Genomic DNA, 72,089 nt, shown 5'->3' with positions numbered 1-72,089 from the left:
ATGAAACTCAATAAGTGTAAATATCCCTGACACACTGACAGTCAGCATATCTTCCTGTCACACTTATAAACTAACTCAATTAACCAGATGAAAGAGAGAAGCTGAAAGTCTGGTCAGGTCTGAAGGAGTGTGATGTTTAATTTCATGTACCAATACTCATTTAGAAATGCTAACAGTGCTTTCCGTGAGGGTCAACATCCACAATGTTCAACAAAATCATTATGCATTCTTCAAACACACATACTGTAGGCAACGGAGTTCTCATTACTCTCCTGAACTTAACACCTTCACAGAGGGAAAAGATAGAGTAATAAAGAATTAATGCAAGAAAGAAGCCTCTGGCAATCCCCAGACCCGCTGCTCCTGACATAAAAACTGTTCGTTGAATAATGAGTTTCATCATTCTGGTAAATCCCAGCGTTTCAAACTAGCACTGCAGTGTTCTGTGGGTATTGCACCATGCTACATTTCTCAAAAGTATTCATGCATCTTCTATTTGCTGTTGCCAAATTTGGTTAGGATTAACTGCCTGATAAATGTGCCATGGCTTAGAGAGTATTGCTTTAGTTTTGTAATATCGACATTTATGCCCATTTAAGGTTTGTTGAACGCTCTATAGGTTTACTCTCAATGCTGTATATTATTAAAAAATTGTCAATTTTTTGAGTAAGTGGTGTTACTGTACTGTATATACTCCCAATAATACACCCAAACTTTGAATGACATACTATAATAGAATATCAAAACAGTTCACATTTATTTCTAAGAAAGCTCAATAATATATTTATAATAATACAATACAATTCAATTCAATTCATTGGGCTTTTTCTGAGTTTGTGCTGTCTCTCCAGGGAGCATCACAATCAGCAGAGAATGATGGGATATGCGGCTATGAAGCAACCAAAGTATTCCCAACAACTGCCAACCCTCCCTTCCACACACGACCCACACCATGCTGTCATTCCTCCCTACATCTTACAGAGGCCTGAATTCCCACTGCAACCATTTTGTATTTGTCAGCAGAAAATGTTGCCCTCTGTTCAGATCCATCTGTACATGTTCAGCCTTTTAATATGTTACCTAAGGACCGGGAGTACTGTGCAAATGAACAAATTACATTGACAGGACGGAATTGCGTAGAGCTGGCAACCTTGTGTCTCACCTTGTGGTGAGAGCAGAGACTGTATCTGTAACTGTCATCACAGCAAGACAGATCAATCCATATCTCTCAGCATGTGCAGTCGCAGTGACAGGGCTGATGAACTCATGACCTTCTTTTAAGCATATGGAGGAGGATCAAATAAATGAAAGGGTGGACATCTGATTAGGGCTGTCTAGGCATAAAGAGTAAATAAATGTCATATCTATAGTAAAATGTCACTTGTCTAAACTTGAATTTTCATAATTGGAAGTATTGTGGTAAAAATACATCTCAACATCCCAGTACATCATTTAAATCTTGTTTTCACGAGTTCGCATTGCAGCTAATGAACTGGGACGGATAGTATACGTGTTTGGCGTGCTGTCCCGGGACGAGGGCTCAAAGCTCGGTAATCCTCCTCGAACTCGGAGCACCTGCCCCTTGACTGGGGAGAGGGCCCTGGGCTTGGTGTGTGCCCGGACCCGGATCATACCGGTGATGAGGTAAAAACGGGCTTGTGGTGTGGAGTCGGGGTGGAGGAGGGATGTTGCGAAACGTCCGAGAGAAAGGAGGTGAGGTGGCTTGACTACTTAGGCTGTTAGGATTATTGCTGTGATTGCTTATCGAAAGCCAGCAGAGTTAATTATCTGCACGTGCTCCTCCTGAACCTTGTTAACCCTTTAGGCGCCATTCAAAAGCTTGTGGCTTGAAAGGACTTAAAGATAGAGATCTTCTGTAAATTAGAAAAATGTTGGGCATGACCAAAAGTTTATGTGGGGTGTAAATATACTCATCTAATTAGCATATTATGACGTCATCAAGGGGCGGCCAACTTGAATTTCATAATATTCAGGAAATAGTAGATATTGAATTGATTTTTGAACTTCTTTGCATGTTTTTTTTACTCTTTGATCCTTATTCCAAATGATCAGGAAAAGAGGAAATCAACAGTAAAACTATTAGTAACTATAGTAAAATTATTACTATATTACTGTGCCATAGTAAAATGCATGTGCCTATTTTTTGATCAGTTGACCAGCTATCTGCCCAATCAGCTGCCTCTACCTCTAGCAACAGCTCTCCTATGGACACTACGACCACGTTCATCCCTGCCACCCCAATCTCCGTTAGGCAAAGGGTCGAAATGATCGCTCGTTTGTGCTTCGTGAACATTCGCGCCATGCACGGCGGCACCATTGCGCTGCACAGCTGTACCGGGAGACACGCGGTGATTAGACGACCAATCCTGATTTCCAAAAGGCAAATATTCCCCTTCAGAGTCAGAATCGGCGAATAACATTCGCAACACACCCTCGCGGTACAACCTTTTATTAGCAATTTGGCAATTTTCTCTGACAAATCTCATAATTTACTCTGACGCTCTGAACTGAACTGCTTCCGCTTCAATGACACATGATAGCTCACTTGCTCTGCTATTTGCTCGAACACTTTGAATGGGAACATGATGTCATTTTGGTCTAGAATCGAATTACTACATGTCTGCCATCTAGTGGTATGGAATACAAATGAGATATTACACCATATTAGGATCTACAGCCTATTTTATGAAGTATGACGTCTTGTCGTAATTCTGCGACTTTGGCGCTTAGAGGGTTATTAAAACATAATTTCACGAGTTCGCCTTGCAGCTAATGAACTGGGATGGATAGTATGCATGTTTGGCGTGCTGTCCCAGGGCGAGGGCGCCGAGCTCGGTAATCCTCCTCGAACTCGGAGCACCTGCCCCTTGATCGGGGAGAGGGCCCCGGGCTTGGTGTGTGCCCTGATCCAGATCATACCCCCAATGCAGGATGGCAGCTGGAACAACGATACACCAAAGAGGCTGGCTTGAGTTGGCAAGATGCTGGCCCTGCTTGGAGTGGGGCCTTCGTTGTGGGATCTTACGGGAGCGAGCATGTCTGTTGCGCCGAGGAAAGAAGATAAGGCTCTGGTGGAGTGGGCACTACTGCGGTAGTGTGGAGTATAGATAGGGCTCCTGGGAAGCAGCACTACAGCAGCAGTACGCTGTGGAGGTTAGGGCTCCTGGAGGCGAAGGAAGTAGAAGCTGCAGCGGCCTCGGGGAAGAGGACTGGGCCCCTGCGCTGTGGCGATACTGGCTACTGTAGAAGTGGAATTTGATTCAGAAGAGTACCGGTTGGAAGCACGGGCCCCTGTGGAGGTGGTCGCTGCGGCGATACTGGCTTCTGTAGAATTGGTGTCTGCTTCGGCAGAGCACGAGTTGGAAGCACGGGCCCCTGTGGGGGCGGTCGCTTCTGCGATGCTGGCCTCTAAGTGAGTGGTGTCTGCTGCTGCTGAACGTAGATGGAGGCACGGGCCCCTGTGGGGGCGGTCACTGCTGCGATGCTGGCCTCTAAGTGAGTGGTGTCTGCTGCTGCAGAACGTAGATGGAGGCACGGGCCCCTGCGGGGCGGTCACTGTGGCGATACTGGCTTCTGGAGGATTAGTGTCTGTTGCAGCAGAGCAAGAGTTGGAAGCACGGGCCCCTGTGAGGGCGGTCGCTGCTGCGATGCTGGTCTCTAGGCGAGTGGTGTCTGCTGCTGTGGAACATAAATGGAGGCACGGGCCCTGTGGGTTCTGTCGAATGTAGATGGAAGCACATTTCAGTTTCTATTTGAACATAGTGGGGTCCAAAAGAGACTACACTTTTATACTACACTTTTTTATAATATAATTTAATTTAAGGATTAAGGATTTAGAAATATCCTTTTTTAAAGAAACATTATGACCAAATGAAGATATAAATGATTGTGCGCTCTTTCTAGGTCACAAATCAGCACATTTGTGTTACATTAACCATTATTTATTTTAAAGTACAAAGGAAAACATTCTTAAATTATAACATGAAATTTTACACTAAAGCTAATAATTTGAAAAAAAAGATTTGCCTGTAAAAAGTAAAATATATACTGTATATATAAAATAACAAATGAAAAGCATTTTTTGAATACCTGTGCCTGCATTTAAATGATATACTGCATTTTTTCGCACCATTTTGTTAGTAATCTTTAGCATTATATTGAAACATTGACAACACACATAAATGTTTTCATAAAGTTCAAGACGCCTGCTGCTGTCCGAAGCCAGAAAGAAAAAGAGCAATAAAGACAGGACTACATTTTCTGCCAATGTCATTAATTCACATCTCTGAACAGCCAGTACAATTATTATTCTGCAACGCCTCCATTCCACACACATCTACCATCTACTGCTGAAGGCAATGATTTCATGGCTTGACTTTACTGATGGTCTCCAGTTATAACAAGATGGTCTCTTGTTTTCACCCGTTATGACTTTAACACTGCCAAACACTGTGGGCAGAAACTGAACTGAAAATAACAAGCTAGTCATTCCATGTTTGCTTTAACTTATTCAGTCCAGTGATATAATGTCAGTTTGAGGTGTCAAAATGCATTCGCGAAGACAGTTTGTAAGCTCACTCTGTACACATGCTATTTAAGTATTTAAAATCCAGAGCTGTGATTTTAATCAACCTTGAAGACACAGACCAAAAGAAACGCACGGCTCATTTTTATTTTATCAAAATGTCAGAAAGGTGAGGGTAATTATACTGAAATACACATTGGGTAAAGAAGGAGCAATTAGTAATATGTGAACAATTTGTGTTAAATTCTAAGGATCAATGTGAGGCAATTTAATAATTGAATCCTAGCCATGTAATTAATTTTTTTACAAATCTGACTTAGATTTTATGAAAGAACACTACTCTAATGAAAGAACTAAGCTAACAGAAGCTAAATCATGCATGAAATTGTAATAAATTATATGTTATTAAGGTCATTGTAGTTATGTTTTTTCTAACTTTTTAAAATATTAGCACAATTGTTCCTAATTAAATTGTAATATCTCAGTTCCTCAAAAACAGTTCAAACAACAACAAGTAAAAGCAGTTTCAATACAGTATATCTTATGTGCAGTATACAGGTCTAGAAAAAAATAGATTACCCCAAATATGCATTGAATTAACATTTCTATGTGTATTGTGACCATTCTATTACAGTGTCTATTGAATTCCAACAATAGCAAATGTCAGGAGTGACAAAATCACCAAACAGCAATGACAAATGCAAAAACACATTGAAGCTGGGATTCAAAATCAGGCGTATTCCGTTTTAAAATTCTTATTCCAAAAATATGAGATTGTTTTCTTTGCAGTATATGATGTCTAAAATGATTTAGACTTATTTTCTGCAAATACAATATTTTTGTTGGAATTTGGGAGAAATGTTGTGGTTCACAGAATGAAACAAAAATGATCATTCTATCACATATTTTAACACAACTATAAATAGTAAATATAGACGAACTAAAAACAATTTTGGTCTCTTAATTTTTTCCAGAGCTGTATATATTTTACAGTATAGGGGGGCCTGTTGTATGTCAGTCTATAATGGATCCAATAACTGCTCGCTTTTGTACCCTTTACTTTTAGTCACATATGATTGCATTTGCACGTTCTTATCAGGCTGCTTTGATAAGCAGAGTAAAGAAAATTTCTTTGGCTCAGGTGTGCGGTTCAGATTTCCATTATTCTTGACAGCAAAGATTAATAATAGAGCCAAAGTTGTGACAGGTCTTAATTAGTGAGACCTCACAATATCAGGAAATAGACTGACTGGCAGGCAAACACAAGCTTCAGTTTGTTAGGAAGTAAAAAGGGGTAGTTCTGCTAAAGGAACCATGTGTGACTTTGGATAATAACTCATGTGATGTTAAAAGTCACACAAATTCTCACAACAGCCTCCTCATTGTATACAATACAAGATTATCCACACCTCAAGTCCTCTTGTAACAAAGGCGATAATGAACACCTTTATATGGCCTCATTCCAAAGTGGTCATTTTGTGCTCTGGCTACTGCTTCCTGCCAATATTATTTGTTTTTGAAAGTGTTTTGTCTTGTAAAGAGAGCAAAAGTTCACTTAGAACAACAATCAATCCACAATTCAAAAGCTATTCAGGTATATTGCAGTGATATTGATTAATATGGTGGCCTTCATTCTTCAGAGCAAGATTTGTTGTTTTAAACCTGAATTCTACTAATTGGCTGTATTGTATTGTAGGTCGACGTTTATCACCTCTTAATGGCTGCCATCAATATGTCAGACATTTGGCTTACACTTTCGAACACAATTTGCTTATGCTCAACTCTCTGACATTCTGACATTGGGTCTATATTCCTAAAAATTAGTTGCGGGCTAGACCGACCTGTTCTGATTTAAGGAGAGATTTATACCTTGAATAGCGGCAGATTTGCCTATTTATATATTTTTTTAATTACATGTTTAAAAAAAGTGTTTAAATATGCTTTTCAGATCTGTTCACTTTTATGAGTGAAAGACGAAGTTGTTGACAGAAAATTGCTTTAAAAATAAAATACTTTAAAATGTAGACTAAAGATGCATAATCCTAGCCATTAGCTGTCTAAACCATATGTTTTCTTGAAAAAAATGAAACTGGAAAAGTACAAACAAAAGTCTTGACAGATAGGATCAAAACAGCATAATTTGTCTTTGTCAACATAACGCTTCATTAAGATCTTTATACACATGTGAAAACAGTCATGTATACACACAGCACCTTTAATATTACTCAATACTTATTTGTGTATTGACACTGTAAAGGCTAATTCACACTGATTTCTAGTTTGTTGGAAGAGTTTGTTTTGTATCAGTGTGAAACCCCTGTTGAATTTTGTTGGATCAATGTCAATGAGAATTTAGAATGTTGTTGTTTGTTGGCATTTATTGGAGTTCCTTGGTGTTTGTTGTGTCAGTGTGAATTAGCCTTAAAAAGGACCTATTTTATTTATTTATTTAAAGTGCCATTTGTCTCATCTGTTCTTAGAACACTTTTTGCAACTTTGCTCACCTTGTCTCAAGGACTTTTAGTGGATTAAGTGTTTTGGCAGAGTAACTACAGTTATAGTTCATCAGATTCGATTTGAAACAAATGCAACTCGCTATTGTATGTTCCATTGCAATATAACACCTTGTACATCCACACACAAACATTCATTTTAGGCATCCAAATACTTTTTGGGACCACTGCATGCAACTGGTTCTTATATCTAAAACATAAGGTTAAAAAAAGTTTGGTTGAAAGTTTTATTACAACTCTCCAACATAAGTATCATTATTTTTCATTTGGCTGACAGTGCTGATGGCTGCAGAATGATGTCGTTTATGTGTGAGAAATGTCCCTCCTAACTCAGAGCTGAATTAGATTTTGTTAATTGATTTTCTGGCTGGTCCAGTGGTCTACATTAAATTAGGTGATGAGTGAGACACTTGTTTTACTACGGCAGCAGTTGACTAAATTACTAATACTTAATCCAAAACTCTAATGCAAGAATATTTTTTCCAAATAATCCTTTACACCTAGAGAACATGCTGTGATTGGCGATGGTCATATATATATATATTAGAGCTGTTAAATGATTAATTGCGATTAATCACATCCAGAATACATGTTTGTGTTTACATAGTATATGTCTGTGTTCTGTGAATATTAATTTTGTACAAATACAGTACACGTATGCATATTTAGGAAATATATACATGTATTTATTTATATTTACCAATAATTGAAATTATATATGTTTATTAATTTTTATATTTTTCTTAAACATGCATGCATGTGTATTTGTTTATAAATACAAAATTATTATGCACAGTACACAGACATATATTATGTAAACACAAACTTTTATTCTGCATGCGATTAATCATGATTAATAATTTGACAGCTCAATACAAATACTGTATTATGTTAAATGAATATTATCATTATCTTTCTTAAATGTGTGTAAACAAGCAATGGTCACAAGTCCATCTTGTTAATCTTGATCTCAATTAGATGCACTTTGAAAAACAAACAGTTTTGTATTGACCGAACAGATAGTCAGATTATATATGATGAGTTCCCCCAGACTGTTGTCACGAGCACTGTGATGTCCTGCAAAATAAAACACTCTTATTAGTTCCTCAGGTGTTCTGCCACCCATATTGATTCAATGTGAGCAAGGAAGATATCTACAAAAAATACAAAGTCTTGCTGTGTTCTTTTGCTATCTTACTGTTGGATGGAGACTGTTAGGCATGACTGAATCACATTAAATGAGAAAACAATAATGAATCCTAGCACAGGTTGTGTTTCAGCTCAGTAAATGAGGACTAAAGGGAGGCAAGCTGACAGGCCAATGGATTTGGCACAAGCTCCTCTGTCAAGTGTCAAGCTTGTTGGCTGCTCTCCTTATGGCCTGTGTCTTTCACAGATGAATGATGGAGAGTCTTTACTAACAGCTTTTCAGACCATGCTCAGAGGAAACATACAACTACTCGAATAAACTACTCGTCTTGCCTAATTTGAACCACAACCACCGCAGGTCTTTCATTTAAACCTTACAGAAATGTAACACTTTTTCTTTTCTCCTTGGTTGTTTTTGAGGTTTACCATTTTAGTCAGCACTGCATTTACTTCAAAGTCAAAACTGTATTTCGATTTTCCTGGTTGTCGTGACCGTAAATAATCCCAAACATTTTAGGCGCAGCCATTTGCTGTTGTAAATCATTTTAGTTGGCATGCATGAAATTCAACCATGAATATTCTCTGTAATATGATGGAAACACATTTCCCATTATACAAACCTAATGCATTACAATCCTGAGCCGCTGGGTTGGCCGTGTGCGGGAATGCTTCATCAGCAAAACATCAGTTCAAGTTTAACCCAATATGACTCCAATTCCTATACGGCAAGGACGCCTTTCATCATCAATACTTATTCACCTCTCTCCAAGAAAGTGGTGAAAGACTTTGCATTCTCTTTATATAAATTTTTCTCCGCCGTAGCAATCTAAAGCAATTTAAGTGAGAAAGGATACCGGGACTTTAATTGCAAAGAGAAAATTTGCTGTCTTTGGCTTTGAAAGATTAACCAATAGAGGAATTTGAGGAAATAGGAAGTGGCTAACGGAGAAGAAATGCCACGGGGTGCCATGGATCACTTTCCTTCTAATGGGCCGGCATCGTTAAAAGCTTTTCTTTTTCTTTTGAACGTGACTCAAAACATAATTGACCTGTAGAGCACTTAATGAACATCACATATCACGAGCCTCTGAAATTGTAGCATCTTATCAATGAGCCGAGCAGTCTGGTGGAAAGAAATTAACACTCAACAGATCCCTGTTTTGTTGAAGGTCATGTTCCACAAACCAAACAAGCCCTTCTCATTAGATGCATTGATATTACCTGTGAAACAAACCATTAGGAGTAATATGTTTATTTGCAGAGTGCCTTTTTTTTCTTTACTTTAATGGCATTGATAATGGAACAGTATTACAAGACATGTATTTTACATGTAAAAGCAAACATATTTTTCAAAACCGTTAAGACCTAAATGTCATTTTAAACTCAGATCTGCGTCTGAAAGAAATAATCCCTGTCGCATGACGGCACGGTTTAAAAAAGCAACACAGAGGTATTAATGGGGAGCTCTGACCTTTCCACCTGCAGATATGTCAGTATCTGTACACCTGTGTAAACTGTGAGTTTGTATTGAATGAGTGTCCAGTATGGGAGACAGGGATGCCCTTTGAGCTTTAATTAGCAAAGCTGTGAAAAATGTGCATGGCTGGAGTGTAGATAAATGTATTTGACATGCATTGTGTTATCACAGATGTTGCAGCACACAATTCTACTCGGTAATGTGATGTCAAGATGCTGCCTAAATGGGTCAATAGATAGATAGATAGATAGATAGATAGATAGATAGATAGATAGATAGATAGATAGATAGATAGATAGATAGATAGATAGATAGATAGATGAGGCAGAATCTGAGCCAGCACACAGGTATCTGTGAAGATATTGTGGCTGTAACAATGGCAGCACCACTGCTGGCCACACCCCCGCATCGTCGCTCTCCTCCAGATTCTCATTCCCCGGACTTTTAACCCCACGGACTACACTCCCCATGATCCGTTGTACCAGACACCACCTTGATTACACCTCGCACCTGCAGCTCATCACCCCGGACACCATAGCTGTGTCCCAATTCGGGGGCTGCAACCTTCTAAGGACTTGTTCTTCAAAGGACAAAGCCTCAAAAGTCCAAGAACTGAAATGAGACGCCCTAGCCTCGCAGAGGATTTCCTAATTGCGTCACCTGCTGCTCATGTTGCGTGGTGACAGCAGCAGGACACAGCAGAGACGTTTCTGGCTTTTTTAAACAAATACGGAGCCAGAAAATGATATTTTATTTGAGAGAATATGACAGGTTTATGTAGATTAAAACAGCCCAACAGTATATTAAATTAACCAATCTTAGAAATTTAAAACACAATAATGCACCAATAATGTTAATTAACAACCTCATATATAATATTAAAACACTGAAATGGACCTTTTTTGTGAATTACATACTTTTACTTAACTAAAGTTTTGAATGATTATTTAAAAAATTCAAGCCATTATAGGCGCGCAATGAATCTCGGGATAGCCAAGTGAAGGATACATTCGTTCTATCCTTAAAACCCGCGGAAATAAGGTCGCATTTTGGGACTGCATTTGACGCAACCTTTGAATCGGGACAGCCTTAAGTACCAGCTTTCAGTCGCGCTGCTGTGACGCAATCGGTCTTAAAATGCAGCCTTCAAAGAACGCAGCACCACTATTCAATCTATTTCTATGCTGTATGCTGATGATATTGAACACACATGCATATGAAAATGTTTACCTAAGTTATACCTTGAACATGTCATCTTGTATTTCTTTGGTGAAGTTCAATAAAAAAAGAACGCTGCCCCCGAATTGGGACACAGCTATGGTGTCCGGGGTGATGAGCTGCAGGTGCGAGGTGTAATCAAGGTGGTGTCTTGTGCAAGGGATCATGAGGAGTGTAGTCCTCTATAAAAAGCACATAATGACATTTTAGTCACTGAGATGGTCTCAGTGTGATCAAAATGTGTGCCATGAATGACTGTATTAATGAATGAGTTACACCACTTGCGCTTTAAAAAGGGGGAGGAGATCGAAAGAAACTCTGGGTTTACCAAAGAAAACCTGCTCCCGACCAGGTTAGGTTCACACTATGGTTACTGACTCCGAGTATAAATTACCTCTCTTTTAGAAACGGGCTTGTGTTACCCCGCTTTCTCAGGTTTGACATACCTCACATTCTGAAACGCAAAACGCAGAGTTTCCCTCATTTCAGGGTTTATATACAGAGTTTTAACTAAACTTCCTTTCTGAAACATGCCCGTTATCCCGATATTTAGTTTATACTTGCCAGTTTCCTTAAACTGTGGATTCTTTTGGATCTTTTGTGGAGTTTACCTGTGGATTATCTTTTGTGGAGTTTACCTGTGGATTAAATTTACTAAAAGTATCCTTGTTTGTGTACATCGTGTTTTTTTTTATTGACAGCATAGTTTCAAAACATAGACATAAACAAACACTAGGGGGAGTTTACAAAATATATGAAATAAATTAAAATGTTTTAAAGTTTTCAGTGCCTTTTGTTTCAAAGAAAATGGAATTGAATCAACATAAAGTTCAATTTCGTTTTTAAAGGAAATAAAACAGGGTTTTCTTCTAGAAAATTTACATCTGTGTATATGGAATTTTGCTAACAAAAGGGTCAAATTAATCATATAAATACAAATGCTAGTATGGTAAATTATTTGATTCTTCAAAACACCAAAAAGTATATGTTTCCAAAATAAAACAAAATCTCTATCAACATTCTTAATAATAAAATCACAAACATTTTCCCAAAAAGGTTTCACAAATGGGCAGTACCAGTATAAATGAACCACAGTTTCTAAGCAATTATCACAAAAAGTGCAATTCATATCTATATCTTTTATAAATTTCTTAAGGAAATGTTTTGTTGGGTAGATTCTATGAATAAGTTTAAATGATACTTGCTTAATTTTGTTTGTGATTCAATATTGATTGGGAAGTGGCCAAACCTTTTTCCATACAATACAATCTGTGAACCGATTCCAAAATGAATGAACATAGGGCAAAGATACAATGTTTCTTTGAAATAAAGTTCTTACACATCTATTTTTAGAGATAGAAGACAGACAGTTCCCACCTACATATGTTTATAACATTAGGTAGGGACCACAGTTGAGTGTTAATTCTTTGTTGGTGTCTAAATAAAGTGCAAATTTTAGGAGATATAGCATCAAAAACTCTGGCATAATCCTTTGGTGTTACAGGGATTTTGTAAAAACCCCAAAAATCATCAAACGTGAAAAGGAAACCATTTGAATTAAATAACTGATCTACAAGAATTAAGCCGTCCTTAAACCAATAATCAAGAAAAAGAGACATATACACACTCACGCACACACACACACACATGCACACACACCACGTGGCTCAAACTTCCGAGTCCGTTCGCTAACGGAAATGAGATGCGCAAGAAAGTAGTCCTTACCATCAACAGCATTTTAAAGATGATAACATGACAAACATTGAAATTAAACATTTGAACAATGTCCTGTGGTGTGGTAACCGTGGTATAAGCTAAATAATTGACTCCGGTCCGTTCAATTATTCGAAAGTTAATGCACACCTGAGGTGTAATGGCCACGACGCGAAATGAATTAACTTTCGAATAACTGAACGGCCCTTCGTCAATTATTCCTTACGTAACATTTGGTTTCATAAAGATAAATGTTTTGCTTATGCTGTTTGTTTGTGAAAGAGAAGTGAAATTCTATAATACTGTAAACATGTGAGAAAGCTTCTAATCTTTAGTCAAATAAACCTAGACGTCTTCAGAACGGCTTTAGTTATTTGTGGCACAGATTCAAAAAGGTTCTGGAAACCTACAATTTTGGTTCATGTTGACATGCTAGTAGTGACATGGTCTTTGTAGATTTGTCAGGTGCGTGTTGATGTGAATCCTCTCTTCCACCACATGTCAATGGTTCTCTTTTGGATTGAGATGCCAAGTATGTCATTTGAGTACAGTGAACTCATTGTTCAGTTCAAGAAAGCAGTTTGAGATGATCTAAAGCTTTATGATAGAATGTTGACCCACTGTAGTTATTAAAAGTACACTGTGGTCATAAAGGGATAATGCATTGGTCATGGTCCGCTATAATACTCAGGTAGGCTCCAACACCACCATCCTAAACCGGTGATATGAGGCAGGATGGATTTATGCATTTGTATTGTCTATACCAATTCTGACTTTAATTTCTGAATGTTGAAGCAGAATTTGGTACTCATAAGACAGTCATGTACAATAAGCTATTATAGTCATTTAAGCTATTCAGAATCAGAATCCGAAAGAGCTTTATTGCCAAGTGTGATGGACACACAAGGAATTTGCCTATAGTGACAGAAGCTTCCAGTGCACATACAGGTTAAAAAAGTGACAAGGCACAGGTAACAAAACAAAATATTTATAATGTTTCCACTATTATTGGCCATATTCAAAATAAATAAGCTATTTACACTAGAATTGCCCATAATGAATTGTCTAAAAATAATAAAAGGATAAACCTAAAGAGCCATTTTCAACATTGTTTGATTATACAGTCATACAGAGGATTTGAAAAGGTCAAATTTTTAGAATAAGCTTACAGTAATATGCAAGTCTACGATGATTCATACCATTTTAAAATGCTGTCCTGGCATACGCAAAACACCATCCACATTGATTGTGTATTAATTGTTTAGCAATCTTTGCACTAGAAGCATCATTACATTTTGTCCATTGGGCAGTTTGTGCCCACGCCTAATAACTCTCAATATTGTATTCCTATTTTCAAACCATCTGACATTTTCTACTTAAATATCTAGTTTTAGTGACACTGTTTGTTCTTGAGGTGGAGACACATTCATTGCTTCTATAACATTAACAATCAATAAAGAAGGTCAATGCAGAAAGGAAAATAAGTGTGGTGCAGTACAGAGATAGAAATATTGATTTCATTGCAAAACAGCTATGAGGCGCTTGCAATAGTTACACAGTGTGTCATGAATCTAATAATGATGGTCTTTTGCTGAGGTTTGGGGCAAGGTGACGTAACATCATAAATTCATTTTTCATCCATGATTCCTGTTTGGCTCTGTTTCTGTAATTTTTGGTGTTATTTTTAAATTCTTATTGGGTGGGCAAAACAGATGTATAGGTGGGCTCAGCCCCATCCCCCTCCCCGCCCATGTCTAGAGCTGGCTCTGCTCTGAACCCTGATAACATTTTACTTCTGGTTAAAATGGTACAAAATAGGGCTGAACGATTAATCGAAATCGAATCGCAATCGCGATGTGAGACGTTGCGATTTGCTAATCGCAAGAGGCTGCGATGTGGAAACGATGTGAAATATAGGAAACGCGTCTGTTCCAAGCCTGCTTTGAGTGGCATTCTTGCTAACCAACAGAGTGAGCGCACCTCCGTTATGCCTAATGAAAAAAAAAAAAACAGAAAGCGGGAGAGATAGAGAGTGTGTTATTATGGCATCTGCAGAGTCAGATCGATCATATTAGGCAAATAAATACTAAAGAACCATCCAATTCAGAAGACCGCACACACAGCCTGTGTTATACTCGCTCTCTTCCCCGCGTTGCGCGTCTTGCGGACGAGCCGTTTAAACTTGATGCGCACACATAGCCTGTTTCATACTCGCGCGACTCTTCCCCGTGTTGCGCGTCTAGCGGACGAGCCGTTTAAACTTGATGCACACACATAGCCTGTTTCATACTCGCGCGACTCTTCCCCGCGGACGAGCCGTTTAAACTTGATGCGCACACATAGCCTGTTTCATACTCGCGCGACTCTTCCCCGCGTTGCGCGTCTAGCGGACGAGCCGTTTAAACTTGATGCGCACACATAGCCTGTTTCATACTCGCGCGACTCTTCCCCGCGTTGCGCGTCTCGCGGACGAGCCGTTTAAACTTGATGCGCACACAGCCTGTTTCATACTCGCTCGTCTCGCGGACGAGCCGTTTAAACTTGATGCGCACACATAGCCCGTTTCATACTCGCTCGTCTCGCGAACGAGCCGTTTAAACTTGATGCGCACACAGCCTGTTTCATACTCGCGCGTCTCGCGAACGAGCCGTTTAAACTTGATGCGCACACATAGCCTGTTTCATACTCGCACGTCTCTTCCCCGCGTTGCGCGTCTCGCGGACGAGCCGTTTAAACTTGATGCGCACACATAGCCTGTTTCATACTCGCACGTCTCTGCCCCGCGTTGCGCGTCTCGTGGACGAGCCGTTTAAACTTGATGCGCACACACAGCCTGTTGCCTTGACGCACGCGCGCACCCTGTGTCAACTCACGCCTAGCTCCGCGTTTCAAACAAATGTAAATTCTATCTAACTGTTTTGCTAATTTCACTTGGATGAAATTAAACATTCAGCACATTTTCTACTTGTTTTAAAAAATCCCACATACTTAAAAAATAATAAATCAGCCTATGTAACCTATGAACTATTTTAATAATTCACTAACACAATAGAAAATGTTATGGATTTAAGGGTTACAATGGGAGTTGTATTTGTTTTAATGGAAACTATAATAGTGTACACTGGTATTTGGATTCTATTGGTGTGATGTAATCTTGAAGCTGGGAACCAATTGAACAACAGTAAGCCCGATTTGAATAATGCCCAAAACACACTACAAAAATGAATTTTGTAATGGTTTTAATGGAAACAATTAGAATTTCTGTAATGTTTTTTGTTGTTTTCTTTCAGCAGGGTAATTATACCCATACTGTGCTCCACACAACAATATTGAGCTGAAGTTTGAATTAGAAAAGTTAAAATCGCAAATCAAATCGCAATCGCAATGTCTGTCAAAAAAATCGCAATTAGATATTTTCCCCAAATCGCACAGCCCTAGTACAAAAGGCTTTTTGTCTTTTAGTTGAAAAACACCAGCAAGCATCCAAACAACAATAACTGATTAAAAACGTCTTGTCCTTAAGGGGAAGAACAACTTAAAAATTCACATTGCTAAGTAACAGTTTGACAGCAGGGTCTGTGTAATGTAGTAATTGCTTTGAGACAAAGAACTCTCAGCAATTAAAACTTGACCTGAAATCGAATGACTCTCTAAGGACATTTGGGCAGTTGGAGAATGAAAGGCGATTAACTACTACTTAAGTTTAGAGGTATACACAATCTTGATTTTAAGACACACAATTAATGCTGTTCTGGGACTGTACAAAAACGATATAGTGTGTTGACATATAAGGGCCGGTTGAGTTAAAATTCCTCCCTAATACATTAGAGATTCTGTAATTTTATCACTTAAAACTCTTTGTTGAACATAGCATATGTAAACATTTTTACCCATGACAATCATTTCTTCATGCCTGAAAATGACTTGAATGTAACGCTACACCCTTACCACATTTGTATATACAGAATTATGATTATGCAAATTAGTTCCTGCCTCCAGTCAATCGCACCAGCTCGGGCCATAGACACATTTGTACATATATACCGCTTTCAGCAGTTCCAGACACTGCTAAAGTGGGCTTCTCACCTGCTGAAACAACAGTGCAGTGATCGTTTCAGTCTTTACCGTATCTTCACATATCTATGACTCAAACTGCTGATCCACTTACCGCATGTGGTTCATGTCCGGTATCTTTTAGCGCTTTTACCGCTCTATCTATCAGTTTCAAACAATCTCCAAATCCAGCGTTATATCCACCGATCATATAACATCCATCACTGAAATGCCGTGAACAAACAAACACTCCTCGACTTCTCTCTCTATTGCAAGAGTAACGAGCTGCAGCTGCAGGCCGACAGCGCAGCCAATCTTGATGGTAGGCGGGCTATTTCTTTCACCTTGCCGTGGGCATGTTTTTCTGGGATATTTGCCCAATAAGGAACTAAGAAAAGTTGTTACGAAACAGATTTTCATGTTCGAAAAAAACTTTCTGTAACCTATACGCTGGGGGAGTGTATCGAGTACAGAAATACTACGTAATACGTCCAACTCATTTTTTGACAAGTTGACCATGTCAAGCATGAGAAGACAGAACGTTTAACATTGTAAATAAGTCAGAATGCATGAAATACCGTTGCATGGCCCCTTTAAAATAAATAACAGAGTTTTGTAGTGCTAGATTGTTGTTGATTATTTATGCTATTATCGGATCACTGACAAAATATAAAAAATCTACTTTTGTATTCCACAGGATAATAACCATATGGGTTATTAATAACCACATAAGTATTGATGAAACTGAATCAGACATTCATGCAAACCTGACCAGACTCATCTCACTTAATAAAATGCAGTTATTGAAAGTTCTGATGCATGCCATCAAGAGTAGATCTGACCATATTAACACTAAACCAAAAGAAAGCCAATATACTATTTAGTCTTCTACTTTGTCTTTGTCTATTTATGTTGCATTTTCTAGTTCAGGCTACAAAATGCATGAGGGTACAAACGTGACAAATGTTTTCAAAAACAGCTTTAAAAATAAGGAGCAAAAGTTTTACCAGTTAAAAAAGACTCATGCATGTACATGCACATTTGATAAGGCAAAGACCAACTATTTTCAGAGTGCAAATGCAATTTTGTTTGAATCCATGGGGTTTATTTACACTTTTTTTTACATGTTTTACGTTTTACAATTTCCTTATCTAAATGAATATGTTAATACACTTCAGTGGGGAATGAAGCAAATTTAAATGCCATGTTATTACATACAGTGAAAACATTGCTGGAGAAAAATGCTGAAAATATAAATATGGGCTGGCACTTTCTACTTTTAGACAAAGTTTGATCTGATGGAAAGGCAGATGAAAATCCCACTGAAAAGTCAGTAATAATAGACTGGTAAAATTTAATTTAATTTAATAATTACTAATTACTTATTTTAATATTTTTACTATAGACCATTTTGTGAAACGTAAACAACAGAAGCACTTACTTAATGGACCACCATTGTCTTGCAAAATGATGGTCAGTTCTGATCACATGTTCAAGAATCTTTTAATTAATGTACCCTTTAGTTACACAAACACTTCTGCGTCACGTTATACAGTGTACAGTCCACAAGCACTTCAAGTTCAACTTACACGATTTAGAAGTCATCTTATCCTAATTTGCAACCAATGAGTCTTTCCTATGAGATCATAGTTGAAGGACAAGTTGTAGCTTTAGAAGGTTGGTTAGAAGTAAATAATGTATGCTTCCCAACAGGCTGGCATTACATATACGATGTAAATAAATGCCTGTTGTTTAGGTAGCCTCGAAGGAGCTGTTTGTACATTATTGTACCATGTTGTTCTATTATTAATAGCTGCATTTCAATATTACAACCACTAGGTGCCACTAGCGAGGACTGATGTTACTACGCTTCAAGCAATGATCTCTTTATTTCTGTACTTTTGAAAAGAAAGCTTTACACCGTCACTACTACGACTAAAATTGCAAATAGAAAAAAATAAAGTTTATACTTTATTATAAATTGAACTATAAGTTATAAGGAAATAACATGTGTCTCTTGGGGGTTGTTCCCGTTGCATCATCTAACTGCGCCATCAGAACTGTATCGTTCTGTTTGCCGATTGGTTTAGTTTTACGTCAATCACAGTGAGGCACCAATCATTTACAATATCCTAAATTTACAGTAACATTGCATCAGCATTTGTGTTTCTGCAGTATCCGGGAAGCGTGCATGCCGGGTCTGAATCAAGAGGCTCATTATCAAACTGTAAATCGTTGGATCGTGGCATTTGTTCGTCCCTGTGATATTTTCGTCTAATTATGGCGGACAAGACCGTGACCGAACAGATGAAGGCTTTGCAGATGGACGAGAAGAAGGTACGGAATGTGCTTATGGTCAGTGTAGTTGGCCGAGTTGCTAGTGCTCAGTTGTTGGATTGTGAGGTTGTAAGTAGCGTTTAAGCTAGTGTAATATGACAATATGTAACAATTTTCAATGGCCCGGTTGGTTATTTATAGGTTTCGCATTGCAATCCGCGTTGGTTTCTGTATCACTGGGTGGAATGACACGTTTGAACTCCACATTGTTTGTTGACAGTAACGACTGATTGACAGTTGACTGTAATACATGTCACACCCTGCCTTGTTTCTTCCATTTAGAATGGCAAAGATGGAGGAAAGAAGAAAAGCAAGAATGCTGGTGGAGATGCGGGTGGTAAGACTGAGGTATGTGTTTTTTTCTGTTACTGTGTTGTGTTGCACACATACATTAATACCTCTGGTATAGAGAAGTTCCTCTGATTTAAAATTGACAGCTTTATTTATCACCCGATATACTATTGTATATTTGAAGGATACAATTTGAGCATTCTCTTGACAATTAAACTTGTAAAAATCAAATAAATTAAGCAGTTATACCTCAAGTAGTCATGGGGCGTAGCCAGAACTTTTTTTAGAGGTGGCCAGGTAAGACCCAGTGATTTTATTAGGGTGACCAAAAATCCTTACAGACAGAAATTCTTTAACTTCTACTGTAATTAACACCAATTCTTCATTACACATAGTTTGCTGTTCAAAAACATACACAAAGAACGTAAAGTAAACAATTTATTTGCAATGTTTTCATGTGCTAACATTATTTTAAAATAATTTGCTAGCTATCATTTGCAGTAAGTTAGCATTTTTTTGAGAAAATAAACATTGCAGTACCCCAAATTAACCTTTCGCGAAAATATAATGAATGAATGAATGAATGAATGAAATCCAGTTAAACAAGACTGATTTTACTGACCTGGGGCCGGCTGCACCAGCTGTGTGTAAATTACAACTTAGCCTACTGTAGTTTTGACTTAAACGGGCACTAAGTTACAACTTACGCACTACAAAATATTTTTGAGTTGCACCATTCAACTTAGTTGACGCGTAATGTTATGTATAAACTAAATATTTATGGCAGCCTCCTATCAGGAATAACTGTAGGAATAAAATCGCATATTCTCTGAACTAACGGAATAAGCTCTTGTTTCACTCGACATTCTTTAATGATTTACACACATGATAATGCTGACATTTACAGTCACTTACGTTTTAAAATAGAGAACATTATGTGATGACATTTAATTTTTGACTAACACGAACCGTCCTAGCGCGCCTCCGTGTGTGTATATCTGCCTGTGTTGTGCACGTCAAAATGAAATAATCTTCTTTATATTTAATAAGCCATTTTCATAATGACGTCACTTAACTTCCGCCTTTTTGCAAAGCAGTGTATCATAACATCCGTCTTGCAACAAACAAGAAGAAGAAGAAGAAGAAGAACTTCCGTTTTGCCGTCGCGCTGGAATTTAACAACAGTGAGAAAAAAAACTGACAGAACACGTATTCAAGTACTTATCCTAGCACCTTCGCTAACACAAAAAGAAAAAAAAACACTTACCTTCATAATCAAACAGGTACTGTTCAACGAAGAATTTGTATCCTTTCTCTAGCTTTGATCTTGTCGTTAGCGAAAATTTGTCTGCAAGACGTTGTACATCATCTAGACGTATTTGTGGCAGATGTGCAAGCCACTTGGTAAACTCAATTCTGAGGTGCTAGCGAAAGTAACTTCTTCTTGAGTTTTACTGGCGGTTGGCAAATCAGCGTATAGGTGCATTACCGCCACCTTATGAACTGGAGTGCTAGCGGAAGTAATGATACACTGCTTTGCGGCAGAACGGAAGATGCGTGACGTCATGTGAAAAGGGCGTATTGGCGGTTGGCAGTAAAATGAAATCACCCATATTGCATGTCATTTATTATTGCATTAAGTAGGCTGTATTGTTTTAAACAGCATTTGTTATTAAATTTACTTTTAAATATGTTATTCATGAAAGGTAGTATTCTATATACCGATTTTACCGTTATTATGTGAGGTAAAATAAGTCTAAATCAAGAATGTTTTGAAATTCACAACATTTCAACACAAGTTTTTCTCACGAATTTAAAGGCTGCTATTGGACTGTTGAAGGTAAACGTCATATTATGCGACTACGCATTACTTTACGAAGAGCTTACGATAGCTACATTCTGCCTTAAGACCAAATGGTGCAACCGAATAACATACAGATTACAGATTTAGTTACAAACTAGCTAGTAGTAGTTACTAAGCCTCTAGTGTGGACTTTATGTTCACGTTTAAGAAAGAACTTACGAATGGCTGGTGCAACCCTACCCTGATCCTTCTGCTCGCGACGCGATGAACTTCCATGGTACACAGACCGTACACTGTCACGAAGCGAAGAGGTTAGCAGCTGTTCAGATAATAGACGCCGACTGTTTGCATCAGTGCGTCAGCATATGGCATCATATTAACGCGAGAGTAATGTCCTCGCGTTACTTTCAGGGCATACGCTAAATGATCTGCGCAGCACTCCGTAAACTCCGACACGCATCTTAAAACTGCTTCGCACAACAGAGGTGGCCAGATAGGTGGCCATCCATCATTCAGGGGTAGCCGTTGCCACCCATGGCCACCATGTAGCTACGCCCCTGCAAGTAGTCATACCAGTAGGGTTTTTTCCTGGCTCAAAATGAGGCAGAGGTGGTGCCATCCTGATCTTGTACACACACACGCCTACTTTAAGTGGCTTAACCAAAGTGACTTCGAGTTTGACATATTAAAATTCTAATAAAATTAGATAAAAATGACAATTATTAAGTTATATAAAACATTACTTTTATTCAACCAAACAGATTTTTTTTTATCAAATAAAGCTTTTTTATCATTTTCAACTAACTTTTCAGCCCACAATAGCCAACTGAATTAACCAGTCTTACTAAATGAGCAAAGCTCATTCACATCTTGCATTCTCTGTGGTTCATTTTAAATGATTCAAGGATCTTTTATATTCGCTAGTAACTGAAAAGTTCAATAGTTTAAATGAATCGGTTCAAATAAGTCATTCGTGTGTGAGTCGTTCTGAACGCAATGTGCGTTCATACTGGCGAACTCGCTGTGTACAGTATACGCAGATTCAGCGATCCAACTGCACAGCTATTACAATGATGTGCGTTATGTTAATTCAATAAATTTCAAGAAATTAAACGTACTCGCATGCAAAACAAACATCCATGAAACACAGGCTGGCTCTTGTTCTGCAACTCTTTTTAGCGCCTCAGTTATGGCGTTATTATAATGACAAATGTCGCGAGCGCATTATTACAAGGCGAGAGCGCATTCTTGTCATACGAGCGCGTGAATCTCTCCGCTCGCACGCCGATTTCCTTTGCTCGTGCACAAAACTGGACGCGCGCTTTCAACTATACGCTGCTCTCTTATGAATTTTCTCTCCTCTCGCTCAGTGAGCGTGTGCGCACTCAAAATGCGTTCCGTGCGTCCACGAATCTTTTGGTACTCTTGCTCTCGAGAGATCCTCATGTGTGTTCCAGACATTAGAGGCTGTCAAAAGTAGTCAACCAATCAGGGATAGGCTTCCACGGCGGGCCAGTGAAAACGCGACCTCTTACATGGCATCTTATTGGTTGAAAGTGACTCGATGTTTTCAACGAAGCAAGATGGATCCACCACGTTCTCAGGTAACAATATTAATATATTTGATGCAACATTATTAGTCAAATGTGTATTAGAAATGAACGGGGCATTAGGATGCTTTGTAGGCTACATATAAACGTCAGTTTAACTACCATGTTATTCAGACAAAACAGGCCAACACCCTCAAGTTCATGTGGTCCTCATGCATGTCCTACACTAAACATAATATTGTCAAAATAGTACTAAATTGATTACCGAACAATTTAGATTGGTGTCTTAAGTTAGCTTTATTCTAAAATAATATTTACTACAAGTAACGGTACATATCAAAACAATAATAGCACTGGAGCATTTGGAAATATCATATAATATTCTATACTTATTTGGTTATGCATTTAATGCGTTTGCAGACAGACACTGTAAGTGTTCTGCATTCAGTGTTCCAGAAGTTCAGGGCACAAAACTGAACTTCTATGCAATATACCAAACGCTCCCTTACCGTTCATTTATAATATACATTTGATTAATAATGTTGCATCAAATATATTAAAATTGTTACCTGAGAACGTGGTGGATCCAGAGGCGTATTAAGACCTCATGGTGCCCCCCATCCACCCACCTACCCACACGCAAGAATCCACTCATTAAAAGATTTATATATTAAAAGATTTTATAAGAATGAAACTTAGCAATTTACAATATACTATTTTACAAGAATTACACATTAACATGACACTTTTGTAGAAAAGAACACGAAAAACAACTCTTCATCAAGCATTTTTAACAATCAGGCAATTAACAATGTAGTTAAGAGGTCGCATTTTCATTGGCCCGCCGTGGAAGCCTATCCCTGATTGGTTGACTACTTTTGACAGCCTATAATGCCTGGAACACGCAGGAGGATCTCTCGAGAGCAAGAGTACCGAAGGATTCGTGGACGCACGGAACGCATTTTGAGTGCGCACACGCTCACTGAGCGAGAGGAGAGAAAATTCATAAGAGAGCAGCGTATAGTTGAAAGCGCGCGTCCAGTTTTGTGCACGAGCAAAGGAAATCGGCGTGCGAGCGGAGAGATTCGCGCGCTCGTATGACAAGAATGCGCTCTCACCTTGTAATAATGCGCTCGCGACATTTGTCATTATAATAACGCCATACTCAGTGTGCTGTTAACGAAACAGCGCCTCCACTGTGGCGTAATGTCGCAACTGCAGTTACAAATGACAGTCTGATAAATGCACGCAGCATTTCTTGTGAAGACTCACTCACAACATAATTTTGGCGAGAGCCTGAGGTATGGGATGAATTTAATATCAGAATGATTAACAAATGCATGCACAGTCATCCGTGAACGTGATACAAGTTACACTTGTATATACACTAACTGATCCCGTTTTAATGAATGGGCGAGACGTTTATGAGTAATGAATGAGGAAACATGCGCCCTTTCCTCCGGTCACTTACGATCACGTTCTGATGAAAGGAAATGATTGGATGCTACCAATTTGACATAATGGGGAATTACAAATTGCCCTCATTGTAATCCGTCAAAATGACTCTCGCCCAATCAGGAAAACGGGATCAGTGGAGACTCGTGTATAAACAAGTCATTAGACTATGCCGTCTCACCACCGTCTAATCTGTTTCGCCATAGTTTCAAAACGAACTGAAAATATTTTTACACTTTTTATATTAACACAACGATAACGTTGTTCAAAATGATGGACAATGAAAAAGTCTAGCGCAACCTCTGCCGCAAACCTCTTCGTCGCTCCGTCAGACTGCCATCTAGTGGTAGGCCGTAGTTTATGCACGGTTGTGCGTGGATCTGAAGTTGTTTGTGTGTGGATTGTCCAATGCAAAACCGCGTAAAGAACGTCTCAAAATCCGAATGCACAGAACAGGATGAATGGACGCGCGTTGCAGGATACACAAATGCACAACTTCTCATTGGTATGCGCAAAATGATTATACATGAACACAAAATAAAACAGTGTATTCACAAATCTGTCTCTATGTGTACAAATCGCCTCATGTTTATTACAATCTAAATTTCACAGATTCAAATCATACGGCATTTGTTAGTGAATACTAAAATACAAGTGTAACTTGTATCACGTTCACGGATGACTGTGCATGCATTTGTTAATCATTTTGATATTAAATTCATCCCATACTGAGGCGGCACGACATTTAACGGAGGCGGCCGCCTCCAATTTCTCTATGCAGGAAAAACCCTGTATAAGTAATCCTTTTAAGATCAATACATTGAACACATGTATTGATGGTGGGTTATAGTTTATATTAATCTAAAAATTAATCTAAAAAAAAAATTGAATCTAAATCTAAAAATCTAAAAAAAAATCTAAAAAATATTACATGCTGGTGCCAAGAAGCTTGAAAAGAATGGCAAGTGTTGTATAAAGATGTAATGACTTTATGTGTGTGATTTCAGTTCAATTAAGTGCTTTTCATCCTCTATAGTTGAGTCCTCCACCACAGTACATTGAGGAGCGTCTGTCCATTTATAACAAGCTCAAGGCTGAACATGACACTGTGCTGTCTGAGAAAGCAGCGAAGGACAGCAAGCCCATCAAGATCACGCTGCCTGATGGAAAAGTCATTGATGGGGAGTCCTGGAAGACCACCCCATACCAGGTTGCCTGTGGCATCAGGTTAGTTTTTTAACTGAACATCATTCTTGAGGTCGCCAAGGGGGTTTAAAGCAATAGACTTTAAGACACATGAAAAGTTGCTGTATGTAATTTTTTGTCCTGTCCAAGTGAAATGCATTACAACAAAAGGTTGCGACTACCCCTTTTGTCCCTGCAGTCTCTTTAAAAGGCAGCTAAAATTGTCTAGTCAAACTTCAAACTCATGCAATAACTGGTGAAATGTATTACTGTGTCTTTCCCCTTAACAGCCAAGGCCTTGCTGATAACACTGTAATTGCCAAAGTGAACAATGGTGTGTGGGATCTGGACAGAGCCTTAGAGGAAGACTGCAGTCTGGTGTTTCTTAAATTTGATGATGAAGAAGCACAAGCAGTAAGTTTAGTTGTCAGTCTGTATTTAAGTACCTAATACGGTTGCTTTCACATACATTGACAACCTTGTTTTATAAATGAACTTTTCGGGACTCACAACCGCATTAATGGTGGAAGCTGTGCTGTGTGAATGGGATCATACTGGATAAATAATAGTCATCATGTTGATGATTTAATTCGATATCATGATGCGTTGCATCCTCAGTTTTAAATATTAATGCACAAGACTGTCTCTGTCTTTCTTGCCAAAGCCCCACATTAGAACTAACGTTACGCTCCAGAGGCGTGTGCATTTGCGCGATTAATCGCGGTTACCACCAAATCCTGGTGAAATCGAGCTGGCTGCGATTGTGCAAGGTATCGATTATTTTTATGCGTAGCTTGTCCGTGAAGCACGGCTCTGGGATCAGTAGGAAATGCTGCTCGATCTGAAAGCAGTGCGAGTTTGAATCGCTTATAACATGCATTTAAAAAAAGCAACACCCGTCAAACATGATCATTGTAAATATACTTTATTATCATGAAAATATTTGAGGAGGCTTGAGGAACAGTGATAAAAACATGTCCTTAGGCATTTCCTAGAACTATGGTCTTCTTCTGCAGTTCGTATTTGTAGTTCTGCACGAGAGCGCCCTCTGGCTTTCGGATGCAGCAGCATTTTACCGTACTTAACTCACGGGTTGTGCATACATCACGTGATATATATTTTCGGTTAATCGGGCATATGTCGGGACGCAATGTGGCATCTTACGTGCCGATTACACGCAGCTTTCTGCACGCGCACACTCACCTCATCGGGGCAGAGAGAGAGAGATTTGGGCTGTTCGATTCCAATTCTTGGTTTGGGAATCGAAAGAATCGATTCCTAGTTGCTGTATTCGATTCCTGCTCAATTCCCTGTTTTACTACAGATTTTTATTTAATATTAAAAAATGTACACATTTTTAATGCAATACAATTTTCTAAGCTGTCACTTTTTACATTTATTAATTGTTTATTAATTCTATAACAAAAACCTTAACCAAATATGTCGATCTTCTCCTGCAATTCCAATGTATCATTAATAATATCCTTAATAACAGGTCAAATTACTATTTTTTCAAAGTTATTCAGCAGTGTACACAAAAATACTTGAGGAATATAGATAGACAGATCGATAATCAGTAAATTGTATTAAAAATATGTAAGAATACTGTGAATATTAATATTACTGTTAAATGCAAGTAGTGCAGACAAGCGTTGAAAAAGTTCTGTCCAGCTTTAACCGCTTTAAACAGACGTCAAAGTAAATATGTTGTGAGACTGTGCTTCATATACTGTACATGTAATTCTCTTCACGCACATACCGAGCTCATCGGTAGAGAGTAAGAGAAGATTGTCCGTTTACAGTCCTTCTGGAAAGCAAACTTACTTATATGATTTGTTAAATATGTGCATACATGTAATTATATCAGCATAGTGTGTGCAAACAAAGCTTTTGCTTTTATGGATGCAGAATATTTTATGTCATTCCACAGCTCTAGATTTCATCCATCAGTTTTTTCTGAAGTCTGCACTGTTTTAGACAAGTAACTAATGTGATTTAGTTGACCAATGACATCAGCTAAGGGGCAGGGCTTGTGCTTATGAACGCTCTTAAAGAGGAGTCGATTCCTTTAATGGATTCCTTTGGAATCGACTCTCGATTCGCAACGCCTTGGAATTGCCCTAGAGATTTCTAAAATTACAGTCTGATATACACTTATATGGTTCATGTCAAAATCAACTGTTTCAAATAAGATAACAAGACAATGCAGCGATTCAGAATTGTTCACATCAGCATCCCAATGCATCATAAAACTGATATTCAACAGGCCTAGTGCAGAATACACCAACTGAATTTTTTTTATAGGTGTTCGTGTATGCCAATGCAATTCCTTTCTTGTCTAAGCATAATGCATGCATCCAAGTGTTGTGTTTTGCATTTAGTATAGCATTGCGGATAGAATCGCACCATTGCAAAACCAATACTTTCTGTTGACCAAGAAGATGAAATTAAGCATGTTAATTAAGCAATAAAAGAAGGAAATGCTCCCTCTTGTAACTTCCACCCGTTGTAAAAAGAAAAGTGACATCTAGTGGAAAGTAATAGCAATAACATCCACGTTAATGAATGTTCAGTGCTTATGGAAATATGAAGGAAAGAAAAAAAGATTTGCGGCTTTTGAGAATCGATATCGAATCGACCGCATTTTAAAAAATGATTAATCGCTGTTTTTTTTTTTGCACAGCCCTAATAGGCATATTGTGTCCATAAGTTGGTTATAAATAGTATAATAGTTAACATATAATAGCGTTACAAAGTTTTATCGTTAGATGACTTAGCATGACAAAGAGATGTTTGGTACAGCTATGTAGAAGTCCTGGTTTTATATCAGAATGCTTTTTTTAGGTTTATTGGCACTCCAGTGCCCACATAATGGGAGAGGCAATGGAGAGAGTCTATAGTGGCTGCCTTTGTTACGGACCCCCCATCGAGAATGGCTTTTACTATGACATGTACCTTGACAATGAGTAAGTCAAACCTATTCTCTGTTTGTGTGTGTGTTTTTATGCTGGATTTAATTTTTACTCAATATAATGGCAGTATTATAGATTTGAGGTCCAGGGCTCTAGACTGCAACAGTTTTTCCTGCCAGTGCGACCTGGTCCTACTGGTGCGACTGCCAAACTGATTTAAAAATATATATATTACTAATTTTTGCATTTTGTAATGCGCAGAAACGTTATATTTTGTAAGCGACGCATCCGGTCACTCTATTTCGCCTCCCCTCCTTCAGCCATTCACGTATCTATCATTGCCCCGCTCCCCAAAGCCGTAATGCGTGGGTAAGAGTCACATAATCATATTCAATGCTATATTGATGAAGTATAAGGACAGACAGAGCAGATGAGTGAAGTGTAGGGCAGACGAATTCATGAGCATCACGCGTGTAGCACGTTAAACTGTGCAGTTCATTCACTCAGACACGCAGAACAGCCAGATGACATGTGTAAATAACAGGATTCGGCATCCACTAGTCCGCATGTAGTTTTATGCACTCAATGCAGCCGGGCAACAAGTTTCACTCTGCAAAATAGAACTAAGTAAATAGCAGTTCACTATTTCAATAAGCTATCACTTATTTATCAGCATGAGACATACAGTACGTGTGAGCGTGTGAACAGACTCAAATGCGTGTGTCTCGCGGTGAATGCGTGAGACTTGAGAGCCCTGTAACATGTATAGAGTTTAGCGGGCTGTGCGTCAGTAATAACGGTCCGTGGGGAAACGCAGTGCTCCGTGTGCACTGTAGTTAAATGGATTAAACGAGGCTTCGAGGCAACAAAAATTGCCTTGATGATTTTTTGTAATTGAATTACTCGAGTAACTCGAGGAATCGTTTCAGCCCTAGTGAAGTGCTTACTCGCACAACAAAAATAAATATGTTTTGCCTGCAGAATGCAAGAAATTCCACGGCTAATGTACAAAACAGTAATAATAAGGAAATATGTTGCCTGTATTGAATGCAGTGTGAAGCTAATGCAGGAAACAACATTTGCAACAAGGAAAAGCTTAACTTTAAGCACTATACTATTGTATAAAGCTCTCCAACAACACTGCAAAGCATACAACGTGTTACACATGACGTTACTAATCTTAGAGTCCTTATGTATAAAAGCCAAGCAATCAATGCAGCTTTCATAAAGAAAAATGACTGAAAGGCCAGAGTCAGAGCACAAAATACTAAACTGAGTTCTCTTTCACGTCTTCTTACTCTTAAAAACTACAAATAAACACAAAATTATGTCAAAATTGCCATATACGCAAGTTTCCTTGTAAAAGCAGTCTGTTTCATGAACATAAACAGTTAGGAAACGCATGTGTCACAGTGTATTAGATCTGTATATCCATATACTCGCTCTTAAAGGGGCAGCAGCATAATAAAGATCTCTGTTTATAATGTTCATCAAACAACAAATGACAGGCCCAAAAACACTCACTGATATTAAAGGAATTGTGAACTTCTTATATGAGTCGTTCACAATAAATGCAAAAAGTAGCATACAATAATTTAGTTGTTAAAGATGTGCTTTAAATATGCTAAAGTGTTGAAAGAGTTCATGTATAAACAATAATGATTTTGAATTCATTTGTAATTTATTTATTAATGCATTAAACATGTTTGAATGTAGCTTTAGTGTTTCTTTTTAGTCTGGTGCTACCAAATTAGGGGCTGGTGCCACCAACTGTATGGCTTGGTAGCACCAGTGTCACCTCTCTCAAATGATAGTCTAGAGCCCTGAGGTCTCCAATTTTATGATGCCGAATTTAAGTTAGTGTTTGTCATTTGCCATCTATTGTTCACATGTGTGCCATGCCATGAAAGTCTCATTAATTAATTTGTAGTTAGAATATTATGATAAGAAATAAAACATTTTGTTCTTTTTGTTCAGTAATACAAGAAATCTGATTCCTTTCAACAATTACTTGACCTTTTGTATGACCAGAATCTTTCAAATGGCTTTAGATAAGTAGGAGAGAACATAATAAATGCTGTAATTTTTTGTTGAAAGTCAATTTATTCAAATGTTATTCAGTCTGATAATATCACTGTCAGACTCTGTCTTGTTTTTTTTATTTATTTCCGTATGGTTCTGTCAGGTTCAGAACAGGTAGTCTTCTAAAAATGCATTGCTTACGTATGTCAGAGTGAGTCATAGAGGATGATGACTGCATGTAGAGAAAGTTTCTTTGGTTTGAGGCACCTGTAAAATGTTTGCCAAAACTTTGCCACTCTTGTTGTTATTTAAGAGCTTGTTTATAAGAGTTTATTAATATAACCCATGAACCTTTTTGTCCTTTTCCTTCTGTATCCTCTTCTGTTAACCCTTTTTGCCTGTCTGCCTCACTCCCTTCTATCTCCTGGTTCTCAGAGGAGTATCAAGTAATGATTTCCCCTGTCTGGAGAACTTGTGTAAGAAGATCATCAAAGAGAAACAGCCCTTTGAGAGGCTGGAGGTAAAGAAGGAGACGCTTCTGGAGATGTTCAAGGTAGGAGCTTTCTTTTTAAGAGAAACACATGAGCTCATGCTGTGAATAGACCCTTAAAGTCACCATTAAATTAAACAGGAAAAGTGTTTTACACAGTGTTGCATTGATTATTATAAATTATTTTTCCGTGCACACCATTATTTTTTCTAAATTCATTTGCACTTGCAATCTTTAATCAAAAACATTAAGCTCCTCTCCCCCTCTCAACAACAACTCTTCACCACATGACGTCAGCAACAAAAAAGAGGTACTATACTGACTGTCCAGTGGCCAGGCATTTTTAGCCCTCCCCTCCAGGCCCAACTTACAACAAACCAATCAAAAAGGGAAGGGCAAAATATGGCCCGCCCTACATTTTTTCTAATTTCAGAAGCCGTTTCAAGTCAATCGCAACTTCCGTTTCATAGTGACTTTAACACTAGTGCTTTGAAGTTCAGAGCAGTGAAATCTCACTCTTTTTTTTGTTTCTAGTACAATAAGTTCAAGTGTAGAATCCTGAATGAGAAAGTTACCACCCCAACAACTACAGTTTATAGGTATGATTTTTGGTTGTAAAAACACGCACCTTTTTAGTGTGTTTTGCTACTTATTTTTATACTGTTTTTTTTAATATAGCTTTAATTTAGTATACTGCTTCTTAAGAGGTTTTCTTTGCTTATTCTATAGGTGTGGCCCTTTGATCGACCTGTGCCGAGGTCCTCATGTTAGACACACAGGAAAGATCAAGGCACTGAAAATCCACAAGGTCCAGAACTCTGTTTCTTCTTTTCAATTGTTTTTATGTCCTCTCAAAAAACTCCATAAATGCCCTGGATACATTTCTCTAGTAAATGTTTTTTCATCAGCTAGAAACTGCACTTTAGAAAACTCTCCAGCAATCATGAAATACAGGAAAATGTTTGCAAATAGTTCTTAAAAGTAGCATGTTGAACACTAGGGATATAACGATTCACTCAGCTCATAATGCGATGCGATTCACGATACTGATCTCACAATGAAATTTTTTCCACATTTTATTTTTTCAAAATGAGATGAGACAAATTAGAAATCATTTCTCAAATGGTGCACATTTCTTTGTAAAATAAAAAAATATTTTATGTCAAATAAGACAACTAAATGGCAATTTTAAAACATCTTCCAAATCAAATTGGAAATGAATAATAAAAAGTCTCTTAAACTAAGACTTTGTTTGTCCTGTTCCTAACTTGGATGTTTTTACATTTTTTAAAGAAATATCAGCATATCCACATTTACTACGTTTGCAGTAAACACAGCGGCCCCTGCTGTTCAAAACATGTATCACGATTCATTTAAAATCTCAACCGACTTGAATTGTCACATATTATAACCGATTTCAACCGGCTCACTGTTGAATTGCTACATCCCTATTCAACACATTTAACACGTGACTCTTAATTTAAAGTACTCTGCATTTGACAAACATAATCCTCTAAATCCTACTTTTCCTGAGTTTGTGCGTAGACTGTAACATAATGTATAGTTTCAGAACTGATGCATTTGATGTCCATTCACAGAATTCCTCTACATACTGGGAAGGTAAAGCTGATATGGAGACCCTACAGAGGATCTATGGCATCTCCTTCCCTGATTCTAAGATGTTGAAAGACTGGGAGAAATTCCAGGAAGAAGCCAAAAACAGGGATCATCGCAAACTGGGACGGGTATGTGTAGATATATAGATATAAATATGCATGTATAGTCAAAAATCACCTCTCTTCTGAAGATGGTGGTCATTTTTTATATAAATCTATGAAGAGACTTGTTAAGCCTAAATCATAAATGCACATGAAATTAGGGATTTCGGCAACCGAAAATAGCAAAAAAAGCTTGTTCGGCCGAATAAGTGACGTGTGATATGATCAAGCAGCAACCAAGAGTGAGAGAGCGAGAGAGAGAGAGCTTTATTAATGCAGGAAACATGTCGGCAGTGTACAGGGTTTTTCCTGCATAGAGAAATTGGAGGCGGCCGCCTCCATCAAATGTCGTGCCGCCTCAGGCTCTCGCCCAAATTATGTTGCGAGTCTTCACAAGAAATGCTGCGTGCATTTAACACTGTCATTTGTAACTGCAGTTGCGACATTACGCCACACTGGAGGCGCTGTTTCGTTAACAGCACACTGAGGCGTTAAAAAGAGTTGCAGAACAAGAGCCAGCCTGTGTTTCACGGCTGTTTGTTTTGCATGCAAGTAAATGCACATACGTTTAATTTCTTGAAATTTATTAAATTAACATGACGCACATCATTGTAATGTCTTTAGCTGTGCAGTTGGATCGCTGAATCAGCGTATACTGTACACAGCGAGTTCGCCAGTATGAACACACATTGCGTTCAGAACGACTCACACACGAATGACTCATTTGAACCGATTCATTTAAACTATTGAACTTTTCAGTCACTAGCAAATATAAGAGATCCTTGAATCATTTAAAACGAACCACAGAGAATTCAAGATGTGAATGAGCTTTGCTCATTTAGTAAGACTGGTTAATTCAGTTGGCTATTGTGGGCTGAAAAGTTAGTTGAAAATGATAAAAAAGCTTTATTTGATTAAAAAATATTTCTGTTTGGAAAAATTAGAAAAAAGTTAAATTTAGCAGATGCTGTACATTGCGACACACAGCAGTGGTATATAGAAGTGCTGTTCTACGTTAATGATACTTTCATAAATTAACATTTTGTTATAACATTCAAATACGGAAGAACAGCACTTCTATATACCACTGCTGTGTGTCGCAATGTACAGCATCTGCTAAATTTAACTTTTTTCTAATTTTTCCATTTCTCTCTGCTTTAAGTCTCCCCAACCGGAAACTGCTGAGGGTTCTGAACATGAAACGTGGAAGTCACACACGCAAGCCCATTGCTTGCATGGATGTTTTTTTTCTTTAAAACATTTTGCTGTGTAGCCTAATATTCATATTTTTAGCTTATAATGTTGAATAACACTTTTTAATGAAGTGTTTTGTTGTAGGGGTACAAGGTACAGTACATTCTTTCAGCAGTCATTCATAGGCCTATTGTAGGCTATTCAATAAGGGAGAGGGCTAAAGAAATGTTTTGTTTAGCCTACTTGTTTTGCTCAATTTTATTTAAGTTATATTGTATTATATTGAAAAGCAAGACAAAATATAAAAAGCACATTTTGACCATTCAGTTTATGTGAAAAAATACGAAAATCCATTTTCGGTGTTCGGTATTCGGCCAAGTGTTTCATTTTTATTTGACTTCGGCCAAGAATTTTCATTTCGGTGCATCCCTTCATGAAATATGTATGTGACATATTCATAGCACTAATTCTGCCTGTGTAGTTATCCATGTGAATTATGTGAATCACTCTATTGAAATTCTTAGAGATAATTAATTATACTAGTAGTAAACAGTGCTAACTGAAATCTATAGCAGTCTGATGTGAAAAACCCTGTCAGGTTCAGTTGTTTAAATTTCAAATCCAAATGAACAAACACGCATCCTTATCAGAAGAGAATCAACATAAAGAGAAAGTAGCAGTTTACAAATTTTTACAAAAAGCCTTTTTTTCACTGAACAGTTGGAGGACAGAACTGCTCACAATTGAGTACATGGGGACGCGTTGATGTGCTAATGACTCGGGCACCAAGCTGTCCTCTATCCCGTTTGATACACTGTGTAGGGAGTCTCGCAGGGGTGACTGAAGACAGGTCTGATAGGTGGGCCGAAGGGGAAAGAACAGGGACTGAGCTCATAAAGAAGGCAGATGCCTGTCTCCTTAATGTGCCATCTGTTCATGGGCAGGCTGATGGGTGCACCGGGAGCGCTTTGTCACAACAAAAGCAAGAGTGTTAATCAGCCATTTGTCCTAGTTTTCGTTTGGACTTTTTGTCTTCAAATCCATTGGTAGACAGACGTGTGGCTACAATCACCTTTTAATGTTTCATACTTTCTCACTGTTTTCATCCTCAGTCGTCTTATTTTGTCATTCCAGGAGCAAGACTTGTTTTTCTTTCATGATCTGAGCCCAGGTAGCTGTTTCTTCCTCCCTAAAGGAGCCTACATCTATAACACGCTCATCGAGTTTATTAGGGTGAGTTTGCCCACTTAGAATTCATAACGCATCGCTGCCACAGAGCAGATATCATACATTTAAAAAAATTACAATACCCAGCAAAACAAGTGTGTGATTTGGAGCTGGGGTTGCTTGGGTCTATTAGGATATTCTAAATTGCATTTTATGACTGTCGTGGTTCAGTAGACCATGTAATGGATGGGTCGCTCCTCTTGAAGGACCCTGTTAACGACTGTGGGCCAACCAGTTGAATATTTACAGGTACATCTCAAAAAATGAGAATATCGTGAAAAAGGTCTATATTTTTTGTCACCCATTTCGGAAAGTGAAACCCATATATTAGTGAAATATTTCAAGCCTTTATTTCTTGAAATTTTGATGATTATGGCTTACAGATAATGAAAACCCAAAATTCAGTGTCTCAGACAATTAGAATATTACATAAGATCAATAAAAAAAGGATATTTTAAACAGAAATGTCAGGCTTCTGAAAAGTATGTTCATTTCTATGCACTCAATATTTGGTTTGGCCTCCTTTTGCATGAATTACTGCAGAGTGAATACAGGAAGAGGGGATTCCAGGAAGTGGTCACACCAAACATCTACAACAGCAAACTGTGGCAAACCTCAGGGCACTGGCAACACTACAGCGAGAACATGTTCTCATTTGAGGTGGAGAAGGAGATCTTTGCGCTTAAGCCCATGAACTGCCCTGGACACTGGTAGACAATCTTTTTATGTTTATTGAGCTTAAAGTGACAGTTCACACAAAAAAAGAAAATTCTGTCATCATTTACTCACCGTCTTGATATTTCAAACCTGTATGACTTTGTTTCTTCTGCAGAACACAAAAGAAAATATTTTGAAGAATGGTGTTAACTAAACAGCGACACCACTCATTAACTTGCATTGGTTTTGTGTCCATACAATAGAAATGAGTGGGTGCTGCCGCTTTTCGGTTACCAACTTTCTTCAAAATATCTGTCAACAGAATTGACAGTTTTTGCAGAATATGTAATATTCATAATAATTACTGAAACTGAATAATACTTAGTATTCGGTACTTGGCATTGAGAGTAAATTACACTACTTTTATTGTAATAAACCTTATCTTCGTTTGACAGTCTGATGTTTGACCACCGGCCACGCTCTTGGAGGGAACTACCTCTGCGTCTGGCTGACTTTGGAGTTCTGCACCGCAACGAGCTGTCTGGTGCTCTGACCGGCCTGACCAGAGTCAGACGCTTCCAACAGGATGACGCTCACATCTTCTGTTCAATGGACCAGGTACACACATCAGTGTGGAATAAAACATGCTGGTTTTGTAGTCGTTGTCATTTACAGTGTTTGGCCCATTAGTTCATGAATAATTGTAGATTATTGGATTATTTTATGTGACAAATAGTTGAAAATATATTGCAGATAAGATATTCTAAATTCGTTGTAGTCTTTAAGTTTTAAACTGAAATAGATTTGGGACCATTTTTATCAATTTACTCCTGTTTATGTGGGTAGGACACTCTTAAAATCAGGTACAAAATGTAAAAAAAATGCTGTAGAGCTTGAAGAGCTAATTTAGGTTTTAAATTAGCCATAAATATTTTAAATTAATTTAGGATTGGTTTGACCGGTATTGTTTGTGGGATTGTTTGTGAACAAAAATTTCCATCTACTGTTATTGTTTTATAACAAGAAAACATCTGATTTAGAGTACCATATTATGATGTTAAGATATTAAAAATATCTTTGTTCCCACAGAAAATGTGACCTTTTACCACATCGTAGCTGTTTAGTCTTATATGCTTTTTTTTTTTTTGCACATCATATAGTACCTATTTTGCATCATAAAGTACATTTTGCACACAGCCTACGGTATAGCATTTATTGTAAAGCATACATTATACAGATTACAGCATACTGTATATCCAGCATACATTATATTTTTTATACCGATACAGTTTACATAAGGAACATATTGGTCAGTTATTATAATAGTTATTGCAGCTCTAGTTTTAGGGCATTTTAATGAGGTAATGATGCATTATTGTATTCACTGATTAGATTGAGTCTGAGATAAAGGGTTGCCTGGACTTCCTGCGTACAGTGTATGATGTATTTGGCTTCACCTTCAAACTGAACCTCTCCACCAGGCCAGAGAAATTCCTTGGAGAGCCTGAAGTTTGGGACCAGGCTGAGAAGGTACAAAATAAGAAACCAAGAAAAATACATGTCTTTTGTATATGGTAAAATTTTCAGGAGCGTGCTTTTAATGCAGTAAATAAAAATATCCGTCTTTGGTATAAGGGTTAATTTTGGGAATGTTATTTTTAATGTAGTTCATCTTCTATGCATGATAACTGATGCACTGTAATATCTGGTGTCACTTACATGAGATACCTATTTGTTTACTTTAGCAACTAGAGAACAGTCTGAATGAGTTTGGTGAGAAGTGGGTTCTGAATCCTGGTGATGGAGCTTTTTATGGACCAAAGGTACAAACTGACATGTATAATATGAAGCATAATATGAACCTGGATTAAATTACTTTTTGCATTCAAACCTTTTTGCTGTTTTTGTGATACAGATTGATATTCAGATCAAGGATGCCATTGGCCGATATCACCAATGTGCCACCATTCAGCTAGACTTCCAGTTGCCCATTCGCTTCAATCTCTCATTCGTAAGGTATACGGTAAAATCTTTACATATATTGAAAGAATATTTTATTTAAAAAATAAAAATATTATTGTTTATTTACTCTCTCATTATTCAACAACAGTTGAGTGTACATTCTGTTTTAATGTATATACTGAGCACACTGTAAAAGAACCATAAAAGTTTATTTAACTCATGCATTATATAACTTTTATATTATTTCCACAATACATTTTATTGCCTGAAGTCTTTATGAACTGCTGTCATGTGGAAAGGAGGACAGTATACATTCTTCATTTTTTCCTTCCAAATTGCATTAGACAAATAACTGCCAATGATTTTAAAACAACCAGGCAGTACATGATGTGATTTTTTGTGTACACCGTTGCTTCGGAAATTTTTGTACTTACTGTATGAAACAGAAAAGTATCTCAACCTTGTAACCTCAGATTTTTTATTTCTGTATCCTGTACAACAGTGACACTCTGTGGTCACATTTGAGTATTACAACTCTCTTGCATTTCACTTCACACGATTATTATAAAATTTAACTCAAACCTTTTCTCTTTTCAGCCATGATGGTGATGACAAAAAGAGACCTGTGATCATCCACCGAGCGATCCTGGGCTCAGTGGAAAGAATGATTGCCATCCTGACCGAAAACTATGGGGGAAAGTGGTACGGCTGGAGAGGAGACGACTATCATGAGACTGTTAATTCACACACCATATGTGCAGATCTCAGCTTTTTGTGTAACTGTTTTTTGCTGTCTTCAGGCCACTGTGGCTCTCTCCACGTCAGGTGATGGTTGTTCCTGTTGGACCCACCTGTGATGAGTATGCCCAAAGAGTAAGTCACAATTGAGCTACTTTTCTGGTTCCAGCATCAACTATCAAGTCCTTGTTAGCAAACTACCTACTTGTCGACTTCAGGTACAGCAAGAGTTTCACAGTGGAGGGTTGATGACGGATGTGGATCTGGATCCAGGCTGCACCCTGAACAAGAAGATCAGGAATGCACAGTTAGCCCAGTACAACTTCATTTTAGGTAACTTACATAATGGTAATACAATTCTTATTTACGGTTGTCAAAGTAGGTCATTGTATATAGTTTTGACTTCTAGATAATATTTGAAGCTTTTATAACCACATTGCCATGAATTGTACACTAACTTTGTGGCTTATGCTCTGACAGTGGTGGGTGAAAAGGAAAAGACAAGTGAAACTGTAAATGTTAGGACTCGTGACAACAAGGTGCACGGGGAGAGGAGTTTGACCGACTGCATGCAACGGCTCAAAGAGCTGAAGGCCACACGAAGCCGAAATGCAGAGGAGGATTTCTGAGTGCCTCAAGCTTCCTGCCAAGTCTTTCTTCATATGCCAGCTCATAGGCCACTGGGCAACAGTGGGGTCTTCTGCATAGGAAATCATCAATGACCTTTCAATAGAATCTGCGTAATTCACTTGCTCGTATTTTAAATCTATGACAATATTTTTAATGAAGCATCTAGTTTTTGGGTAATTTTCAATACTGACAAAAACATTTTGGCTTCCGAAGCAATGACTAACTGTAAAAAATGGAATGTTCATTTGTCAAATATCCAATGTTCTTCGTGATAAGGGCTTTTCTGTCAATATTTGGGGTAGTTTGAGTTTGGTTTAATGACGATTATCACTTGCATCTTGTCTAAAAGAGGTCAAACGATTGTTGAAAAAACAAATAAAACGGTGTCTTTTCACTCTTTGGAAATGTTTCACTTGTGTTGAAACCTCTGTTTAAAGCTAGAATGCCTGGAATAAATCTCTATTATAAATAGGGGAGTGGGGTAAAATAAGCCAGTGGGTAAGTTGATCACCCTACTGTATCTTGGCGACTGAACTCTTTTGTTGTCATTTGACCACACATTTTGGAATCACCTGTTATTTCTGCCAAAATGTGAAGCATGTGGGAGAATTGGACTGCATAAATTCACTTTAAAAGCTGTTTTTAGCATATAAAACCATGCAAATATTTGGCTAAATAGGTAGCCTAAATTTCTAATTTTTCCAAAGTGGCAGCTATGGGGCAAAGTGAGCCACATCATGTGGGATAAATTGAGCCAGTGTCGACACTTAAGTTAACTTCAATGTCTAATTTTTAAACCTGTATAATTTCAAATGAAAGTTAAGTCACTAATGACCTAACATGTTTGGCATTAAAAAGCACTGTATAATGCCAAGAATCTATAAAAACAGACATAGTGAGAGCAGAAATTCATTTATTTTTAATCGACAAACTCTCTGTTTAGTCCGTTTTTGGAAGGTTACAACTTTGATGTTTCACCAGACAAGTTATTTCAAAATGCAAAGCGAAAGATATTGCAAATTAGAGCTATTGAACTGTAAAGTTTTAGTTGGTTATTTTTTGTTTAAGTTATCTTAAAAAAAACTATTAGTGTTTGTAAGGGAAAATCATGATTGAATTATTTTTTTAGAAGGTAAATCTTTAAAAACATAAAACATGGTCTTTATTCAAATTCAGTTGCATACTCAGTATATCTCTATATGTGTTCTTATAATTTAGATTGATAGGGAACATCCCGAAATTAGATTAAATACTTGTATTGCACTTGTGCCTCATTTTCTTTCATCTTGAGGACCACGTAAAAAGTGGCTCTTCTTACCCCACTCTCCCCTATACACAAGGCGATAGGATGTTCGCCCAGTGTTTGATAGACACGGTTGTTTTCAAACCGTAAGATATAGGTTTACTTTCAGTTTCATTGCTGTAAACAGATGACTTACAAGAAATCGCGTGAGCAGAGATTGTGCCGTAGTAAACGAACCGCAGAGTACATCGTGGGTAGTAGACTTATGTTTTATTGACAAATACTTGTCGTTGCACTATTTTGAATAGAGAGAATTTCTCTATTTTATATGTAAGCCGGTGTGTTTTGACAGCTGAGCAGCAGACGCGTCTGCAGGGTGTTTACTCACAAACTGACAGTTTCTGGACAGACATTATAAACGGAACACTGCGGTTTAAAGCAAAGTATTTCACTTTTTCCATTAACATCTGAACAAGGTAAGTACAAGTTTTGTTTTTGGTTGGGAATGAATGAGAGAACGTTATACAATTAACTTGCATTTCAAAGTAAAAGTGCAGAAGACTTAATAAAACGGTTTTATTAAGTTTCAGAGGGAGACTGGGTAGGACAAGACGTTTAAGAAATCCTCTATTTCAAATGAGAAACATTATGAAAAAGCAGGATATACAGTTTATTTTCACTTTCACTTGCGCATATAGCAGCAGTAGCCTATAAACACTTAATGTTTACATTACAAATCTGCAAATAAATCACTGTAGACATTTTTCACGTTTATTATTTTACGAAAATTAACCATGGTTTTACTACAGTTAAAAAAAAAAACATGGTTAATTTTTGGTGCAATTTGAACAAGTAGGTCTTCATGTAGTTCTTAGTGATCTATGTGAAGTCAGCTCCCTTCCTATTTACATAGGTGTCTGTAATCGAGTGTGATACATTAAGGAATGATGGGTGGTGGCTAAACTATGTATACAGTGAGAATATTCACGTATAATGTTGAATGACTGGCAATTTCGTTTAAGTAATGAGACATTATTTATCAATTTTCTCATGTCATTTCAGTTCTTTTTTTCTGTTCTGAAATGGAGTTTACAGATGAGGAGAAAATATGGCTGCAAAGCATTGTTGAAGAGGTAAAGATGATTCTGATTTTGATAGTTATTATTATTTAAACAGGGCTTATTGTAAAAAAAAAGCGTACATGCAGATGCTGTAGCCAATTAGAACGTAGTATCACAAAGTACAACATTTTCAACTCCCACTATTTGCACTGTAACTTTCTCTGGATAAAAGCATCTCCGAATTGCATTCATATGTAGGCTATTCTGTTTCTTCAGATACCTGAAGAAAGTGAACTCACTCCAGTGGAAAAGCAGCTCTGGGAGAAAGCAAAGCCCGACACAGAATGTCAGGGACAGTTTTTCCAGGTCATGGCCTCTATCCGGTTTGGACTCAATGATTCAACGATATCCACCAAAGTGATGAAAAACCCTCTCCAACAGAGAATCAGTGTCATATGTGGATAGTCACCAAATAGAAGACAATGATGATTTTGCTTTTAAAATGGCCTTTTTACTTGATTCCTTTTTGATGTTTATATGTTGATATTATAAAATGATATTATATGTATGATAATTACTTGTTATTGGCAGTTTGACCATTAGTTCAACCCGTCAAATGTCATACTGCTTAAAATATGGAAATTACACTTTTGTGGAGTGTAATGTCAGTTTCATACATGTGCACTTAAGTGATCACTGTTTCTATGATGACTAGTGCGTTTTTGCCTCAAGAACGATGCCAGGTTTAGTTTACAGTAAGCACATATTGTATAAGCACATGTAATAAAACACAAAATTTGTGTTTTATTGAATCTCAGGGTACCTTTGAGCTTTCTACTGGTGCAGTTCAACAAGACTTTTTTTATGTGATAAGAAAAAGTAGTAGTTCAAGAAGTACCAAATAGTAGCTAGTTCCAGGTATTATGAATTTTACTGGTGTTTTTCCTTCATTCACAGAATGCTATTGAAATGGTGCTCTTTTGTATATCCAAGTATATAAACCGGAAGCAAGCTGGAAATGAGATGACACTTACTGTGCATTCAATATGCTTACAATGATCAAAAGATTTCTACCTCAATCCCCATCTCTTTTTAGAAAACAAATCATTGTAAAAAACATCTATTTTACCAAAATATTTCCCTGTACACACATTTAAGTATAATAAACTGGACCAAGATATTTGCAAGGTGATACCATATTTTCAGATGTGAACTGATCTGAATTGCCCCAACACAAAGATTTTGAATTTGTCTTCATCTGTGGTTTTCTTACTACTGCCATGCACATTTTTTAAGTGTGATTACGTTTTAGCCTTACTATCTTTGTATTTTAACATGAATAAATAAAGTGGATTATAATATGTGCATTAAATCATTTCGGAGAACCTCCTTGTTGACAGCAGAACGTAATCGACTGTTGCTATTACTTTTGTATCCACACGGTGGCGTACTAAGAATACTCATAGAAAAACAACTCTAGGAGACAGCAGTGATAGCGACGAGACAGATTTAAATCTAATCTACTCTTCAGTTGACCCCTGACCCTAAAATGATATACACCAGAGATCCGGAGAGCACTGCATGAATCTTCTATCCAAGAATGTCCTCGCCTGGGGTAGATTCTCACCATATGTTTCATTGGGCACCTGGCCATCAGGGGTTAGAATGGTCCATTGAGCTAAACAAACTGAGTCTCCTTTGCACACAAAACTCAGTGTAGGATGACAATGGGGGCTGGTGGCTTTGGTGTTTTGGATCAAGGCTCTCCATGAACAGCGATATGAGCTTAAAGCTCTGGGTTCTATAGGTATTTTGTTGTCATACATGTTTTTATTTGTTTTAAAGTTTAATAAAAATCCACTCCCCCATTTAATTGATGTTACAATACTAAATGTGTTAACAGATTTCTGTTGAAGAATTTCAAACAAATGTGACAAACAAAATATCGTAAAGAATTAGGCCCAAGCCTAACTTTTGACCTAAATATAAATAATAGACCAATGGACCAAATCCATGTGAAACATAGCCTGATGGCAGTGATTTTTAATAGTGAGTTTGCATGATGATGCTTCTTGGCGTTTACACATGTAACCAATTATAATCCTTATACTGTAAGTGATTTAAATTGTAAACAGATTTTTACATCTGCTAGTTTCACACTAACGTCAGGCTGAAGTCTAGTGCAAGCCTAGTTTTTCTTCTTGAACAATTATGGACGTAAACAGAGTACTATAAATTATGGTGAGCTACTCAAGAAGTTAGTTTTTATTTGGGAGACCAAACCGCCATATTTAATATCATTATGTCAAAAATTACATGGTTCTACTTATGAGCTGTTTGAGAACGTTCTTGCACATCTGGAAAGTTGGTTGGTGACTTGAAACAAAGCCTTTTTACTAAAATCAAACGTATGACCTCTGCACATGACCCAATGTAAATTAAGCAAACCACTTTACACAGGGAATTTGGCTAAGGAGGTCCATGTCACACTCCGCGCATGTGCAAGCATTTTGAAGTACATAATATGGTTCCAGCCCCAGAAAGAACACAGCGAAACCAAATATTTTCACTCATGCACACCACATCATAAATTGGCCATATACTGTATAATTGCTAAAGAATATGCCGTACAAACATCATTGACTGGAAATTTCCTAGCTATAATTTTTGTTGTTGAGTGAAGGAAACATACAGACAGAGCTTGAAGCTTCTGTGTAGCTTTAATTTGTGTTGCATTTAATTCAAGTTCTGTATTGAAGCAATAGGTTTACACAAACTCTTAAAGGGATAGTTCACCCCAGAATAAAAAAGTTGTCATCATTTATTCACCCTCGTGTTGTTCAATAAGAACCATGTTGCTGTATATGACTCTTTCTTCTGTGAAAGAAAGTGATTTCATGTTCACACAATGGAAGATGTCTTGTTTGGCAATTCCAGCATTATGTGTGTGACGTTTAGAGTCAAAACCTGAAATATAAATTCTCAGATAATGTATTTATAACCACTATTTTGATTAATCTGTAAATATTTTACTAGAAACAGTCCAAACATCAGAAAAATATCAGTCTATGCACAAGTTATCTATTTTAAAAGAAAGAAAAAGTCATGTGTTATGGATGTGACACAAAAGGATGCACGTTTTTGAGAGACAGCACAGGATTTCTATGAATTACGCCAAAATGTACATACCAGAAGCAATAATACCCAACAAATGGAGAAGGGATGACTCTTCATAGACCACAAAATGGCTATTTTGATTTTCTTGTGCTCATTTATGCGGGTAATGGACCATCATGGATGTGACAGTTCCGTTGTGGATGTGACAATTCACTATCCTGACTATGGAAAACTATGCTTTAAAAGCTTTAGAGATTTCACATGGGTATTTAAACCACTAATTGATGGCATCTGTCCTTTGGTAAAACTTCTTAGGGTTGATATTTACAAAAAGAAAGTCATACAGGTTTGGCATATCAGCGAACGTCAATTTTGGGGCAAACTATTAACTTGTGTAATATGTATTGTGAATACTGTGAATTGTTGAAAGCTCATTGTGTCAATGATCCCAGTCTTTCTGCCAGTGGCTCGGGCATTTCCGTACCCTCTTAATGATTGCCATGTGGCTTAAAAAGGTCTGACCAATGACATGATACGAATATATCATCTGTCGAGAAAAGCTCCAGTCAGATAACACCCCAGGTGCTCAACAAAACCTCCCACCCCCTCCACACACACACAAACAACATGGCACATAATGACCATCTGGTGGCCAATTAGTGAGTACCCCATGCTAGTGCTAACACCTTTCTCATAATGAATAGAGAAAAGAGACATGTGTTCCTCATAGTGTTGCTGATGTTTTATATTAAGCCGTGGCGAGGGCGCTGTTTTGATTGGTGATTAACCGAGCATTGAGGGACTGTGTGTTTTGTGTTGTGCATTTTCCCACATGTGAAAGAATGGAAAAAGGAATGTGTGACGTTTCTGCTCCTGGCACTTGTTGATTATTTCGAAGGGCTATTCATTCAATAAAATAAATAAGCAAAAATGAAGTCTATTGGAACTTCCCCAGAGACAGTGTTCATCTGGAAGCATTCGCCTCTCTTCTACAAAGATAAAGTTAAGGCTGGAACTTCGGAAGTTCTAATGTGCTCATTATCAGAAATTAAAGTCATCTTTCATTTAGGGAAGTGATCTGTCAAGTGAAATGTTTGGGCTTACAACATTTTTGAGGTCCACACTTTTCCGTTTAACAGGAATCCTTGACAGGTAAACCTTTTAAACAGACCTAAATGAGATTACAGGCCAAGTTCTTTTTCCTCCTCACTGGGACCTTTATATCTTTGGGTTGCACAGATTGTGGTGAAAGGATTCCAGAAATTACAGTTTTAATGTGTTTGCTGGAGCATATTGCAAAACGTTTTGCCATTAGTCACCGACGGTTGGTTGGTTACAGCTGCTGCGTCTTATAACAGAACAACAGATCAGCCCCATTTAATTCATCTAATTACATTTTGAATTTAATTTCTAAATTTCTAAAATCTTGCATCTCCATATTTCGTGAGTTTTATTTTTTTGCCATAAACCATTATTATTAGTCATCCGTTATGTTTGTCACTGGGATTTGGAAATATCTAACAAATAAAAAGTATTAAAAAGTGTTGGTCAACTTGGACAACACAGTATGTAATCATTAAAAAAAGTACAGCGTTTTTTGCCATTTCCAGAAAAACTGCGAATTTGGACATCCAATGACTGCAACGATTTGTTAAATGTACATTTAAATGTTCTATTGATTTTGCATGTAATGTAATATAGAATGTAATGACCTGTTAATAAAAATAAATAAAGAACTAAAAAGATCTATATATATATGTACATATATACAGTATATAGTTGATAAATATGTGACATAGCAAGAAATTAGTAAACAAAATATTAATAATATATTATTTTATATTATTAGTATTTATATTTGGCCTATAATAGCATTGTTTTATTGTTTTCAGAATTTTTGCTTTCCCACCATAGGACAAATTTATTACACATATATTGTTTTTTTCTGAAATTAGTATGAATTAAATGAATTCATGGATTCGGTATGTTTATTTACTTTTTGTTTATTACTTCAATGAAAAAGACTTTTTCTAAGATATAAATAACTTCCTCGGGCTCTGAACACAATTAATACGCTCACAGTACCTTCTCTTTTCTTGCTTGCTGTTCTGTTCTGCACCTCTGGCTGCCTCTCGATGCAGAAGAGCTACAGCAGGCCAAACATTCAGAAGAGGACATATTTCAGAAGGCGGGCTCAGCAAGACAGAGGTATGCACTTACTATTTTCCTCTCTTTTTTTCCTTTTCTTCTCTGCTTTTTCTCTCTCCCTTGAAGGAAGGTTTACTTTAGCTCCTAAAGAGAAAACCTGGGAGGCTTGGATCCAGATTTGGGTGCCCACAATTCACCAGCGCCCATGAGCCTGATGAAGTTCAAGATGACAGCTGCATAAATCACAGCCCGCTGGAGCTAATAGGTGGTAGTATTAAAATCCAGCCCCCCTGCTTTAGACCACCCAGGCAGCCTTTACAGGAATAGGAGCATCCAGTCATATCTAACACGACTGAAACTGTACAGCCATCTTCAGCACTTAGCCCCCCACCCGCCTCCTCTCTAGCTGCACCACAGCAGGGGGGTTCTCTTAGCAACACAGAAGAGGCCCGTCTGGCATCCGAACTACAATGATTCATATTTGGCATTTTCATAAAGGCTTTTTGGGCCTGCTTCTTTTTATGGCCCATTGTGGCCTTATACCTTTTTACACGCTTTCTTATTCTTAAGAAAACTGTAGACAATCAAAGCCAATGACAAAATAGAAGTCAATCGAACAAAAATGTGGGATGTTTGTTAGTCTTAACCATTGTTTACATGGCTGAACCAATGCAGAACAGCAAAAAAAGTCATACTTAAAGGATTTACTGGTTATGGGCTGTGTAAAAATGGAGCATCACCCAATATGGGCCAATGTTGTGGCTTGGCATAGACTCAGATCAACGCTGTTTTCCCCATTGCAAAGGGTGAATCCCACAACCTGTCATGCTAGATCTGAAATCAGACCTGACAGACTCACCTCTCCTACACAGTGTTCTTAATGCCCCTTAATCATTTTCTCTCAAAGATAAATTTAGATTACAATGGCGATATATGACTGCTTAAAGATACAATGAGTGAAATACTTTGTGGTTGTTTATACTGTAAGTCATGGTGCATAGCTAAAGTACAACATACACAAAGTGTTTTTTTGTGTGCAGTTTGTATTCGTATTATGTATTAAATCAGGTACACATGCCCACTATATCTGGTTTAACAAAAGTCAGTTTACAAAAGTGCTATCCTGTGTTTAATCTCTTAAAGGGATACTTCACCCTAAAATGATAATTTTTCAGTATTTACACATTTTTAAGTTGATCCAAACCTGTGTAAATCTCTTTGTTCTGCTGATTAAAAAGAAGGATATTTGAAAGAATGTTTGTAACTGAACAGTTCTGGGGAACTATTGACTACCATAGAAGAAAAACTACTATAGTAGTCAATGGTGCCCCAGAACTGTTTGGCTTCCCACATTCTTTAAAGTATCTTCTTTTGTGTTCAACAAAATAAAATAAAAAATGTATACAGGTTTGAAACAACTTGAGATTGAGTAAATGATGACAGATTTTCATGGGTGAACTATCACTTTAAGTGCTGCTATCGAGGTACCTGAATTGGCTTTTTAACATGCCAAAACTATGTTCAACTACACGGAATGCTGAAATACTGAGCGAAAGTGTTGCATCTGCTGGGTGAATTTTTAAAACAAGTTCACAAGTTAAACCTCATTATAACATGTTTATTTCTTACCTTGTTGGATTGTGTGAAACATTTAAACAACTCTGAGCTGTTGTTTTGGCTTAGGTTGACCTCAGTGTAAATAGTTTTTCTAGTAGGTTGTTAGGGGATTTTTGAATGATCTTGGAACAATTTAGTACACATTTATCATATAACACCTGGGTTTCTCTACACATATGCATGTGCGCACACAGACACGCACACTCACTATCACTGCCACACACGATTATTTACCTTACAGGCAATTTGCTGTGTGCTCGCGTTTTCACAAGATGCATCGTCATCTTTAAATGATTTGTAGTTGGTCGGTTTACAGTGTGTGGGATCTGGAAGCAGTACAACTGATTCAAACAACCTTAAATTATGAAGCCCTTTGAGAAGACGGAAGTAGCCTCCAGTACTGTGAGGAGTTGAGACAAAGTCACTATGAATGAAATGCTGTTGTTGCTTTATGATAGACACTGCCCAAAGCTAGCACATTTCATCACTAAAGAGCTCATATTTAAGTTTTAATCTGTTTAAAATCCTAGTGACATCCTGGGCTTTACTGTGATGTTATAACAATAATGGTTCAAATGATATTTTAACGAATATTATTGTAAAATATGAACTCAAATTTGTCAGAAATACTTTTGTGTTGAAATTGTCTTTATTGCTTTATGACTGTGGTTCCACAGACCTCAAAGAGGCATTTGTAAAAGCAATAACAGTCATTTCTAAATTACTAAACCTCTCTTTTATAAACCTCTTTTCCCCCTTCAGATGTTTTCAATATGTTTCATTTAGCTAGCCCAATAGCCAGATTTAACCCTTTGTTTTACTCCAGAGTAGACATATTTTAGAAATGTGACTGCAGTAGGCTTTTTCAGTAATGATGTGTTCACGCCAGTTAGTCTCCAGCAAAACCATTGTAGAAAAACACAATAAAATAAGCAAAGAAAAAAAAAACTGAGTAAACTACTATAGTGTGGATGCAGACTAAATCAAAAGTTAATTTAGTCATATTTTATATCTGGGGTCTCTTAGACTCCAAGCATAGGTAGCATAACATTTCAAATTGACAAAATTATGACAAGCGGGTTATAGTCAGGGGTGCACATAAGTTTTTCTATCTGGTTCTCAAGAGAGCACCTGGAGATTCGGTTTGGTGCTCACATTGCACATAGTGTGACAAATTATATTTAACCTATTAAATATAAAAGTAAAAAAGTAGTTACTTTTTAATGAACAATAAACAAAATAATAAAGTGGGATTTATATTACTTTAAAGTACACTTAAAATACAATGGTAATGTATTTCTTCTTGTTTTTCTTTTTACATTAGTAAATATTAATTTTCAACACCAATTGTGACCCTGGATCACAAAACCAGTCTTAAGTAGCACGGGAACATTTTTAGAAAAAGACAAAAATACATTGTGTGTTGGTCAAAATTATCGATTTTTCTTTTATGCCAAAAATCATTAGGATATTAAGTAAAGATCATGTTCCATAAAGATATTTTGTAAATTTCCTACCTTAAATATATAAAAACTTTATTTTTGTTAGTGGATGGTCTGCCACAGTGCCCCTGATTAACAACTTCAAAGGCAATTTTCTCAATATTTTGATTTTTTTGCACGCTCATTTTCCAGAGTTTTAAACGGTTGTATCTCAGCCAGATATTTTCCTATTCTAACAACTCATATATCTATAGAAAGTTTATTTATTCAGCTTTCAGATTATGTAAAAATCTCAATTTCGAAAAATTGACCCATAAGACTGGTTTTGTTGTGCGGGGTCACAATTTTGAAACCTAAAACGACAACCTTTTTGGTTTTTGGCAGGTTGCTGGGAAGTGCACTCGCGAACGCACATGGAGACTTGCGGTGCGGAGCTAGGATCGAGTATAGCATAGAGAAACACAAGCTGCGTGCAAGTGTCAAGTTTAAACAGCTTGTCCTTTTAGAAAGTTTAAGAGAAGCGGTGTTTTGGTAGACGTGCAGCGCAGCGCAGTTCCAGACATTCACAGAGGCAGCGCGTGCCGCCCGCGTGCTTCTCTAGTAACGAAAGCAGAACCAACAAAGGCGGAGCTACCAATACTCCGTTTTTCATCATTTACACCCAGGTCCCGTTTATCACCGGTAACAAACGAGATATCAGTAGTTTTAGCAGCATTCAGTACAAACGGAAATCTTATCCAGTATTACATTTAGTCGGTTGAAACCTTTTGATGCACAACCACTGTTTTAGACCATGTCAGTACGCAAATGAGCGTTCTAAACTTATTTACGGAGCGCATTTTTAATTTTGGTCGCGCATGCGCACCACTTATGTGCATCCCTGGTTATAGTTAAAGTCATGTCTCATAAGATTAAAGTCATGGTGTTTTAACCTGACACCAAAATTATACATTATAGAGTACCTCAGAGATGACGTATTTTTGTAGGCCAACCCGGAAGCAAGCTCCACGCTGGTTCCTTCGACCGAAAGCTTATGCATTTTACCTACGTATTGACTTTTGGAAGAACGCAAAAAATAAGATCTGTAATGAACAAATGTTCATGATGTTTACACATTTTGTCTATCAAGATCATATTTATTAACACAATATTTGCTATTTTTGAAGCCTAAATACAATCGGCAGAAGTAAGAAGCTAACACGAGGCTATAAACAGACTACACTACAGTGGCTTGATATCAACATCACCACCACCAAGCCTCCGACAACTTTTTTAAACTTTATTAAAAACATGTTCCCTGGTAACTTCGTGAATGAAACCCATCCACGATTTTAGAAATTTGTGCCCATGTTGCATTACTTGTGAGATTTATTTGTGAGATGACGTCTAACATCCTCGCCAAAGGATGTAGTCACTTTTAGCAACTTGTTAGCAACCGCCATTTTAAAGACACAATAAAGGTTTATAAAATCACATGCGGGTTATAACTGGTGTGTTTTATGTCATAGATTAAAACATGAAAATATTGAGCTGTTTTGTTAACCACAGACCTTAATTACCTTAGGCAATTTACCAAAAACCCATTTAAAAAACCCATAGACTTTGGGGCGATGCAACCGTGCTAAAATGCTATCTCGCTTCCAGTGTTTGCATAAAAAATACGTCATCTCTGAGGAACTCTATTAAGAAATGTATATTATGTATAGTTTATTTTGAGCCATTAAAATGTTAAACGTGTTAAAATTCTAAACGTTTTTATGTACCAAACAATATGTAATGATGTAAAACAAACTCTACATCCCAAAGCTTGTTTTTTATACTTTGGGGTCCCAGCAGTTTTTTTATTACTATAATCTGTCACAACCAAAACTGTGAAATTCATCATGTATATTTCATGCTGGTGAGTTCATGGGAGGAATGCAGCCTGTATGCATGTCAAAGCCTGTCAAAGCTCAGCTGCATTTCAATGAGCATCTGTTTGTGTCCATTAGGCCCTTCAGCTTCTATTACAGTGATGTGATTCCACCCTTTACTCCATCAATGCGACTCCTGTGGTTGTGTCAGAAAAAAATGAATAAATAAATAATATATATGACCAATAATCACCAGGTTCTTAGCTCATTGCCGAGGCGACCTCTGGGTTTGGCCCATTACAAGCACACTGTGCATGCATTTTACAGTCTTTAAAGTGTTTGAGGTCATAGCTCATTAATGATATTTACATTGTAAAATGTGTGCGGGTGCTTATGAAGAGCAGTTTGACACAGCAACTTTTCTTGTTTCACTCGCTAGAATGAGCTTTTGAGAAAAAAGCACACAAACCCGGTTAATCCAATTCCTGCAAATTATAAAGAAAGCTATTTATACATCCTTATCTTCTCAATCATCTTAAACATGGCTGCGTTGGGGGACTGGACAACCAGAAACTCTGAGTGATGGTGGTCAGCTAAGGCGGTATAACATAATCATTTGGCTGGGGCCACAAAAAATGTGGACTTTGTCTGGGGCCTGTGAATTTTAGGAACTGCCCTGTCAACAAGTCTCATGAAATGAATGCTAAATATGTTCATATGTTTACCATGTAATTTCTTTAATGATATGCAATGTTTTGTGACAGGTTGGATTTGTAAATCACACAATAAAAGCAACAAAAATGGAATTCCTGTTTATTGTAAGAATGGTATACAATTTTGATGTACATAAAAATCAAGTACTGTAAAAATAGTCATGCTGACTTAGGAAATTAATAATCATTATTTTCAGTTTAGCAAACATCCTATCAAGTGTTTGTTGTGTTTATTTAATTTTGCAGTCATTTTTATGCCTTCGGGTTGTTATGTGTATTTTAGGTAACATGGTTCATTTAAACCCTATTTATATTTAAATGGTTTATTCAGCTAAATACAGTTTTTTTCTCAGACATATCTCATAAATCAAACGATTTAACGAGGTGGCTAATTTGTATGAATTCTTACAATCTTATTTGTACGTTTTAGTACAATTTGCTGTGAGCCCAATGGCATTATAGGTTTAGGGATGGGGTAAGGGGTGATGCTTCAGTATGGCTTTTTTCTAATAATCGTACATTTTTGTATAATTTACATCGTACAAACTCATTTAAATTAGCCACCTTGTAAAATACACGAATTCCTGTGAGATCAGGTTGGTCCTGATGTGATTCTATCATAATTCACCAGATCAACCCTATGTTTTAAGTTTTTCAGATTATTTGTGGTCTAATTTCTTAAACAAGTACTAAAAATAATGAAAGTGGGATACTAATCGAAAAAAGTTTTTCACATTTCTATTTCAAGGCTTTGTCTTCTTATTAACCGTCTACATAAACAGTGCTGAAATTGCTTCTCTGCGATGAACATCCCCGATCAGTCGTTCCAGTTAGTTGAACAGCATGCTGGACATGAGCAGTGCCTTAGTGTTGCGCCAGACGTCTGTGGTGTTTTTCTACTGTGGTTGCGGAACAGGATTTGAAAGAAAGTAAAACAGGGCTCTCCTGCAAGTGGCCAGTCAAAGCATGTGAGGCTGACCAGGGTGACCACAGATGAAACCTTAAGCGTAGTAAGTTTTTTCGAATTTTAGGTTAGCTTTTTTTCTACGGGCTAAGAAGGTTTCAGAGCTTTTATCCACCTGCTGTCTCTTTTTAATGGGGCACAGCGTGCATATTCAGTGTGACCAATGTGCATTGGAGAGCCTTTTGAAGAGAATCCAGTCTTCTGGATTCATCTTTGCTTCTTGAAAGCTTCAAGCTGATTACAGACCCTGTTGTCAGTGAGTGTCGGATCCAAGTATATGTCTGTCTCGAATCATGGATTAATTAGACTTCTGTGATACGGGCGAGAGGCCAAATTAATTTTGTGATCTGTCTTCTAATAAACAAGAACCTTTCGGGAATGCTGCATTCCTTGGATTTCGCTTCATTAGGACCATGCAGTTCTTTTGAAGAAAATATAATAGGACTTCTAAGCACCCCAAGTGGTGTAATGTTTTGTGTCGGGTGCATTATCCTATTCTAAGCACTTAGAAAAATTCGCCCAACTTTTTTTAAGATAATGTCTATTTTTCACGATCTTCTGATTTGAATACCCTTGACCCTGTGACCGAATGTTAAATTTAATGCCCAATTTAACACGGGCTTTCTTGTCAGATGCTTCTTTGTAGTCCTGGTCCTTCTAATCCACCAGCAGGAAGCTGGGTGTTGTTGATGTCTGAGCTACACCAGCGGAGCTCCATTGTATCGCTGTGACAGCACGTCCCTGGGTCTGGCCCAGAGCTGTCAGGTCTTGCTGTCACACTTCTCAGCGGGCACGCCATGGCCAGCTCACAGGAACTGTCAGGGGTTCTAAAGGCAGCACACTATCCACTGGGCCTCAAGATGCCAGGCTCAGCTGAGCAGCAGCAAGCCATGTCAGGGTCCAGGTTTCATGGGTGAAGTGTGGCTTTGTCTACATGTCAATGTGTCAGCAGATGTCTTACAAATCAAACGTCGCTGTAGTTTCGTTCAAGCACACTGCATAAATTAAGTGTTTGGTTACAGTAGTGTTTGGGTCAAAATCAACATGAGCCCCTGGTAAAATATCAATGGGTACTATTGTCAATGGGTAAGCATGTAAATATAACATGAAATTAGACAAACACTGCATCATATCACAAGAAGATAGAAGTATAAGAAAACAACACTGTCTATGGTTGGTAAAAAAATGAAATCCTTGAAAATACTTTAATTGCAATTATTTATCCAGACTTGCTATGTGTTATTTAAGTGACAGATACAGCCAGGTAGTTGTTATCACACAATAAGCCCCAACAGTATTTAGGACCCTGATGTCAAGACATTTCTCAAAAGGCTATTTGAGTAAGGCATTGGGCACAAAATATAGATTTTTTTGTAATTTATTTGTAAGTAGATTATTTGTAACGTCAAAATTACGGCACCTGACTGTGTTAGCTATTAGTTTTAGTCATTTTTTGGGGGGGATAATATACCTTGGAATGTTACTACTGGACAATCTGAATAAAGTATTCCAAAACACTGTGTCTTTAAGGACTGTTGTTTTTGTTCTATTTACAATTTTAATTCATCTAAAATAAAAAGTACACTTCTAACAATAATTTGGGTTAAGCCTGGCTCAGACTACAGGAGTTTTAAAATCCTGACAGATTTTAAATTCTGGTTGCAGCACACACATAAGGAGAATCTTTACAGATTCTCTTATTTAAAATCTTAAACCTGGCTCAGACTACAGGAGTTTTAAAATCCGGAAAGATTAAAAATTCTGGTTGCAGCACACACATAAAAAGAATCTTGACAGATTATTTTATTTAAATTCTTAAACAAGCTCACACTCATCAGTGTACAACCAAATTACACATATTTTACATATCCATAGGATATGCAGTTTTGTAAAAGGAGCTAATAGTAACCGTTTTAATGGGTTTACTATTTTTAGATGTTGACATCACATCTACATTTGAATCTCTTTTTCAAGCACTACAAAAATAGGTTTGCCCTTTGTAAACTTGCATTTATGAATGTGAAATGTCCAGATAAGAAAACGTTGGGGGGTAAAGTTGTGTTTATAAAGTGCAAAGGTAGCAAGTGCAAAAATAAACATTTAGAAAGTTTGATTGGAAGTTTTTTTATTTCATAATTGCACATCAAAAGACATTCTAAGACACCCAAACTACAGGATAATATTAAGATTATCATACCAGAGGACGCCTCTTACGTCATCTCACCGGGAAACAGAAGTAAACAAAGGGACATCGCAAAGTTAATTTCACGTGATCTCACCTGGCAACGGTTGTGTAACGTCTTTGTCGCTCTCTGAATGATTCTCTGTCTGTCTGTCCAAAGCCGCGGGAACGTATTTTGAGCAGGGGGTGCTATAATGCTTTTTGCTAGGGCTGAAGTTATGACTGTGGTTTGGGCGAGCCGCTTAAGTTAAATGTTAATAAATAACGGAAGAAAAAAAATTGTCGCTGCCGAGAATAAAGATGAATGCCAATGTGATTATAAGACACAGCATAAAAACAAACACATAAACGCATGTTATATGTATGCCTATAGCCAAATAACAATCTGTTGAACGAAACTACAAGCTGCGCGTTAGCAGTTAACTTACCCGGTACATTTAAAACCGACGTGACTTCTCCCCAGCTCTTTTCCTTATCTGTGCGGTTGTGGTGTGTTTTGGAGGATACAGACAATCATGTTGTTGCCACAAGTTAACTTCCTCCATCTCCGCTGTCCAACGTACCCTTGCAGGAGCTTTCGCGGTCGACATTTTTAAAGGTCTGTCAGTCACCTCAGTCACCTTGCAGATGTGCCTCTCATTGGCTGTTGCGAAAGTACCAACGTCATCACCCCGATTTAAAATCCTAAATATCAAACATGTTTGATATGATCGGGGTGGCCCCGATTTCTCTTGGAGCAGATCGGGAGGTGTAAGATTAGATCTGTGAACGCCTCACATTACATGATAATCTGGGCCGAACCTCGGACCCGATCGAGGTTCTGGTCCCGATTTTTTCAAAGATTCTCGGGAGGGGAAATCGGGGTAAAATCTGGCCGAGAATCCTGTAATCTGAGCCAGGTTTTAGCAGAGGTTAAAGAATGCCGTCCACACAACAATATTTGTCACAACTGAGACATTCATGGAAGAAGATATCAAATACAACATATACTGTACATCAGAGAAAAGAGCCAAAGTATGTCCATGCCCATAACGAAAAACAGAAGCACCCACAAGTTTCTTTCATTCACTATAAATAACTGTACCGTCGCTCTTCCTTTCATCTCTCACCTAATCCTTTTGTTTGTGCAGCTCTTAGTCTTGTCATCATAGTTTGTTTATCTGATTTACCAAAGTTAACAGAACTCTTCTATCTGCACTGTTCCAATCTCAGGTAAGATCATAGCTGAGAGATTTGAAAGACACACTATTTGCAACCATAATCTTATTTGCTTTGTGGTAACGATTATGTTAAGCTTCACTTTTTCATACCTAAAGGTTAAGAAAATACTGTAGTGTGTATGAGTCATCGGTAAAGCAAGCTGCTGACAAACTGCTGAATTTCTTCTGTGTCACTATAAAAAAATAATTTTACAGAATTTTACTGTTTTTTTTTTACAGATTATCACGTATAATGTCCAATGTAATGTAATGTTTTATTAACAGATTTTTCATGGATTTTTGAAATATGGTAAAAAAAAATGTATAGGGAAAACTTTTTTACGGAATATTTCTGGCGCCCCATCTGCCAGAAAATTTTCGTTTTTGTATGTATTTTTTTTACAGAGAGGCCACACTGTAAAAATTTTTAGAATGTTGTCACAACAAAAGAAAAAAACACATTTTGAAGTAGAAGTATTATTTTGCATAGAATGAATAAGATTAGTCAAAACATGTTGCTAAAGCAGATTCTTTGTTGACTGGACAAACAATTCTACATTTTACAAACAAGGGTTTGGAAATTTCCCAACATGCATTGCAGCATGTTCAGTGTTGTTTATATTTAAAAAAATGTTTTAGTGTTTGCTGTCTTTATTCATGTTGTTGTAATTGTTAGTTGCATGTTGTACTTAGAGTTATTTTAATAAATGATGTTTATTGTCATCATGTTTGAGGTTTGTGTTTTTAATGTTTAAGTCAAAGTTCATGATGCAATGCTACTATTGCATTCAGCACAAAGTGTTTGTGTTTTAGCAGTCTTTTGCTTTTATTCACATCTAGAATAAAAATGGCAAATAAATAAAAACTCATGTTTCAGTTGGGTAAACTTAACTTGGTTAGCAAAATAAAAAACACAATTGCATGCACAAATAAATTTTATTTGACTAAATGTTAAAACAAAAATCTTATTGCATCAGGTTGCCTTATTTTTTATATTTTCTCAACTATTTCTTTTTTACAGTGCATTGTATATCTGGAAATGTCCAGTTAGGTTCAGGTAAAATAGGATTTTACATGTGAGGTGGTCAAGGTTCAGAAAAGCAGTAATAATTTTTAAGGTTTTTGTGTTTGAGGTATGTATAATACTCGAAAGTAGATTGTCATGAAAAGCTTATAAAAAGATGATGGCACTGATTGACATGATATTAATGAAGTTTGAGTAAATCTTACCACTAACGGGGCACCTGCCATTTCTGCTTTTGTTTATAAGTCTGTTATGACAACACATGGCCACACTGAACTGTGACATCTTCCGTTTTTGCAGAAAAATGAAAACCACATGTAGCTAACATGATAAAGTCACAGGGTTGTATAATCTAAAATAACTTAACCATTTATCCGTGTAAAAATAATGAATTAATTGGATTTTAATGAAAAAGTGATGAATAACTCATGGAGTTTTAAAAATGTTGAGAAACTCAGCCCATGATTATGACATCATTCTCTCCACCTAGAGGTTAAAATATAGACTGAGCAAAAAGGAAAGGGTCTTTATTTTCTCACAGCTGTGAAGGCCAGTGACTCATAACAGAGCTTGTCACAAATTGTTGAGTTGTGACAGCTTAATATATAGGCTGTCAAGTGTTCAGACAGACCTGTGTAGTCACAGAGGTGGGTGGGGTGCTTAGGTAGGCATAGGGAGAAAAATAGTACCTTTGTTTCGCTAGATGAAGACATGGAAATGCAACATATTTCTAAAGGTGGAACTCTGTTACCAAACAGAGATGTTAAAAAAGTCACCTACTTCTGAGCTCTACTTGTCTTACTTCACCATTTGAGCAATTGGCACATTTAAAAAATATATTACAACTTGTCTTATAATTGGTTTGTTTTGGCAGGCTTTGAAGTCGCTTACTTTGAAATTGTCAACCAACTGAAAAACAAGTGAAAACATTCAAAAGCACAAAATGTCTTCCAACCCTGATGTCAAACTCAATGTAATGCTTCTTGAAGCAAGTTTTACATTTTATAATTACTACAGAATTTAAGAGCATTGGTGGATAAAGACATTTTGTAGTATGTTCAACATTTTAAATGCCTATAATGCATAATTGCATACTTTTAGTCATACAAAGCTATTATATCGGCTCAGACGACTTGGAAATCTAGTATGAGACTGCTTTTGTGGTGTTTCTGTCATTTTTGTATGCTGAAAGTAACAGTAAGAAAAAAGGTAAGAAATAAAAAATAGACAAACAGACAGCTAAAAAGAGTTTGTAATGGAAGTAATGGAATGCTTTGAACTTATAGCATTTTTATTTGAAACACTGTTAAATACTGTACAACAGTGTCATTTTGGTGATTTAAGTTATTCAAGTGGTGTTTTGCTCGTGAGAGTGCGTTTGTGAAGGTAATTCGTTGTTTTCACAGTTTATATTACATTTACTGTTAACATGCTGTATTTTAAGTGCTGTATTAAAATGCCAATATATCTCGATACTTTCCTTCAAAATCATTCAAAATCAAGTCATATAGAATAATTATCTCAGAGCACCCCTCTGGCATTTCAGCTAAGCGCCAATGAGGTCCCTACACAACACTTCACCTGCCTACTTTCAATGGAACCACTGGTGTATACTGACATTTCTTTTAACAACATGATTAGAAGCACAGCGAAGGCTGGGGGCAGTTGGACAGGGGATGAAGTTTCCAGCGCTCAGAAGAGGGGCGTTCCTATACTGGAACCCAGAGCTCTGGAGGTGGGACGGTGTAATTACAGGGAGACAAGACCTTTGCCAGAACTACTCAGAATCACCACTTTCACCTGAACCGTGTCATATCAACTCTGATTTATTCAATAGTAAAAGGACTCCTTGTAAGCCCTAAATAAATTTTAATTGCAGTAAGCTGGTTAACACAGCAGCTTTAACTTTCTCTTGTCTCCTCCCCTCCTGCCGTCTTGTTTGGCTGGGAACTTTGAGGGGATTAGGTATTGGTGGCGTTGTTGGAGGGGGTTGGTGGGAAAAATTGTGAGCGCAGCATGACTCCTACAATTCGTATGACACTTGGGCTTGATTGTTCTAGCTTTGAATCAAACTGTCAGGAAAATCTCTATTAATATACTGTATGTTTTCGGTAACAGTAGGCGAAAGGCTTCAGTAAATCAAAAAGCAAATGTGAGCTATTTGCTTCACTTTGAGCCCACATTTCACATCACAAAATCTCCTGATACTTGTATCTGTCAAGTTGTATAAGTCTGATTTGTGAAAAGTTATGTCCTGATATAGGGAACCACAAAGAGACATAATTCCAATTTACAAGGAATTAACTAACAAACAAAATGTGTGGTTTGACAAAGCATGGAAAACAAATCACTCATCAAAATACTCAGTAGATAGACTTAGTTACACCCTTCAGCTACACGGCATTCTCAAGGTTCTTATTTCGCTTGTTAGGTAACAAACAAAATGTGTTTGTTTCCATTGTTGTGGCATTTATGAGTTTTGTGTCTTTGTTTTGTTCTTGTGGGTTTGAAACTAACATCCTGGTCATTTCTGGTGTAAATGAGAACCTTAATTGAAGTTGAAAACGCATATCACATACTTTCTATATATCTAAACAATTCATTTTACTTACTGTCAAAAAACATTTGTTGTTTTTTGTTGGATTAATTTAAAATGGTTGCCTTCAAATTTTAAATTAATTCAACTTAAAAATATTAGTTAACTCAATTAATTTCTGGTTGAGTTGACTAATATTTTAAAGTTGAATTAACTCACAATTTTACTAGGTAAACTTGAACCAGCAATAGAAATGCATATCACAAACTTTTAGATGTCATTACCTGTGAAATAACATAAATTGTAAGATTAATTTAGATTATGAATCCTATGAGTCCAAATAAATTGGTCTGGAATCGGCATACAATGCTACAATCTCTCTTTAGACTTTGTCATTTCTAAAGGAAGGAGAGCCAATTTAGTTCACTGCAGGGTTATGAACAGCAGCTGAAACGGCTGCTTAACAGTAATGGCTATACAATGATACAAAGCAACATAAATCCAGATTTCATCTTGTTTTGTCGAGATCTCAAAAGACTCCAAAGATGAGAAAGAGCATTTGGTTTCTGAGAAAGCATGTTTTTTGGCTGGCCTGAAGGAAGATGCATTTCAAAGAGCTCCAGTACGTGTCCAGACCTGCTGGAGGGGCAGATAGAAAAGTTGGGGGGTTTGGGGGGATAGCAATTCCTCAGATTAAAGTCACTTGCAGTTTGCGTCACAAACGCATTTCTTGTAATTTACATCATGACCTTAATACCTCTCTCTTCTGCCTGTTGGTGAGATCAATCGATCCAATTGGGCAAAGGTTATTAATGAGGAGCAGGGGCGATTCTAGATTTCCATATTAGAGGGACTCAGCCTCCAATGAGGATGTATATACCAGGCTGAACAACAGTAACGTTACTCTATCTGCCCGTAGTCTTTCCGGGGCTGTCAAAACTACCGTCAACTCTCTATAACTTAGGTGCAGAAAAATCAAACGCCACATCATCATGAATGACACATTTCTGCGCGATACAATTTCATCATGATCGTTTTCTAAAGTATGCCGTCATTGGTGTGAAGTGCTTTCATTTTGCTGGAGGTAACATAAACAACAAACGTTAGTTAACGAGGGGTGAACGCAGACAAAACGTTTTTACAGTGGATGAGAAAGGGTCTTGTATCGCTCCCGCGTCATATTAAGCTGCATTTATAACAAAGAATGGCAAAATGCAGATGTCATGTTAATGCACACACCTTGTAATGTTACTCTGCTTATGACGTTCACTCCAATGTTAGTGATGGGTCGTTCTTGAACGATTCGTTCATTTTGAACGAATCTTTAATGTGACTCGAGAAGAACGAGTCGTCGTAGGGAGTGATTCGTTCAGCCGCGCATGCGCATTGCGCAACATTCTATGGGTCCTGTACTGGAATTCAAGAAGAACGAACGATTCAAACCCGAAGACTCGAGAGGTGAACTAATCAATTCTCTTTCCGGCTCAGACTGCATTGGTTTAGCTTACGACGCTGTCACGTGATGAACGAACGAGTCAAACCCGAAGACTCGAGAGGTGAACTAATCAATTCTCTTTCCGGCTCAGACTGCATTGGTTTAGCTTACGACGCTGTCACGTGATGAACGAACGATTCAAACCCGAAGACTCGAGAGGTGAACTAATCAATTCTCTTTCCGGCTCTGACTGCATTGGTTTAGCTTACGACGCTGTCACGTGATGAACGAAGGAGTCAAACCCGAGGACTTGTCAGATAAGAGGTGTGGTGAGCTAATCATAGACTAAAGACCCAGGTAAACAATGAATTAATCTTTTCTGTTTCTTATAGCATTATAGTTTTGTATTGTTTGTAATGTGATCAACGTTTGCATAATGAACGAAATGAACGATATGACTCGAAAAAAGATTCGTTCATTTTGCTGAACGAGACTCAAAGATCCGAGTCAGTAAAATGATCCGAACTTCCCATCACTATCCAATGTGCTGCTGTGAACTGAAGAACGCGCTAAATAGGCCCTTTTCACAATGACGTCACTTAACTTCCGCCTTTTCGCAAAGCAGTGTATCGTAACGTAACATCCGTCTTGCAACAAACAAGAGGAAGAAGAACTTCCGTTTTGCCGTCGCGCTGGAATTTAACAACAGTGGAAAAAAAACTGACAGAACACATATTCAAGCACTTATCCTAGCACCTTCGCTAACACAAAAAGAAAACAAAACACTTACCTTCATAATCAAACAGGTACTGTTCAAAGAAGAATTTGTATCCTTTCTCTAGCTTTCATCTTGTCGTTAGCGAAAATTTGTCTGCAAGACGTTGTACATCATCTAGCCGTATTTGTGGCAGATGTGCAAGGGACTTTGTAAACTCCATTCTGAGGCGCTAGCAGAAGTAACTTCTTCTTCTGCTTGGGTTTTGTATGGCGGTTTTACTGGCGGTTGGCAAACCAGCTTATAGGTCCATTATCGCCACCTTATGAACTGGAGTGCTAGCGGAAGTAATGATACACTGCTTCGCGGCAGAACGGTAGATGCGTGACGTCATGTGAAAAGGGCGTATAAGGGTACGATCACACAGAACGCGCTTTTCTTGTTCGAAAACGCGAGGCGTGCTGCGCTGCTCTTTTGATTGACTCTTTGAAAAGAGAAGCGCGCAGCTGTTTTTTTATGTTGCTAGGTAACCATCAAAACAGCTGTCCTGTCAGTCAAGGATTATAGCGCGATCGCTCTAGTTGCTGTTAACTGTCATATCATCAGAAACTTTAAAAAGGTACAAGCAGAGGGCGTTTGCTCGGACCTTTCTCGGTTAACCCGTGTCAGCCAGCACAAGTTTCTCCTTCATCATTGCAGTCTCCGGACGTTTCAATTAACTGTAAAGTTCCGTCACCGTATCGGAAGGCCCGCCTCTCCACTCATTCGATTGGACAATGGAAAAAAAGCACACATGACGTGAAGCGCTTTTCTGCTCAGAGTTGAGTTTTTTTCAACTTCGGGCGCTCAGAGCGCTCCGCCTAAAACGCGAGGCGCTGCAGGCGGCAGAAACGCGAGGCGCCCGGCGCGCATAAGCAGCGCGCAAAACGCTCCCTGCCAACTGAAAACAATTCAAAAGAGGCGCGTCTCACAGCAAAAGGCGCGATCTGTCTGATCAGGCCCTAACGCAGCCTAGCGCCGTTTTCATAATAAGAGTTTACATGGGACTATAAAGCGATCTCGAATTCTTGTACAGATTACATTATTACTCACAATATTTTAGGGGGGTAACTAGAACTTTAGGGGGGCTTTAGCTCCACTAAAAAGGGCATAGGAACGCCACCGATAAGGAGTGTATTCATGCTCTATTTCTATATAACAGCTATTACATTCAATGGCCAGTTCATTACGACTGGCTATGTTAAGATGTTTTCTAGAACATGTGGCTTGGCCCTTTTCTGATAAATCTTAACACCCTGCTTTTTCTATTTATTTATGGTGACTTTCATGCCAACTTATTTTTATTTAGTACATCTATTTCTCCTTAAAACAGGATGCCATAGCATCTGCTTTTACTTTAAATCAAAGAGTTTTTTTTACTGTATTTGTATACATTCATGCCATATTAAGAGGGCTCCCTGTGTTGCAGAGCCAGCAGAATTATTACTGTCTGACTCGGGCACAAAAACTGTAGTAAAAACTTTCCTGGAAAAGAGTCCTAACTATGCTTAGCAGGCAGCATCTATTAATGTAATTCAAAATGAAGCAGGAATATTATGTGAGCATATCCCACCATGCTCGAACATGAATAGAAGCATCATTTAACATTATAAAATTACTCCATTTACAAGCCTAGCCATGTAAATTGCTGGAAAAAGCATTTATAATGAGATTTGAAGTAATAAATGGCTCTGTGGAAAAAATCAAAGCTGTTCGTAGGTTATCCGAGCTACCTTCCACAGCACAGAATGTGCTCAAGCAAAACCTTTGGACATCAGTCAGCACCGTGACCCACGCCACAATGACATATGGCTCGGCATTAACCTTTGCTCATATAAAGGTGTATATGTCGTGCTGGGGTCTAAACGTGGCTCTCTGCCATTTTGAGATGAAGCCATCGATCCATGCCTTTCCAAAGCTTCTACTTTTCAGCCAGACCCTCAGGCCAGAGTCTTTAACAGATGGGCCATTCTTCAGAGACAGCCTTCCTTCAGATGGTGAAACAGTCACATAGTTGGGTGTGAGCCTTTTGAGGCAACTACCCTCTAATTAGGCAGCTTGATGGCTTCTTTCACGTATTCTTCATAGAGCCTGAGAAAACAATAGGAGAAGATATTTAGTCCATTTTACAACGAAGGGAGAAATTATAAGTGAATTGAAGCCTGTGCTTGTATGAATGCCAGGAGAAACAAGAGTGACATTTTTATGATGGAAAATTACTGGCCAGCACGCAACATTTGATAACGCGCATGTAGAAACAAAGACAGGTTTGGGCCTTTTAGTCGATCAAAAAGACGCTGAACCAACCAAGCGAAAGAATGTTTATGTGCACTTTGAGTTTCAGCCAACCTAACGTTTTTCCATTTCGGATATCTTAAGAGTCCGTTAGCTCCGCAAATTCACTCAGCCCAAGAGATGCTCTGCACTCTGAGTTGTACATGTGAGCTAAAACAATGCAGTGATTGCATTATAAGAGTGTTGCCTCAGGCCTGCCCGATGCTCTTCACAGGGCCAGCTGGCACACCAGAAAAGTAACACCACTCAGATTAGTGAGTAACTCAATGCTCAGCAACACTCCTGTATTCCAGATTCCATTTTAGTCAGCTGCACGCTGGCTTCCCAGAACACTAACTGCTTAAATTACTCCTCACAAGCCTCTGCAACATGGCACGCATACAAAAGATAGATCATCCCTCAAATCCTTGTCTCTTCTCTGTCATTCTATATCGTTCTTCCTTTCCAAGACTTGAAATGTACATTGTTCGACAGATCCCCATAGCGGTGATACGTCTGTTGCCATGGCGTCACCTCAGGTTGTTACTTTGTTGTACACAGGGTGAAAAGGTGGCTTGGCTGAAAGCAAGTGTTTGGGAATCTTAACGTGGCTCAGGCTCAGTCCTGAAGAACAATAGAGAGCTTTGATTGTGAAATCCACTCATTTGTAATGGATGCCGCAGCCTTCGCCTTAACACTTCCCTTTTCGCTGTAGCGGGATTAGTGAGCGTGTTTTTGTGAGAGTGCTTGTTCTGTGTCAGTACACCTCATGAAGAGAGTCAATGGTGGGAACAGTCCCACAGAGCAATATCAACTTCTGCTGTGGATTTACATTACATGGAACACAAAGTTACACTTTTTTACATGGAGTACGAATACATTTGAGAGGTCTGACGGTTACTTTGGAATTGCCTTGATACTCAATACTATAAACTTTAAAGGAATAGTTCACCCAAAAATGATGTCATTATTTACTTACATGCGTGATGTTTCACATCTGTATGCTATTCATTTTTTTGTGGAACACTGAAGTTCCAACACAATATCTATATCTATAGCTATACAATAAATAACTTTTTTACGAGTTGGCTGATTCATATGAATTTGTAATATCTTATTCGTACGTTTTAGTATGATTTGCTTTGCGCCAATGATGTTAGGTTTAAACAAACACCCTTAAGGTGGGGCTTCAGCTTTTTTTCTAATAATTCACAAATTCATATAAATCAGCCACCTTGTAAGATAATTCCCGTGAGATCTGGTTGGAGGAACTGGAGTTTTTTCATAGTGACCAGAAAAAAATGAATAATCAGAAATTAAAATAAGTAAATATTACCTCAAATAATCTTGTCGTACCCCAAAGCTCACATATAGACCTCTTTGAATGACATAAACAACGCTGGTTCAACGCTGGTCCAGAAGAACTTTCTGTTTTAGTTTAGTTCTGTTACACAAACGTTTGAACAAAATACAACCAACAGAATATTTATAACCGTGCTTCTGGACCAGTGTTTACATCTTGCAAAGTGGTCTACTTGAAGACTTGAAATGTACATATAGACCACTACTATTGTGCTTTTATTGTGTGTTTGTCCTTTTGATAGACGCCGTTGGCACTGCCGGTTTTCACAAATATACTACTTTATAGCTAGTAGGGCTGGGAATCGATTCCAATTAAAGGAATCGACTCCTCTTTAAGAGCCTTCATAAGCACAAGCCCCGCCCCTTTGCTGATGTCATCGGTCAACTAAATCACATTAGTTTCTTGTCTAAAACAGTACAGACTTCGTAAAACAACTAATGGATGAAGTCTAGAGCTGTAGAATGACATAAAATATTCTGCATGCATAAAAGCAAAAGCTTTGTTTGCACACACTATGCAGGTAACATGTATCCAAACATTTAACAAATCACATTAGTACGTTTGTCTTTTCAGAAGGACTGTAAACTGACAGTCTTCTCTTACTCTCTACTGATGAGCTCAGTATGTGTTTGAAGAGAGTTGCATATTTATGTCACAACACATTTACCTGTCTGCACCACTTGCATTTAACAATATAATTTACTGATTATTGATCTGTCTATCTATATTCTGCATATATTTTTCTGAACACTGCTGAATAATAAAAAAAAATAGTTAATAGTAATTTGACCTGTGCTTTATTTTGAAAACAGCTACTAAATAAAAACCTGAGAAAGATTATTAATGATATTATAAATGATCAATTGGAATTGCAGGAGAAGATCGACATATTTTGTTAAGGTTTTTGTTATAGAAACAATAAACAATTAATAAATGTAAAAAGTGACATCTAAAAACAATGTATTGCATTAAAAATGTGTAAATTTTTAATAACAAATAAAAATCTGTAGAAAAACAGGGAAGTGAGCGGGAATCGAAAACAGAAGCTAGGAATCAATCCAAAAAATTCAGAATCGAACAGCCCTAGCTAGTACATTATGAAGTGTTTACTCTTGAGTGGATAGACCAGTATGTGGCTTAGATAAACAAAGACAGACTTACTGTATCATGTAATGCTGTGGTCATGAATGACCACTCTGACCGATCTCTTTACATGGCCTCTCATCTGCCAACCGAGTAGACCAGAAAAATGTTTATATCCCGGTCTAATGGACCTAGGCACATTTTAACTACTTGTCTTTTTGCTCTTAATGTAACATGCTCCACCCGACACAGAGCTGTAATGGAAACGTTGGCCTTTCTCACACTCGACATGGCATACTATCATTCATTACCCAAAACAGCTGGGAGGCCGTAACCAAGGAGAAACAGCACTTTATTACTCTGACCTGTCAGAGAGACATGCTTTGGTGTAGATCTTAATCTGGAAGGTGAGTAATGGGAAGAATGTGACTTTTAAAACACATTAAATGTCAAAATATTGTTTGTTTTCTTATGCATTCTCATGGGCTTGTTAAGTCAGACATCACGCACCACCATTTCCGGGTCCGAAATGGGGTCCTATCAGATGCCAAGGCATGCAATAAATGATGGTAACATACACTTATGGCATGCTTTAAAACTATTGAAAACTCATGAGCCTAACCTTTATCTCCATTATGAAATCCCAAATGGCCAGACTGTGATTCATTTTTTATGAATGATTAAAATATTAATGTCGGAGCATTCATGACCCTGGAGACTAAAAAATGAGTTTATAAAAGTTTAGCGTGTTAGGAATAAATAGTGCTTGTAAATGGCTGTTTCAATAGTACCCAGTGGAGGCTTATTCCCGGAAACTGTATCCCTCACGTCAGGCAACAAGCGTTGTCTTTTCAGTGCAGCTGTGGTATTCTTTCAAAAAAATAATGACAAAAACAAGCAAAAGCTTGTATGGGATTGACAATGAATCATTCTTACCTGTAGCAAAACATCTGACTTACATTGAGGCAAAATTGTAGAGTCTAGAATTAAAGCCATGGGAGCTTGTTAATATGAAGGAAAGGATTAGCCTCAGGAAAGAAGGACTCCACTCATTTTAATGGCACCTATAAATGACTCAACAACAGTCAACCAGCTGCATGGACACGCACCATATTTTCCGTTTCTTTATTCTGCTTTTCATTTTTTTTAATTGCATTTTTGCTAGTTCAAGCCTCAGGGGGTTGGAGGAAAAACTTTGAGCAAGATGCAAAAAGGACCTGACACTTGGGCAAACCTGTAAAAGGGCTGTTCCGCCGGTTGTCAAGATAAATAAGGCACACATGCACTAAAACTTAGCCATGTCAAGCAGAGTAGATTAGTTTTAAGGAATCAGGTCATAATTTTAACACATGACATCTTACCACTTTCCACAGCACAGGCAACTTCAAAGGAAGAATATGGTATTTATTGATGGGCCCATAACTCCAGATCTTTTAAAAACGGTCAGGTTTCATTAGTCGACACAGAGAAAATAGAAACCAGATGAAAGTTAGGCCAGAAACCTGGACTTTGCTGAGCCTAAAAGGGCCATACTGGGTTAAGGCAAGAGTAGATCTAAAAGCTAAAAAGTCAACATATATTCAGGTAATTTGACAAAACTACATTTTTATATGTAATATTACGAGATATGTTTGGGGTTCCATTATAAGATTACAAGACTAATGCATAAAATGTCATTTATTGCAGCAGAGCATGTCTTGGTTTCATTTTAACCTGTATGAATAGGTCATAATAGGAAATGAGAGTTTAGTTTGCCAGGACAACATTTTATAGAGAATATCTGTAGAGAAAAAAAGCTCTAACAACAACAGCTAAAGAAAAAAAGTTTTTAACATGTAATTAAAAAATAAAAATAAAAAACGGGGGGGGATATCTCTGAAACATATTTGCCCTCATCCCTCTGGGAGCAATGAGTGAGACATAGGAAAAAGTCTGCTATTATCTTCTTTACCCTTATACATTCCTCTCACACACACACAAATCAACCAACATGACACAGATCCATTCTATCTTACTCTGCACATGCCAAGAGGATTCTCACAAAACAAACATTGCTGGGAGCCGCTGCTCCCTAAGCTCTAGTTACAGTGTGCATGTGATAGTACATGTGTATTTGCGAGTGTGTTTTCTCAACGTGATCCTTCTTTAGGATTATGGGTTTAGATAGTTGAGGTAATGGGTCATATTCTGGCAAGGACTCAAAAAGGCTTTGGGGAAGATAACAAGATGTTCTCATAATGTCAGAATTTGTATCTCTGGATTTTGTTCATTATGAGTAAAAATTAGGGGATATATGGAACCTACAGTTTGGTAGGGGTAAACTATTCAACTTTATGTTTTTAGAGATTCTTTGAACCTAAAAAAATATGTCTACCAAGTGGATCTCAACCCATCTGGTAGTTCAAATAATTCATAATCTGATCCATTACTAACATGTCTGCCCATTTATAACAGGCCTTAACTTTTTTTGTGATATGACTTATGTGCCTTTACCTCATAATAATATGATGATTAATGAGCACAATCCATGAACATGTGTTTTATTTACTCTAATATCTTAAACCAAAATAGAACAGCACTTTAAAAAATCTAGCAAAATTAAAAAATTATCAATTTAAAATATGTTTAATATAAGTGATTTATATTCTTTATAGAAGCCTTTGTCTTACGACATATAAAAAGCAATCAGTCATAAAACATATTGTCTCAATTTATATATTACATAAAACATATTGTCTCAATTTACTTCTTAAACTATAAAATTTTGCTACTGTATGAGCATATGAAAGCCTTGTCTTCTTTGCTCAAACAAGAAGTGATCTTTACTAATGTGTTCTATCAACAATATCACAATGACACTCTAAAGTAATAACATTAATCACCAAAGTTATTTATTAACTTGTGACAGACTATTACTACAGCAATAAGTAACTGTGGGCCCTCAATATACTGAGAGGAAATGAAGATGACAAATTATAACATCTGGAAATATGTTAAATTGACTAAACTATTCAGGCTTTGTTTAGGATGAAGAACATCTAGCCAAATGCTCTGAAAAATGCGGTTGTCGAGAACGTCTGCATACACATGCTTTCCTTTAAGTATTGTCATTCTCTGCATTGCATTCTCTTGGTGAGATACTGAAGTTAACATGAGATGTGTCAAGGCCCTCAAAAGTCTGTTTGAAATCCAAAGCCAGCCATATGGACACAGTTGTGGGGGGAGGGGGGGCTTCTCACAGCATAGTCAAGTCACACACATTTACAGATAACTTCCTTGAAAATGTAGCTGGAGGCCAAGAATTCCACTCAAAATTGGCTGTGAATGGTTTTGAAAAGGTTTGAAACTTTGACTTTTTAAGACAAAAAAGGCCGTTGTACTCTCAAGCAATTCATGGTAATAACTTTTAAAAATATATAGTACTTCAGTACCTAGCACATCTTGGGTGCTTTAAAGGGGTTGTGCGACGGTGTTTCATGCATTCTGTATTCTTTATCATGTTAAACATGCTGGCTTCTCATGCTTGACATGGGCAACTTGTCAAAAAACGAGTTGGACGAATGCTGTAGTATTTCTGTGCTCGATACACTCCCCCAAGGTTCATATAGGTTTCAGAAAGTTTTTTTCGAACATGAAATTCCCTTACGTAACAAATTTTCTTAGTCCCTTATTGGGCAGTTCTCCCGGAAAAGCACGCCCACGCATCAATCACCGAGAGGGAGAAAGAGCACGCCCACGCGTCAACCAGGGAGAGTGGGAGAAAGAGCACGCCCATCAATGTGATCCTTTGTTCTCGAAGTTCAGCTGTGTTTATTTGTTCACTGCATTTTGGTGAGGAATGTTATATAAACGGTGGATATAATGCTGGATTTGCAGATCGTTTGAAACTGATAGATGGAGCGGTCTCAGCGCTAAAATATGCCGGACATGAACCACATGCGGTAAGTGAACGTGAGTCAAATTTCTGTGTTTTGTTGGCAATCGGTGGGTACGTGCATAATGTAAACAACACAAACTTATAGTGAATCAACAGTTATGCAGGGATAATGCAATGATGTATTGTGTTCTTGTGCTTTAGTTCCGCCCCCCCCCTGCACGCCTTCAGGAGGCCATCTTTTTTCTGAAATAATCGTACAACTGTATCTGTCGTTTATAAATGTGATCAAACTGAAGACTCTTCGAAGATACGAAGTATGCAATACTAGGTACTCAAGATTAATATGAGATTGACAGAAACTGCATGTGTTACATCCGCTTTGAGATCGTAAGGATTATTATTGGCTCCCATTAAATGACATTTTAATGTTATATTTTCTATTTTTGTTATTAATGCGACTTTCTACACAAAGTCCATGGAATTTAGCTGCTGTCAAAGCTTAAAAAACCTAAAAATGATCCCATTTAAGGTACCGTGTGTAATATTTATGAGAATCTACTGACAGAAATGCAACATAATATACATAACTATGTCTTCTGAGGTGTATAAAGACCTTACTTAATGAGGCGTTGTTTTTATTACCTTAGAATGAGCTATTTCTACACTGTAAAAAATGATTCTGTGTCGTAGTAGATTTCATGAAATTAATTGAGTAAACTTGACTTAATACAATTGTGTTCTTGTTTTTTTTAACCAAAATTTAAGTTAAAATTATAGAAATATCTTGGAATTCTAAATGCACAAATAATTGAGTGAATTCAACTTAATTTTATCATGTTCAACCCACTTAAAATTGGATAAAGGATCTTTATTTAATTATTTTGTGGTGGAACTACATGAATTATTTAAGTTAATTTCCCTAACTGAGCAGTGAATTTAGAGTTCCCAGCATGCTCTGCATGCGACAGCATTAGGAGAGTCATTTTCGTGAAAAAGTGCTATTTTATGTGCTTTAGAATAAAATGAAAGACTTGATAGTGTTTTTTGTTCAGTTGTCTTTAAGATTTAGAAGATATTCTGTTTGTATTTCTGAGTTTCGTGGTTACCATCTTTCAGAAGAGTGGTGCTTGTGCTTAGGTTGTGGGAGAGCTCAAGCTGTTTGTTTTTTCACACAGTGAACAGTAATGCTGCTAATGTCAGTACTGAGTCAACTCTCAGCTTACTTGTGCATCATATATGTTATAAACAATAATAAATGTTAAACTGAAGTTAAAAAAGATAAAGAAGTTATCTCCAATGCTCAAATTAATATTTCTTCTTGATTTTTTAAAGTTTATCATGTGACGTGCTTAAATATTTTCGG

At 37.5% G+C, this 72,089-nt stretch overlaps 1 protein-coding gene across 1 annotated transcript; it reads left to right on the top strand.

Moving 5' to 3' along the window:
- The first annotated feature begins 18,825 nt into the window (after window positions 1-18,825).
- tars1 (threonyl-tRNA synthetase 1) lies at window positions 18,826-39,274 on the top strand. The gene is made up of 19 exons (XM_057322448.1): window positions 18,826-19,006; window positions 19,289-19,354; window positions 25,143-25,333; window positions 25,582-25,705; window positions 28,136-28,257; window positions 30,661-30,778; window positions 31,250-31,314; window positions 31,445-31,523; window positions 32,314-32,460; window positions 34,762-34,860; window positions 35,398-35,564; window positions 35,967-36,129; window positions 36,904-37,041; window positions 37,257-37,334; window positions 37,427-37,527; window positions 38,071-38,175; window positions 38,274-38,346; window positions 38,430-38,544; window positions 38,692-39,274. Exons 1-19 carry the CDS (start codon window positions 18,950-18,952, stop codon window positions 38,838-38,840), a joined length of 2,157 nt encoding a protein of 718 aa, XP_057178431.1. The 5' UTR covers window positions 18,826-18,949; the 3' UTR covers window positions 38,841-39,274.
- Window positions 39,275-72,089: the final 32,815 nt, after the last annotated feature.

The sequence above is a fragment of the Triplophysa rosa genome, linkage group LG2, assembly GCF_024868665.1.
Source record: "Triplophysa rosa linkage group LG2, Trosa_1v2, whole genome shotgun sequence".
In the NCBI taxonomy this organism is placed as follows: domain Eukaryota; kingdom Metazoa; phylum Chordata; class Actinopteri; order Cypriniformes; family Nemacheilidae; genus Triplophysa; species Triplophysa rosa.
Note: the sequence above shows the minus strand (reverse complement) of the source record. Positions and strands in the feature narration are given on the sequence as shown.

Coding starts and splice junctions, on each gene's coding strand:
- tars1 (XM_057322448.1), top strand. CDS start 18,950: ATGGCGGACAAGACCGTGACCGAACAGATGAAGGCTTTGCAGATGGAC. Junction 19,355..25,142: donor ATGCGGGTGGTAAGACTGAG/GTATGTGTTTTT, acceptor CATCCTCTATAG/TTGAGTCCTCCACCACAGTA. Junction 38,176..38,273: donor GAAAACTATGGGGGAAAGTG/GTACGGCTGGAG, acceptor TGCTGTCTTCAG/GCCACTGTGGCTCTCTCCAC.